General features: G+C 45.4%; 2 protein-coding genes across 2 annotated transcripts in view; one reads left to right on the top strand and one right to left on the bottom strand.

Moving 5' to 3' along the window:
* Positions 1–2,726: 2,726 nt before the first annotated feature.
* Positions 2,727–22,690, bottom strand: EIF4EBP1 (eukaryotic translation initiation factor 4E binding protein 1). Its single transcript, XM_055335047.1, has 3 exons — positions 22,499–22,690; positions 5,109–5,288; positions 2,727–3,192 (listed from the first exon to the last, which is right to left on the bottom strand). The coding sequence occupies exons 1-3, from the start codon at positions 22,641–22,643 to the stop codon at positions 3,161–3,163; spliced, it is 357 nt and encodes a 118-aa protein (XP_055191022.1). The 5' UTR covers positions 22,644–22,690; the 3' UTR covers positions 2,727–3,160.
* A 36,202-nt stretch (positions 22,691–58,892) lies between these two features.
* The window catches only part of ADRB3 (adrenoceptor beta 3), a 2,707-nt gene continuing 302 nt past the window's right edge, over positions 58,893–61,297 (top strand). Inside the window, exons 1-2 of the mRNA XM_055335424.1 lie at positions 58,893–60,217; positions 60,830–61,297. The exon at positions 60,830–61,297 is cut by the window's right edge and continues 302 nt beyond it. Coding sequence (XP_055191399.1) covers positions 59,022–60,217; positions 60,830–60,851 — 1,218 coding nt within the window. The 5' untranslated portion in view covers positions 58,893–59,021 and the 3' untranslated portion in view covers positions 60,852–61,297. The remainder of the gene's footprint in view (positions 60,218–60,829) is intronic.

The following is a 61,297-nucleotide window of genomic DNA, read 5'->3' as shown; positions in this document are numbered from 1 at the left end:
CTCTGTGTGTCTCTCTCATGAAAAAATAAAACTTTTTTAAAAAAATTCTGAGACTTGGGGATCCCTGGGTGGCTCAGCGGTTTAGCGCCTGCCTTTGGCCCAGGGCATGATCCTGGAGTCCCAGGATCGAGTCCCGCGTTGGGCTCCCTGCATGGAGCCTGCTTCTCCCTCTGCCTGTGTCTCTCTGTCTCTCCATCATGAATAAATAAATTAAAAAACTTCAAAAAAATTCTGAGACTTATCTCAAGGAGGCCAGGATTGTGATTTCAGCAATGAATATGCAAGACAAGAATCACATGCAGTCTCAATCCTTAAGTGTATGTTACCTCTGCAAGAATGCCAGTTCCTGGAAAGCAAGGTTTGTCATGCTCACTGCTCTGTTTCCAGTGCCTGAGAGTGCCTGCACACAGGCACATGGTAGGCACTCGATAAATAGCCCTTGCATAAATGAGAAAGGCTACCAATCTTCTTTCACTCCTTGGTTTTCACCCCCAATCCCTCTAATTCTAAGCAATCCACTGAACATCTATCTGGAAAAAGTGCCTGGTTCTAGTTATCTTCACCTGATTCACCTCAACACTAGCCTGTCACTGCCTTATTCTAATACCTCCAACCGACATCCTAGTTGCCCTTGGCTCAGAATCTATAGAGCCCGGACCTCAGTTCCACCTAGTGTGGTATAAAGGACATGCATGGTTTTTGGAGCTGGACAGATAGAAGCTGGAATCCTAATTCTGACACACAGCCACCACAGACGTAAGTAAAATGGGAATAAAAACATCTACCTTAAAAAAATCTAGGGACGCCTGAGTGGCTCAGCGGTTGGATGTCTGCCTTTGGCTCAGGGCATGATCCCCGAAGTCCAGGATCGAGCCCCACATTGGGCTTCCTGCATGAAGCCTGCTTCTCCTTCTGCCTGTGTCTCTGCCTCTCTCTCTCTGTCTCTCATGAATAAATAAATAAAATCTTTTAAAAAAAATCTACCTTATGTTACTGGGACCACGAATAGTGGCTTTGTAGTAAAGCTCCAGGTATACAAAAAGCATTCAACCAATGGCCTTTTCCCCCCAATAATGTAATCTTATGCTATCTAAATTTACCGTGTGCTACCCAACACTTTGGAGCCTCACATGATATTCCTATGCACACTGTATCCATTCCAGACACCGGATCTCTGCACATGCAGATTCCCTGCAGCCCACCTATCCTTCACAGTCTTCAGCTGCACCCCTCCCACTCTCACTCCTCTTATTTGCTCTTCATCATGCCTCCTCCAACTTTGTCCTTGAGTGGTGGTCTTGAAATTCTCCTGCATTGCCTTAAGGTCTAGCACTCTGCTGGGTATGGATTAGAGGCTTAGCAAAGTCTTATTAAATCAGAAGGAGGTTGGGTTTAGCTGAAAAAGACCACTTGCTGGTCTATTAATGAACCCTGTCCCTTCCCGAAGTACTGGTTTTCAGACCAAGGAATCCCTCAGTGTCCTTGGGCTCTTCCTTGGGTCGTTTCCATGGTAAATGTCTCATGATGGGGTGCTAGTAGACAGATGACCTCGTCTGGCTTCCTGGGAGTCAGAGGGATGCCCACAGCTGTGCCAACAGTAGGATGGAGGTTGGAAAATCACTGGCGGTTCAGGCCACTCCTCCACTTGTACTCTCTGGAAACATGCCACTATGGCTGGGCCCTTCCACGTGCCCTCAGCAGGCACATGGATTCCAGTTGCCTTCATAGCCCCTGTGAGGGGGACTCCAACACAGCTGTAGAAAAGGCCAGGCAGAGGACTTTACCACCAAGGCCTGCTAGCAGCTCCCCAAATGGCAGATCGACAAGTGTTATGAGTCCAGAACTGTAAGGTCCAGGTCAGCCATTGCCACTTGGCCAAATGCCATCCACCCCCAGCATATCCTATAATGAGAAACACCAGCTGTTTCTCAACAATCTCTCTGCCTGACATTCAAGGATTTAGAAATATGACCCTTTTATACTCATTTATAAAAATTGTCCCCACCCACACAAATTGCTGGCTCTGGTTATTGATGTCTTGTCCTTGTATGCCCTGGTTCCTCAAGGCCTCTTGACCTTGGCAATATTGGGCCCCTGCCACTGCTCAGCCCATTCCTTCTCAGGACCCCAGCTGGAGCATCAGCTCCATGAAGCCTCTACTTGCATTGACCATTCTCTGGTAACCAATCCTATACAATCTCTCTTAGACTACCTTTCCTTATGGCAAATCTTATGTTTCAATGAAATCCTCAAGGCAGAGTACTTGTTTCCTGTTGGTGTCTCCCATGACAGCTCATACAAAGGGATCATGGACCAATATGAGGGGTGTGTGTATCAAAGACGCTCCGTATCATCCAAGTCTTGGGTTCTTCCCTTTGACTCTTGCAGGGACTGGGTCACAGAACGAAGGTGATGGGGTCACTTAACAGGCTTGGTGGACAAAGCCCAGAAAAGAAATTGCACCCACTGCTGAACAACAAGAGATGGAGAGCAACACACAGCTCAAAGCCGGTCCCATGTGTCATTTACTGGTTGTGTTTTAACTTCTCTGAGTCAGTCTTCTGAGCTGTACAATGAGGATAACACTTAGTCTACTTACCTTATAAGTTTATGTGAGAATCAAATGAGATAATGTATGGGAAAGTGCTTAGAAGCACCCCACATACAAACAGTAGCTGGTGTTAGCTACCCATATGGAGTTGAAAAGAGCTCAGACAGGGGCCAACTCTTGGCCCTAGGGCGAAGGTGGGTTTTATTTCCTCTCTTGGGGAAGAAGGGGGAGGAGAGTTTTCCCATGCACACCAACCTAAGGAAGGGGTGGGTGTGCCCCCAGAGGATGGGGCTAGAAGAGCCAGATTATCATTCAGAAGAGCTCCTCCGAGTCCAATCCTGGCCCTGGGCTGCAGGGTGTGCTCATCATAGTCACTCCCTTTAAGGTGGAAGCACCTGCATGAATGGAGGCACATGGAGGTATCCGCTGGTATCCGTTCATGAAGAGGAAGGGGGAGCAGGTGCCCTGAGTGAGGGAGCAGAGGGCCAGGATGGCCGAACCTATACTCAATGCCTGCACAGGATTATGACTTGCAAAAGGCCTGGCTGGTACGACTCTTCTCCCAAGAAGGGTCAGGGGGCCCAGAGGCATTATTCAATGGCTGGTCCTTTAAATGTCCATCTCAAACTGTGACTCTTCACCTGGGGAGAGAAGGGATAGATGGCCAGGTAAACAATTGGTAAAGTAGGGCTCACCTTTTAGAGGCCAGGGAGAGGCATTATTTTTCATTTTGTTGTTCCTACAAGAGTAGGGGCCAAGGAGAATGGAGGGAGGGTAGGACTCCACTAGGAATTCCTGGAAACAGGCCTGAAGTTTCCCTGTCCAGCTGTGTTCTCTTCTCCAATCTTAAAGGAAGAGCAGAAACCGAGTTTCCCCATAGGAGAAATGACAATCCTGAATTTTGTACAATTTTTATTATTTTTAAAAAGAGTGAATGGTTACTTAGCTTTGATATAAATACAGCCTCACAGAAGAACATTCCTTAAACATGAAACTTTTCTGAGTGTGTGTCCCAACCATAGTTTAGAAGATGGTAACACAACCTATTAGGCACATGTCCAACTGCCCACAGAATAGCCTGACTCTGCAATAAAGGAGTTATTTTGGTAATTCAGCTACTCATTACCCTCATCCTAACTCTTTCCACAAAAATATCCAAGTAACTCAAGCTGCAGGAGGTTGTTTTCTTAAATGGAGCTGGCTTATTCATGATCTTCTGGGGTAAGGCTGCTTTGAGATTCTATATACCAAGATGCCCTGGCCCCCACAAGGAAACTGGCCACTTCTTCTGGTTTTATTTACACAAATATATGGTCCCAGGCTAGGAGCTTTGGCTAATGTCCTGTTAAGCAAAATGAAAAATTAGGTCCATCCCTCACCATCACAGTGGAAATCTTAGGCCATTATTGTGGGTTAAGGGTTGTCAGCCTGGGGCACCTCTGAGCCAGCCCTGCATTTGCTATGGCTGAGTGCAGCTCCAGAAACTGCGAAGGGTTTGGCACAACTGTCAAGTAGTGACGATTCCACATTGTCAGGTATGACTACCTTCATCCTCAACTTCCAGTCTTTGGTTTGAGGCAAAAGGGGGTAACTGACCACATGAATCCATTCTTCCTTTTCTGTGTGTGCTCAAGCACACCTCCCTCCCTCCTTCCCACTGTTCTCCAAGTATAAAAGGCCAGGCAAGGGCTGCCTGTCATGGAGTTCCCAGGGTAAATATGAATCACATCCTGCAGGCCCTGGGTAGATGGACTCTGCGGCTGTCAGCAGGGCCAGCCCAGCCTGAGGTCTCAACTGCGTCCTGTCTGGCCTTGGTCCACCGCCTTCCGGGTGAAGGGTTAGCGGGTTCCAATCTGACTCAAGTTGTCTGCCAGTGCTCACACTTCACTCTCCCACAGTAGGACGCTGAGATGCTCTGGTGAGCTAGTCATGATGCCACAAGAATGCATCACACACACCTTTCCCCGGGTGGTTGCTCTTTATTTAGGGGGAAGGCAAGGTGAGATACCAAGAAGGACCTAGCCTCCCCATGTCAAACCTGCAAAAACAACAATTGTTTCTACTCATCTTCATCAAGAATCTACCAGCAGACCAATACAGGAGGCATCCTGGATGTCTTTCTGATCCTATAGACCTGTAATTTCCTAGAGGGTACATATATCATATCTTTGAGAAGTCATCTCCTGCCCATGCACATCATGGATATGTCCCAAGCATGGCAGACATGGGAAAATGCTTCAGGGACAATTATACCAAGAGTCATGCTTATGAAAGTGGCTGTGTGGAGCCCTCCCCTCCATTTCAAACAAACTCCCTACCAATTAAATTACCTGATGAGGCCAAATCCCCTCTCTTGGAGTTCTCAGACTCCTTTCATGTGGAAAGTTGGTACCCCTGAAAGTTCTACCCCCCAATCCACATCTGGTCTCTAAGTTGTTCCACAGAGGGTAGGGCAGTGGCCATCATTCCCTTCCCTGAAATTTCCTCTTTGAAAGGGATCTATCAGCTGCCTATGTTCCCTCCCTAAGGAAGGGCCTGGTCAAGCCCTGTCACTCACCACCGGCCGGCTTATCTTCCGGGCTGTTTCGCAGGTGGTTCTGGCTGGGCTCTGTCGGGGGCTCCTCACTGGCAGGGCTGGTAACCCCGGGAATGGTGGGCAGGTCCCGCGGGGGTGTTTTGGTCACAGGCGAGTTCCGACACTCCATCAAGAACTTCCGGTCATAGATGATCCTGGTACCTAGCGGGGGGCAAGGATGTTGAAAAAGCCATCTCAAACCTCCCTGCTTGTTTTCCACTTCTTTGAGGCATGATTATTAGAGGCAGCAGGTTTATCTGCAAAAGCTGGATCAAGGAGGAGTGAGGCTGGGGTGCCTGGCTGGCTCAGCTGACAGAGCATGGGACTCAAGTTGTCTGCCAGTGATTTTGGGGTTGTCGATTTGAGCCCCACCACAGGGGTAGAGTTTACTGAAAATAAATGCCAAAAAAAAAAAAAGAGGAGTGAGGCAGATTCAGGGGTCTGGTTGCAGCCCTGCTCTGTTGCCTCTGAACCACCAATCTCATCATGTGGGCACTCTGATGGAAAAAGAGGCCTGGCAGCCCGCCACACTGCACCTTCTCCTCTCAGATCAGTGCATCCTGGACTCTCCCCTTAAAGTTGTCCAACTCACTAATCAGTGTTCAGTGTTATTACTCAGGACAATCATATACAATACTAGAGAAGATACATGTTTTTTTTTAAAGATTTTATTTATTTATTTATTTATTTATTTATTTATTTATTTATTCATCAATCGCGCACACACACACACACACACACACACAGACAGAGGCAGAGATACAGGCAGAGGGAGAAGCAGGCTCCATGCAGGAAGCCCGACATGGGACTCAATCCCGGGTCTCCAGGGTCATGCCCTGGGCCGAAGGCAGCGCTAAGCCGCTGAGCCACCCGGGCTGCCCAAAGATTTTATTTATTTATTTGAAAGAGGGAGAAAGCATGAGCGGAGAGGAGGGGATGGGGGAGAGGGAGAAGCAGGCTCCCCTCTGAGCAGGGAGCCCCATGCAATGCTCGATCCCAGGACCCCATGACTTGAACTGAAGGCAAACACTTAACCAACTAAGCCACCTGGGCACCCTGAGAAGGTACATTTTTATTTATTTTTCTATTCAGTCCTTATAGGACCTTCATGGGATATCCAGAATCTGTAACTCCATTTTACAGATGAGTAAAAAGAACAATTTTTTTAAAGGTTTTATTTATTTATTCATGGGAAACACACACACAGAGGCAGAGATAATGGGCAGGGGGAGAAGCAGGCTCCTCTATGTGGGACTCGATCCCAGGACCCTGGGATCATGACCTGAGCCAAAGGCAGATAGATGCTCAACTACTGAGCCACCCAGGTGTCCCAAGCAAACAGAAAATTAAGTGATTCCCCCAAATCAGTAAAAATGAGAACTCCTGCCTGAGCTTCGTGGACAGAAGTGATGCATGGGCTCCACATTCCCACTAAAGGCTCTCCTGCTAAGCCCGTCTCCCTTGTGACAGCTGCTCTGATGTGTTACCGCACTTCAGGGCTTGCCCATGATCTATGTTCTATCCACTCCCTCTTCATTCTCCTTTCCTGAGCATCACCCTAGGGTGAGGACCAAGTCTCATGGAGTTATTCACTATCCTTAAACCACACCCAGGACCTAGCCTGTGAGGGTGGTTGTCTGAGTGATATCTTAAAAAGGAACATTTTCTAAAGTCCAGGACTCAATTGGTTTCATCAAAGAACAATGATTAGGGAGAGGTGATTCATGTTGTTTCCTTGTTTACTCAGAATTACCTCTAAACACAAGGAAGGTAGTAATTAGTAACATATCTTAAACACCTCCCTCACACTCCTGATTCAGCCTTTTCAACAAAGGGCAGGCCTCAGGCTCAAATCCTTCAGCAGGCAATGGAATCCAGCTAGAATTTAAAACTGCCTTGGTGTCATTATATTTCTTTTTATAGTTACCTTCTATTTATGGCAAGTGAATCTGGTTTTCCATATATAGTTGTGATATCAAGTTTCCTTTTCATATACGATATAATTGAATATTATAATAGTATATATGTTATAAATAATGCACATAAGATAAAATAACAAAAACTAAGTTAAAAAGGTAAAGGATACAAAGACAAATACTAAAATATACATACAAATAGAAGGCAAGGTACAATACAAACTGCAGATGGAATGCGAGTGCTGGAGTTTAGAAGCAAGGATCAAAGACTTCAGGAGTGCCCTTCCTTATCAATAGACCTGAAGAATTTTCCCTACTTGAGGGCTACGATGAGTGACATTCCGAAAGTGGGGATCCATGTCTCAATGTTGAGCAGGGGCTCTGTGAGCAGCACCCAGGAGAGGAACCTGTTTGCACCCCAGAGATCTGAGCAGGAGTGCATGGGGTGTAGGTCATTCTGCTGAGGGCTGGAATGCTGAGAAGCACAGAAATGGTTAAGAGATACCAGAAGGTGCACTTGGCCTACTTGCATGTCCCCATCTGACTGCAGCCCTGCCTGGGCAGTTACCCAGTCTTGCTCTCCCTGCCTGAGAGGCAGTAATGCCCAAGCCTTGTCCACCAACACCATGTGAACTACGGTTCACACTAACATTTCTTAGGGGGAGGGTGGAAAGCAAAGAACACAGAACCCAGGCTGTGCTGTAGGCTCTGCTACCAACCAGCCGTGTGACCCTACTGCCCACCGCCCTCCGCTCCTCCCCTATCTGGGCCTCAGTTTCCTCATCTGTAACATGAAGGGCTGAGAGGAGTGCCTATGAGCCCAAGGGGCTCTAAATGAAGACTTAAATGGAGCAGTGCCTTCTCCTTGAGGGTAAATGCTCTGGCTTCAGAGACATACCACTTTTCTTTGTTTCTTAATCCTCAAGGTTTGGCAAGAATCTCCCCTGTCCTTGCTTCCCTTCAGCCTTGCTGTTTTGTTGCTTTGTTCACCACAGAATGGGGAACTGACCACATCAGAGTGGAACCTAAGACTTGGAGATTCAAGGATCTCAAAAAGAATCAGGGTAGAGGGGAGTGCCTGGGTGGTTCAGCTGGTTAAGTGTCTGACCCTTTGTTTTTGTTTTTTTTTAAAGATTTTATGTATTTATTTGAGAGAGGGAGAGAGAGAGAGAGAGAGAGAGAGAGAGAGAGAGAGAGAAAGAGAGAAAACACGTGCATGCATGAGCAAGAGGAAGGGCAGAGGTAAAGAATCTCAAGCAGATTCCCAGCTGAGCGCAGAGCCTGACTTGGGACTTGATTCCACTACCCGAGATCATGACCTGAGCTGGAACCATGAGTCAGATGCTCAACTGATTGAGCCACACAAGTACCCCTGAGCATCTGATTCTTGATTTCAGTTCAGGTCATGATCTCAGGGTTGTGAGATCAAGCCCCATATGGGGGTCTGACCTGGGTGGTGTGGAGTCTGCTTAAAATTCTCTATCTCCCTCTCCACCTCCTTCACTTCTCTTCTTTTCTAAAAAAAACCAAACAAACCAAAAAAAAAAACTGGAGATCCCTGGGTGGCTCAGCAGTTTGTCTGCCTTCAGCCCAGGGCATGATCCTGGAGACTTGGGATTGAGTCCCGCATCAGGCTCCCTGCATGGATCCTGCCTATGTCTCTGCCTTTCTCTCTGGGTCTCTCATAAATAAATAAATAAAATCTTTTAAAAAATAAAAAAATTAATAAATAACAATAACAATAATAATAATAATAATAATAATAATAAAACAGAACCAGGGAGTCAGCAGCTCCTGGAGAAGCTCTTTAGAGATTATTAGCCCCCACAGATTTTATTGACATTGTGGTAAAATACAAGTAACATAAAATTTACCACCGCAAGCATTCCTAAGTGTACAGTTCAGTAGTGTTAAGTACAGTCATGGTGTTGTGCAACCAATCTCCAAAACACTTTCATCTTGCAAAACTGAAACTCTATACCTGTGAAATAGCAACTCCCATTTCCCTTCCCCCTAACTCTTGGAAACCACTATTCTATTTTCTGTCTCTATGAACTGGACTGCTCTACATACCTCATAGAAGTGGAATCATACAGTATTTGTCTTTCTGTGACTAGCTTATTTCACGTAGGCTAATGTCCTTGAGGTTCATCTATACTATTGACTATGTGTCAGAATTTCCTTCCTTTTTAAGGCTGAATAATATTCCATTGTATAGATATACCACATTTTGTTTATCCACAGACAGGTAGGTAGGTTCCTTCCACATTTTGGCTATTGTGAATAATACTGCTGTGATCACGGGTGTGCAAATGTCTCTCCGAGACACTACTTTCAGTTCTTTGGGGGTATATATTAGGAAGTGGCACCAGGCAATTTTTAAATCATTAATTATTCTTAAAAAAGAAAAAGAAAGAGCCTCTGTGCCTTTGTCCTACACCTATGGCAGTTGTTTAAAAATAAGAATCCTCATTTAAATGAATAAAACCCAGAAACTAGATAACAGCAGAGGTGAGACCCAAGACACCCACCGTCAGAGTATTTTAGTTGGGGAGGGAGGCTGCAGAGGCAGGGGATGGTAGCATTCAGAAAGTCAGCTGACAAGGCACCAAGCCTCGGAGGGGACCACTGAGTCATCTGGCATCAGTGAGGGAGTATGAGATGGAGACCAAGGTAGTAGAAATGTTTCCTATAGAAGAAGCGTTAGCTTTTTAATCCTTTCTTCTTCCATCCCTTTATGGGATCCACCACCACACAGCTTCAGCCAACAGTGATCTTCTGGAAATTCCCTCCGTCTTCCACAGATGAGACAAACAACAAAACATACAGTCTCATATTGTCAAAAATAGGCACCCTTGGCTGAAATGCAGTTTTCTGGAGCTGGGGACTTGGCCTGCATACAGGGACAGGAAATGGAAACCGGGTGGGTTGGGGGGCTATACTAAGGTCCCAGCAAGGTGCTAAACAGTAGCAGCTGGAGGGTGCTGGTCAGATGTGGGCCTCTGGGCTATGTGGGTATTACACCTAGCTGTCTCCACATAATACTCTACAGGGCCTACTTTCTCTATATATATTAGGGAAAATGACCCAACTCCAGTAGGCCTCTACAAACAAGAGCATGAAGAGCTTTTGAGGATCTATGTGGCTTCAAGATACCAGAGCCAAGACATGTTTTTTCCCTGCTTCTTCTCTCAAAAATCAAGCAGACACCAAGAAATAAAACAAGAAATAGAAGCACATACTCATGTTGGAAGCAAGTGAGGCTCAGGTTGGTACCCCAAATCACAATATATGAAGACAGAGAGTGAATGGAGTAGTTCTAACAGAGAGGAGGAGGGTGGCCTCTAAATGCAGGGAGGTGGGGTTGGATATCACAATAGGAAGTGAGGTTCCAGAAACCTCAGGAAGGTTCAGGAATTAGAGGCATCATGGAAAATGGGAATGAGACTAACAACAGGAAGAGATCCACTCTGCCCCTTACCCCAAAAGGGGAGGAGACAGGGAAATTAAGTTTAAGTTGACCTCCTCAATGGAGACCTCAAATCCCTTTACATGCCCTTCTTCAGGATAAAGAGCAAAGATAAGGATCAACTGAAGCTGATTTTGGAAAGGGGGTTCCAGATGAAAAGTAGCAGCTAGCCACTCACCAGCCTCTAACCTCACAAAGGTCTTCCAGTCAGCTCTGGAAGTGCCTCACTCTTAAATATAACCAGCTCGGGATCCCTGGGTGGCGCAGAGGTTTGGCACCTGCCTTTGGCCCAGGGCGCGATCCTGGAGACCCAGGATCGAATCCCACGTCAGGCTCCCGGTGCATGGAGCCTGCTTCTCCCTCTGCCTGTGTCTCTGCCTCTCTCTCTCTCTCTCTCTCTCTCTCTCTCTCTATGACTATCGTAAATAAATAAATAAATAAATTAAAAAAAATATATAACCAGCTCAATGTCTCCACACATTTCTGAGAAAAGCTATAGCATCTAAGGAGAGACCCAAACACATCCACAGAGGGAAAGAGTAAAGGGACTTCACTGTTTTTTAAACTTTTCAACTTTTTGAAGACTTTAAAGACAGCAAGAGAAAAAAATAACAGGCAAAAAGAGAACAAACTGGAAATCTAGTATCAGATAACAGCAAGTCAAGAAAGAGAGATAACAACAACAAAAAAAAAAAAAGAGAGAGAAAAATTTCCTGAATTGAAAGAGATTAGTCTTGAAATGCCTCTTGGGTATCCTGTATAATGAATTAAAAATACCAACTTTCATTGTGAAATTTCACAATAGTTTGGATAAAAAGATCCCTAAAATCTTCCAGAAGGGGAAAAATCCAACAAGTGCAAACAAGGATTGAGAATAAGAATGGCATGAATGTTTTCAATGGCAATGCTGGAAGCCTGGAGATGGTGAGCCAATGCCTTCACAATCCCAAGGGAGAATTCATTTTAGTTTAGTTTTATACCCAGCCAAAAACCAATCAGTTGGGATGCTTGGGTGGCTCAGTTGTTCAGTGTCTGCCTTTGGCTCAGGTCATGATCCTTGGGTCCTTCGATAGAGTCCTGAATTGGGCCTTCTGAGAGGATCCTGCTTCTCCCTCTGCCTGTGTCTCTGCCTCTGTGTCTCTCATGAATAAATAAATAAATAAAATTTTTTAAAAAACAAACAATCAAGTAAAAGTAAAATAGAGACATTTTCAGAAAGCTACAGGAATATTCTACCAAAATTCTACCAAGTGGAAGGGCATCAGAGATCTCATATCAGCAGCTACATGGCAGGTCCAGAGCCTCCAAATCCTGTCAGTTCCCCATAAAAGGATAAAAATGGGCTGATAAATCCAAAAGTTGGACTTTGCATGTCAAACTGTATTTTGTTTAGCATTTTACAAGTGCCAGAGGGTGTGGGATACTTGAATGAAAACTAAGCACATTTTTTTTAAAAGTAATCTCTAGGGCAGCCCTGGTGGCGCAGAGGTTTAGAGCTGCCTTGCAGCCCAGGGTGTGATCCTGGAGACCCTGGATTGAGTCCCATGTCAGGCTCTCTGCATGGTGCCTGCTTCTCCCTTTGCCTGTGTCTCTGCCTCTCTCTCTCTCTCTCTGTGTCTCTATGAATAAATAAAATCTTTAAAAAAATAAAAATAAAAAAAATAATCTCTAACTCAATGTGGAGCGGGAAATCACAACCAAGATCAAGAACCCCATGGTCTAGGGACTGAGCTTGCCAGGTACCCCAAAACTAATGGCATTTTAAAGATTTGGGGTGCCTCAGTTGGTAAGCCTTCAGCTCATGTCATGATCTCAGGGCCCTCTGATCGAGCCTCACATGGGGGCTCCCTGCTTGGTGGGGAGTCTGCTTCTCCCTTTTCCTTAGCTCCTTTCCCCCTGCCTGTTCTCTTTCTCTCTTTCTCAAATAAATAAGTAAAATCTAAAAAAAAAAAAAAAAAAGATTTATTCATTTATTTGAAAGAGCATGCCCACTTGAGTCGGGGGAGGGGCAGAGGGAGAGAATCTTCAGACTCCTCGCTGAGCACAGAGCCGGAGGCTGGCTCAGTCTCAGGACCCCATAAGATTATGACCTGAGCAGAAACCAAGAATCAGATGTTCAACCAACTGATGAGTGGTTGAACCCAGGCACATCAAAACTAACCACATTTTTAAAATGAAGCAACTGTTAACTATTTTTGTAAAATGGTGTATAATAATTAACTACCTGGCTGATCAAGAGGCATAGTAATAAAAACTGTGATATAATTATACTGGGGAATAGGAAGAGAAGATGAGGGTATACAAATAATAATAAGTCCTCATCTATCAATAGATAAAGTCCAGAAAAAGCTAGAAATATGGTGGTAAATCCCCAAAAAGAGAAAATGTTAGTTGCTTCTAAAGAGTGAGGGGGGTGGAGAGGCAAGGGATTACTGCTTTATTAGGAGCCTTTAGTCATTTTGAGATGTAACTATTTACACATAAAAACAACTTACAAAAAAACAAAAACAACTTACATGTAAGTTTGACATACTTTTATTATGGAAAAAAAACAAGGAATACAAAAGAGGACAGAATACTATAATTGTACACATATACATATATGTAAAACTTTTATTTTTTTATATTAAGGGATAGGTTAAATTATTGATCAGATCTACAATTTGATGCTGTCCAGTTATTATTTTTTTAAAGATTTTATTTATTTATTCATAAGAGACACAGAGACAAAGAGAGGCAGAGACATAGGCAGAGGGAGAAGCAGGTTCTTCGCAGGGAGCCTGATGTGGACTCAATCCCAGGACCGGGGATCAAGCCCTGAGTCAAAGGCAGACGCTCAATCACTTAGCCACCCAGGCATCCCCATATTTTGTTTTTAATACAAAACTCTAATACATAGGGTATTAAGCAAACAAATAAGGATAGAGGTCACAATCTCCTTTTCTAGGAAGCCAAGTTAAAATGGCCTTGGCTAGTACTAGGGTCGACCTAGTGGACCCTTCCCATACACTCTCCATAGAAAGCCCAGGGGGCTCTCTGCTGGCTGGCTAGGATAAGTGGAGCCTTGAGCCTGCCCTGCCAGCATCTCTCTTGGCAGCTGTGTGCTAGGACCTGTCCATGTTAGACTTTAACTCCCAACTTCATAAAATAATGGTGTGGATTAGAACAGTAGCTGACACAAGGTAAGACCTATGTGAACAAATCCTAGCTATTATGACTGGCATGGCTTCAGGTGACATATTTTAGGGACCAATTATCCAGTGAGAGCTGGAGCAAATCAGAGAGGAGGTAAGCTGCTCTGAAAAGAGACCAGGGTGTGGAGGATGCGGGAGGGTAAGGGGACCCTCTATCCTTTTTTTGGCCCACAGAAACATGCTTTAAGAATTAACATGAGCTTTGGCATGTTTGGCAACCAGTGTTCATTCAGGATTATAAAAACTTTACATGTGCCCCAAATACAAGAATGGTAATTTTTCTCAGGGCATGCTTGTGATGATGACAGTTTACTTGAATGTACAAAGAATGCAGACATTCTGGGGCACCTGGATGGCTCAGTCTGTTAAGTGTCTGCCTCCAACCCAGGTTGTGATCTGGGAGTGTTGGGATCGAGGCCCGTGTTGGGCTCCCTGCTTGGAGAGAGTCTGCTTGTCCTTGTCCCTCTGCCTCTTCCCTACCTCATGTTCTCTCTCTCTCTCTCTCAAATAAATAAATAAAATATTAAAATAAAAAGAATGCAGACAGTCCCCTTGGGTCTGTTTTCCTCACTTGTAAACAAGGCTGGTGTACTAGGCTCATTCAAGCTATTTTTAAAGCACCAACCATGTGCCAGGCTTTATAGGTAATCTTTGGGGTCTGTTCCAGCTCTGATACACTACCACTTATTTTGGCTGTTGGCAACTGTTCAGTGTGGTGCAAACAACACAGTGCTTGGAGGGATAAGTGCTGAGCTCGAATCTGGGTTTGCTGTGCCAGCCCCTCAACTCTTAATTCCTCAGCAATAAGAGGCGGGGACTAACAAAATCCATACCTTGGGACACCTGGGTGCCTCAGTGGTTGAGCATCTGCCTTTGGCTCAGGGCATGATCCTGGTTCAGGAATCGAGTCCTACATCGGGCTCCCTGCAAGGAACCTGCTTCTCCCCCTACCTATGTCTCTGCTTCTCTGTGTCTCTCGTGAATAAATAAATAAAAATATTTTAAAAAGTTCCACACCTCACAGGCGTACTGTGAAGATGAAAGCACTGTCTGTCTGTGGGCCAAACACTGTGCTCATGGCCTGATATGCCAGATCTCAGTACCCCCATCCCCCAACTCCCCACAAAGGAGACACAGTGTCCTCCACTCACAGACAGGAAACTGAGGCTCAGAAAGGCTGTCCCCATGGGAGCAGACCTAGCCTGTATTGCCTCCAATCCTAAACATCAGCCTCTGTTTAAAACTAGCAAAGCAGACCCAGGCTGCCATGCTTCAGCCAGCATGGGCAACTGGGAACATTCCAGGGGTCTGGTGACTTTCCCCTATTCTTCTGAGTATCTGGCCAGAACAGGATGTTCCCTGGGAGAGGCCTGCCTTGATTTCTTCTCCACCTTCCCACAGTACCCACACTCAGGTTCAACATGGGGCTGGCCACAGCTTCTGTAAATTGAGCTCTGCCTGTCCCTTGCTTTCCCCTGCACCTCCCCTGGCGGAAACATTCTTCCCCTGAGTGGGGGACGTGAGGCCTAGCAAGAGTCCAAGGACGGAATTCCTAGAACTGCTGTTCCCATTCCAGGGAAAGGGAGGGTGTTTCACAACATGCTCGGTGGGAGGCTCAAATGCCTATGCTCAGATGCAAGCCAGCAGCCTGTGAACTAAATACTCCGGATAATTTTACATTCAGCTCTCGCCAGCAGCTCTGTGCCAACCTGGAGGCAAACACAGAGTTTACCAGGGGTCTCCCACGCCATCCACCACACAGCAGGAACTGCATGTGTCAGGGTAGCTTGTCTTGCTGGGCAGTCTGTTTAGCAAGCTGAGCCACCTTGTCAGGGAGGAAATACTGGGTAGAGAACCAGACGTGGTCGGTCCGAGATTCTTCTTCACTATTAGCCCTGTCAGCTCTGCAATGAGAACCAGTATCTGAATGTTTCTCAGGGGCCGGCAATGTTAGGAAGCTTCTCAAATACCAAATTAGGCAATCAATGAATGACAAAGGGCCCTCTCACCTTTGAGGCCCTGACATAGGAGGCAATAGTCCATTTTATTTGAAAATTAAGAAGCAGGGACAAGGCTTTTGCCGAAACACGCCGAACAAAATAGCTGAAATAATTATTCTAAGAGTTGGCCAAGTTCCTTCTTCCCTCACTTCCCTCCAAATACTTCAAAATGAATCTGTGCAGAAGAGGGTAAGGTTACCCCTGAAATTCATCACCAATGGGGAGCACCCAACTGAAATGCCTCCCATTATATAGCAACAAAAGCTGTGGCTGGAAGAGGGAGGGGCCTTGTTTTCTGTGTGAACTGCCTCCACACCACATCCAAATTCACTTGCTGAAGTTCCAACCTCCTACCTCAATGAAACTGTATTTGGAGATAAGGTCTTTAATTTTTTTTTAATTTTTTATTTATTTATGATAGTCACACACAGAGAGAGAGAGAGAGAGAGAGAGAGAGAGGCAGAGACACAGGCAGAGGGAGAAGCAGGCTCCATGCACCGGGAGCCCGACATGGGATTCAATCCCGGGTCTCCAGGATCGAGCCCTGGGCCAAAGGCAGGCGCCAAACCGCTGCGCCACCCAGGGATCCCAGGAGATAAGGTCTTTAAAGAGGTCAGTAAGTTAAAAAGACGCTGTTAGGGTGGGGCCCTGATGCAGTATACTGGTGGCGCGGCGGGGCGGGGTGTGTGGCTGGGTAGCTCAGTTAGGCATCCAATTCTTGGTTTAGGCTCCACTCAGGTCATGATCTGGGGGTTGTGGGATAGACCCCCCCCCGCAACAGCTCCGTGATCACTGGGGAGTCTGTGTGTGCGCTCTCTCACATAAATAAAAATATAAAATCTTTATTTTTTTAAAGATTTTATTGATTTATTCATGAGAGACACAGAGAGAAAAAGGAGAGAGAAAGAGAGATGCCACATAAAGAAACAGCAAGAGGACAGCCATCTGCAAGTCTGAAGGGACTTGAGAGAAACCAACCCTGTCAGTACTTTGATCTTGGATTTCTAGCCTCCAGAACTGTGAGAAAATAAACTTTTGTTGTCTAAGCCACCCAGTCTGTGGTATTTTGTTAAGGCAGCCCTCGCAAATTAATATAGGCCAGCTCTCCCCTTTTACTCCAAAAAGCAGGAGAGAGAAATCAATTTATACACATGCACTCTCTTTAAGGCAACAGATGTTAGCCTCAATGTGATTCATGTCACCAGAAAACCAAAGGGAGTTCTGGACCTACCTGCACCTCCTGGCATTCTCACTCCTACACATTTTCAGAAGGCTGCTGGGCTCAGAACTTGACTCTATCCTACTGTCGGCATTCCAGAAAATCAAGGGTGTTCAAATGGGGGTACTAGAAGGGCAGGCAAGTGAGGGCTCCCCTGAAAGGTGCTCCCAAAAGCCTGGCTGTTTGAGGAGTGAAGAGGAGGCAGGCAAGATAGCAGTCAGCAAGGGGAAGCATGACACAAAGTGGAAGGTATTGCTTGCGGGTGTGGCATCATGGCCACCTGTACAGTTTGCTTTGTGGAACTGAACGTAGGGCCTTGAACACAGGGTGCAGGATCTGTGACTCAGTGTTTTCAGGAAGGTGTCCCAGTTCTTAACCTAACAGTTAATTCACAGGCTTGTGATTCTGGTCTGCTTCTATACCCAGCCTTGGCTTGTGTACTTGGCCACAGAGTAGGATGGGTGGTTAAGTTCCCTCAAAAGACCATCCTTTGAGGCTCAGCCCTGGTGGAAGACTGCCTGAAAATAGCTGAAAGTAGCCCTATAACTCCTCCCCTTCTTTCCCTACAGGAGGCTTCTCTCATTCCAAGGCAGTCATTTCCCCTCTCCTGGAATCTGAGATAGCCCTGTGGCTGACTGATAAAATACTGTGTGTGTGATGTTATGTGACTTCTGAGCCTGGGTCTTAAGACATGAAAACTGTCATGTCAATAACTCAGGTTAGACTGCTGAATGGCCTGGGACCAAGGCAACAGAGAACGCCCAGCCTTCTAGGTGTCCCCAGAAATGCCCCTGCAATGTGGGAAAGTCCAGATTGGACTTTCAAGCCTAGGACAATCTAGCTGCCAACTCTATGCAACCAGGTGAGTGACCTCAGGAAGACCATCAAAGAATGCCCAGCCAGCCCAAAGAATGGAGAGAAATAATAAATTGTTGTTGCTGAAGTTACTAAGTTTTGTGAAACTCTGGGCTGAGTATCTGAGCTCTCTCAGTAAACTTTTGGGGGCAAGGACACTGGCTTACAAGACATCTTGTGCTGCTTGTATCCTTGATCATCCAAATGCCACGAGCAGATGTGACTTACCCCTGCCTAGTCAGTGATGCAGGAGGCAAACAAGTAAACAAGGACCATCAATCCCAGTGTCTGAGACCCTGGCCCCACCAATGACATGTTCAGCATAAAGGCCACTTCATTCTACTTTCTGCTTAATAACCGGGAAAAAGAGGATTAGTAATACTGTTATCTGTGATACTGGGATAAACGAGAAAGTTCAGGGAAAGGGAGTTCTGTCCCTGGGACATTCCAAGGTAAATGATTATATATACCCTGCAACTCAAAGGGCAGAAAAGAAAAATTTGAATGTTATCATTAAGCCAGCTCAGACCCAGGCCTGGTGGCAAAGGAGCTAGGTTACCCTGAGAATACTGTCATTCTAGGATTCTTTTCAAGGCTTCACCTCCTGAACACCCGACTCAGCACCCAAAGGCCAGGATAGGAAGATGAGTAACATTGCTGGGAAAGAACTTCCCTTCTACCGCAGGGAACAAACATGTAAACAAATACACGTGACTCATTTGTCATGAATCATAACGGAGGAAGAACATGCGCGGGGCTCTGAGACCCAAAAGGGACAGGTTTTTTGTTTGTTTGAACATGAAAAATCTCCGTGTACAAATGAACATTCTTTGTTAAAAACTTTCCCCCTGGGAAGCAATCTCTTTTCCATACTGCTGTCCCATCCTCACTCCTCCTCTGTAAGGATATCAAATAAAGACCCATACAAGAAAATGCCTCACTGCTTTATACCAACAGAAAGACATGGTATGCCACCCTGCCTGTCCTTTTACCAAATTTGGTAACGAAGGACCTTTTTGTTCTTTCAGAAAAAATTATGTAAGTTAAAAAATCAAACTCCTCTTTCAAATCAGGCCCTGCCAGCAGCCTCTGAAGATGTTGGAAGACAACAAGAAGAACAAAATGGAAGCCTTGGAAGGCAATTAAAATCTCATGGCTACGTGTGCATTGTTAGCACGGAAGGCCTAGTGGCTGACAACTTGGATCAAGTGAGATCATACAAGTTCTACTGGTTATGGAGGGCGGGGGGTGTCTAACTAATTGTTTGATTCTATGGCTACAACTCTGATACTTCTAATTCTATTTCAGGTGTGTCTGCTTCTTCCTAAGCAGCAAGCCAAGCCCCTAGGGTAGGACTGTTTTCTGGTTCTGGATGCAGCGAAAGCCTTAGAACCAGGCAGGCTGATGGGCATCAGAGGGACTTAGGGGTGCTCTATACCAGGGTCCCCTGGTCAAAGTCTTTAGTGAAGGACACAATGTGAAATGTTCCAAATGCTTTAAAGATTATGTTGGCTAATTGAATTTAAGTAAAAAAAAAAAATGCTTTAAAAGAAAGCTTAGATCAGTGTGAGAAGAGGGCCCATTATATTTCCCTCATTGCCTTAATGTCCAAGTTCTTTTAATGAGACTCTAGTCCTTAATAGGGTCCTTAATAATGAGACCCTAGTCTTATTAGAGTTACTATAGACCCTGGGCAATCAGGAGACATAATCTTCCCCTGGATGACTGAGGCCTCAGGACACTGGCTGTGCTCTAGCTTCCGTGCCCAGCCCGCCTCCTCCTCTTCCCAGCACTATCTGTTCTATAGCCAAAGACTTGGGAGCTGCTCCAAGGTAAGCTTCCTGGGCACAGACTTTGTTTGTCTAAACCAGGGTGCCATGAACACCTGTACCTCTGATTAACCTTATCCAGGTACAGGGTTTAGGTATAATTACCAGCCAAGCAACCCTGGAGGCTTTGGGGTCAAACATCCAACATGGAATGGGGGACATGGAGGTTGATGGGAGTGGAAGGTTTCTGACCCATTCAAAGATTCTGCTGGACTTGGTGGGATGAGCACTGGGTGTTATGCTATATGTTGGCAAATTGAACTCCAATAAAACAAAACAAAAACAAAAACAAAGATTCTGCTGGTCTATTGTGTCATTGATCATTTTTAAGACTCCACAGGCTCAAATATTCATATACAAAACTCCTTTTAACAAATTTCTCTAAAGTTCTCCAGACTTCTAACCAGATCAGTGGATTAGCTTGTGAAAGGTTAATGACCATGAGAAGTAAACTGGCGTCTTACGGATCAAATCAACTGCTGTTTCTGTTCCTCTGGGAATGAACACCACAGTGCCATTCTCAGCAAAAGTGACCTGTGGACACTCTGATAGCTCCTGGCACTTGCAAATAAGCTACTATCGGCACCTGCACAGACTCTTTCTGGACCCTGGTCTGAAAGCTGATGCCAACCCAACCTCAAGAGTTTACCTGGTTAGAAGCATCACTTTTTGCCAGACCCCAGAGGTCTGAAAAGGTGAGGGAAGCCATATTCCTGAGTATTCAGTGTGGTACTTAGATCAATCACTGGGAGCTGGTTAGAAATGTAGAATCTCAGGCCCAAACCCAGAACCTACAGAACCAAAGGCTGTATTTAAATGAGGTCCCCAGGTAATTCATATGTCCATTGAGGAATGAGAAAATAACATAGACCAGAACAAAAGGGTGCCAGAAATGACCTTAGGTTAAGCTTCTTTGAGGGTAGGGTAAAGACCAGAACAAAAGGGTGCCAGAAATGACCTTAGGTTAAGCTTCTTTGAGGGTAGGGTAAAGTTGGGCTTTGGAGGAAGACTGCAAGCCTTGGCTCACTGAGGCAGACCAGACTTAATGACATTAGCAAGAAGCAAGGTGTGTTTTTCCAAGTTATGGACTGTGAGCTGTGCCTGTCCTGCTGAACACCCCAGAGAAGAAAGCTGGCTTTAGGCTCCTGGCACTGCTAGCTCCCTTCCAGTTGGCCTCAGAAACAAAGTTATGCTCTGACCCAGGAGACCCTTTCCAACTAAAGACCTTCCAAGGGAGATTTGTTGTTGTTTACCAAAACAAAAACAAACAAAACAACACAACCCTCCATTTCCCAGTCCAGTGTGAGAAGTGGATCAGAGTTCCCTGTAAACAGTAACACTGGCCATGGCGTCCAACTGACCTGTCCCCATGCAGCAACGAAGAGTACAAAAAAGGGCACCTGAGCCTTCAGGCCTGCCTCAGTGCCCACTCTGGACAGATCAAGTAGAGATTCACACCCCTCACTTAACAGAAATCCAAAATAGTCCAGGACAGATCCTGGAAGGCACAACATGACACAGAGAACGCCCACCAAAGGGGTCACAAAAGACGTTTTGCAGGGATAGAGAATTTGAGTCAAGGGTGGAGCAAAGGCTCACTGAGAACTTTCCCTTTGATCATTTTTAATAAAAGAGAGAGCATTTACCCCTTTATGCTTGGATACTATTTCCTGTTCAACCTGAGAAACCATGTGACGTTGGATAAGGGACATGTGTTTTCAAGTTTGGAGCCTCTGTGAAACAAGTACATCCATAATCCCTGACAGTTCTAACCTTGTATGTTTTGGATCAACCGGCGGGAGACCTCGGATCTGTCAGTGTTTGCTGGTGGTGGGACTGCTGCCTGAGAAAATAAGCATGTGGCTCCCAGACGCTGGCAAGGGACGAGGCTGCCGCCCCGCCTGCGACCACTTGCACCCGTGTCTCTCCACGGAGCGCCACTATTTGCGGCGGCGTTTTGGTGCAGTCTGGGCCGGAGCGGTGGAGGAAGGTGGAGGGGAGAAGGACAGCGGGTGAGGGCAGAGGGACGAGGATCGCAGGGAAGTGGTGAGCCACGAGGATTTCATCATGCAAACGGGCGGGCAGGTTTCATCAGCGCCTGTGCGCCGGAGCTCCGGGGCTGGGAGGGAATGCCTGGCTCCCGAGGGCAGCCCAAGGCTGGCCCCCACCCGTGCCAGCTCAGCTTCCTCTTCCTCATACACTCTTAGGGAGGTCACACGGTTCCCCCTCCCCCCCGGACCGAAGAACGTGTTTTTCTGCACAGCCCTGCCCGCGGCTCCGGGTCCCTCTGCGGAGATAGCACACGCGTACGCCGGCAACCTGGCTCAGGTGCAGGTGAGGCGCTGCTGGAGCAGACGGGGCCGTCAGCCCAAATCCTCCGTCAGAGGGTGCTGGCCCAGTGGAAAACTGGGGGTGCCCCGGGAAGGAAAAAGGATTCTGCAAGAGTCGTTTACCCCGACAGAGAACGCCCGTCCCCATCCCCTAAAAGCCCCAGGCCAGGCCTCCCCTTGCTCTCAGGCCACTCTGACCCCACGCTATTCTGCCTCAGAAGGCCCCCAAACCCACAAGGGGCAGCACACCCTGGCATGTGGTCGTTCTGCAAGCGTGCGGATGTTTCCGTATACTCGGTTGTCTCTCCCAGGAGGAGGAAACTCAAGGAGCAGTTTGCAGTCCGGGCTCGGGGGGGACGCACCCAGAGGGTAGGCAATGGGCAGCGACCATCTGCTCGCTCCTGGTGGCCACCTCCGCGACCCTCGCTGCCTCCCTGATGCGCCTTATTGCAGTCACCGCGCCCCTGAGCTCGGTCGCCCCGTCCAACCGGCGGCTCCCGACCCCTCCCGCTCCGCTCGGTCAGCCCTCCGCACCGCCCGCTCTCGGAGCCCGCGCCTACCTCCCGGGGTGGTGCTGAAGAGCGTGCCGCCGGGGGTGGTGCTGTAGTCCCCGGGCGGCAGCTGCACGCCGTCGCCGAGGACCACCCGGCGAGTGGCGGGGATGGCCCGGCTCGGGGTCTGGCTGCAGCTGCTGCCTCCGGACATGGTCTCCCGCGCGCCGCGCCCGCAGCCCGAGCCTGGCCCGACGGCCGCCCCGGGCCCGCCCACCTCGCCCCGCCCCTTCCGCCCCCGCGGCGCGGCGCCCCCCGGGAGTTGTAGTCCCAGCGGCGCCGCGGCGGCCGGGCTGCCGGTTGGTGCGTTCTTCCGCACCCCCGCTCTGAGGCACCCTCTCGCGGTCCGCGGTCTCCTCCGCGCGGCTGCGGGCGCCGCCCCCCGACGGCCCGCCGCTCCTGCTCGGGAGTCCGTCCGGTCCGGCTGGCGGCGGCGATGGAGCCGGGGGCTTGTGTGGGTTAACGGCTCGCGGCCGGGTGCTGTCAGAGCTGTGCGGGGACCCTTGCATACAGGAGGGTCCTGTATGGGCAGGACGGTCTCCTTCAGCCCTCCGTGTTCCGCGCTTCGGTTCCTGCCGTGAGGACGTGGGGCTCGGGCGCTCCTTCACCCCTCAGGGGTTTTTTTGAGCCTTCGCGGGGCGCAGAAGTAACGCAGAGGGGGCGTTCTTTGGCGTGGGGGAGGGTGTGGGAGGAGCGTGGACGGGCCGCCCAGCTGGTTTGCAGGCTACAGCTCCAGCCCACGGGGGCGCTGGGAGGGGCTGGACGTGGGGGGGGGGGAGAGTTGGTTCCTTGCGGCCCTGGGAGCTGTGAACCAGGGCCAACAGGCCGCCTGACACTTAGTAGGGCCCTCATCGAACCAGCCAGTGAATGAGGCTTCAAGGAGCTCTCCAAGTGGAGACTGAAAAATACCCCTCTCGCCTGTGGGGTGAGAGACCAGGTCTGTCATTGCAGCAACGTGATACAAGGGGAGAGGAGACAGGAGGACAGTTTATTTATTTATTTTTAGATTTTATTTATTTATTTATGAGAGACACACAGAGAGAAGCAGGCTCTCCCTCTGCCCCAACCCAATTTGGGACTCAGCTCAGGACCTGAGCCAAAGGCAAAGGCTCAACCACGGAGCCTCCCAGGTGCCCCACGAAGAACAGTTTAAAGGATAAATTGGGGTCTGATTGTGAAAGTTTTTTTTTTTTTTTTTTTTTTTTTGGTGAAGGGTCTTTTAAATCATGCCAAAGTGTTCAGACTTTGTCCTAGGAGGGTAGGAGATATCAGAGATCTCTTAAGCTAGGGAGTGACATAATTAGGGTTTAGTTGGTGGTGTTTGTTTGTTTGTTTGTTTCCCCAGAAAGATAACTGGAGGCTCTGGAGTTTGAGAATGGACCCCAGACGGGGTCAGAAACACAGATAGGAAGACTGGCTGGGTTTGGGCATTCCTGAGCTAATCTCTAGACCTCCACTGCCTTCTATCGACGCTGGCCTCCTGTGCCTCTAAAGCAATTGAAATACAGCTAGTCCATATTACAAGTGTAAAATACATAGATTTCAAAGATGTGCCATGAAAAAATGTAAAATATCTTAGTGTCTGTTAATGACATGTTGAAATGATATTTTGAATATATTGGATTAAGTAAAATATTAAGATTAATGATTCCTGTTTCTTTTTACCTTTTTGGGTGGAATTATAAGAAATTATATGTATATAATGTATATATATATATATATATATATAGAGAGAGAGAGAGAGAGAGAGAGAGACCTCATAATATATTTCTATTGGATAGTACTGCTCTAGAATGAGGCAATAATGAAAGCAATCCTGAAGTTCTTGGAAACTTCCTTCCAGAAAACTATGCAATCATCAAATTTTAGCTTTGGCCATGTACACCATAGGTCATCCAGAACAGCATTCACCACCATTTAATTAATTAATTAATATTTATGAGGAAAACCCTAGTAATTAAGGAAGGAAAACTTTTCATTGGCACTAAGGTCAAAAAGAAATTCCAAAATAATTCAATACTTTGTATATAATTTTAAGCTAAGTTTTCTTAAAAGTCTCTCCTGGCCAAAGATTCAAAACTAAAATTATCTGGAAGAGTAAGTGTAATATATCTTTCATATGAGCCTACATATGTATTTTCTTCAGTTGGGGTTTTTACAAATTAAGCTAAAATATACTAACATATGGCAAAATCGTATAGTTCTAATATCCAGAGCTTTCCACATCTTTTTTTTAAATTCACCACTGTCTTATTTAAAAAACAAAACCCATAGTCTTAGAGAGGGTCACACAGCTATGAAAGACCTGAGGCAAAGCTAGGTGACCCAGTCTCCCCTTCTTTCCAGGCCTGCCCTTTTGTTGCCACACTAGAAAACAAAGTGGTCCATCCTCCTGCTTTAGGAGGAACTGGTTTGAAAGGGGGCTTGTTCAGATGCCTTACTGGATGTGCATATTTGGTTAGAGCTGAGCTTCCAAGGATGGCACCAGCTTAGATCAACATTTGCAATGATCTGCGCACACACAGGTTGGAGAAGCTCCCACCCATATTGCTCTACCTGACCTATAGGTAGAGAGGGATGAGGGACTGATTTTATCATTTTAAGTAAGTGGAATTTCTCTGAGTAGCCAACCAGGTGTAGTCCTGAAGCAGTCACTGTTTTTCTCTCCAGTGTTTTTCTCAACACATCTCTACTGAGCTGGACCAATTGGGCACCGCAAGAGTGAGAAGCGCCTTCAGATTCTCTACATCACACTACAATAGAGGCTGTTTTAGGAAGCCCCTCAGGTTAGGGAGGAGCTTGGCAGTGGGAGAAAAGTGACCTGTGTGTTAGTGTTAATCCATTCCTAACAGTTATTTGATACTGAAAATGTTCCCCCTTCACTGCTGGAAGTCCTTCACGTTAGCTAGAGCAACCTGTCACCATGGCCCCAATTGCCTCTGGAGGCTACGGTATTTTCTTGTATAATAAGGGCTTCCTATACTTTGCCCCAGATCAAAATTGAACCATTTAAAAAAGACATATTCAAAACAACCCCCTCCAAAAAAAACGCTCATAGATAGAGAAAACAGATTGGTGGTTGCCAGAAGCAGAGCAGGGATGGGGAGGAATGGGTGACGGAGGTCAAAAGGTAAACAAACAAACAACAACAACAAAAAAAACAAGCCCTGTTAAAGAAAACAGGTAGATTCTCCACTGATAAGAGGATAAACAGACTACCATTGAAAAGAAACATATCTTACTGTGATAAATAGCTTTGCCATTTGTTATGGGAGGCAAAGCAGAAGTGAGAGTCATGGTGTTATGGCCGATGAGCACCAAGGGGCTAAATTTGGGGGGGGTGCGAAGACACAGTGTGGAGGTCATATGAGCTAACTTTTTTTTTTTAATGTTTTATTTATTTATTCATGACAGAGAGAGAGAGAGAGGCAGAGACACAGGCAGAGGGAGAAGCAGGCTCCATGCAGGGAGCCCGACGTGGGACTTGATCCCCGGTCTCCAGGATCACACCCCCGGCTGAAGGCGGCACTGAACCGCTGGGCCACTGGGGCTGCCCTGAGCAAACGTTTTTAACAGGAGTCTGTTTAAAAACAAAATTCTGCCAAGTGAATTTGAAGATCTAATTGACTTGATTAAGTGATTTGCGAATTGGGCAGCACCTATCAAGCAGAAGGATGCTCCTAGGAGTTATATAAAATGGAGGGTTTTTATAGGAAAGAGGGAAGGGCAAGGACATTATTAGCAAAGGAAAAGATTGTTACATCTTTTTGAGGGGGAAGGGACAGCAGGCTTCTTATCATGTGGATTACCCTACTAGAGCTGATCGGTAAATTTTATTTTATTTTTATTTTTTTTTAATTTTTATTTATTTATGATAGTCACAGAGAGAGAGAGAGAGAGAGGCAGAGACACAGGCAGAGGGAGAAGCAGGCTCCATGCACCGGGAGCCCGACATGGGATTCGATCCCTGGTCTCCAGGATCGCGCCCTGGGCCAAAGGCAGGCGCCAAACCGCTGCGCCACCCAGGGATCCCTGATCGGTAAATTTTAGATTGACTGTTAAAAGTTCAGTTCTTGGGGAGGTTCAAACTGCAATTAGGTCTTCGTTGGCTGTGGTTGGGCACAATGACTTCATTTTGGGCTTCTAGTTTTCTTTTAACAATTAACAATGGTGAATTTAACATTTTAATATGGTTTCAAGGCTCAAGAGTTTACCAAAAATTCTTGTGGCTCAGAGCAAGGTCTGCGGTCTTTAAAAGGACCTCAAGAGAAGGTTCTCAGGCTTAAAATCATCTTCTTCCCATGTGGGAACAACACCCTGGTGCTGGCAAGTGCTGGGGGTGACCACCTGGGATTTGCTTGACCTTGCTCTTCTCTGGGCTCTGGGCGTGTCCACCTGAGGTTTCGTGTGCTGGCTGGGAGAGTAAAACAGCAGCGAGCCTCTGGTGGCAATTGAAGAGCAGTACTACCATGGTCTCCATGGATCAGTGGGAAACCAGCTACTGGGACCTAACCAGCCCTTGGCTATATCAATTAGGGTCACTCAAATTGGGTAATCTGAAGAGAATTTGATAAAAGTATGATTTACAAAGATGTAGGATGGAGGTAGGGAAACCATAAGGTAAACTGTAGTATTTGGGGCAGAAGATATGGGTACTGAAATCAAGAGACAAAGAGAGAACACTTGAGAGTGTGCACTTTTGAGCATAAGCACAGGCTCACTGTATGGAGTGGCCACACCAGAGCTGTCACCTTCAGTCCTGGCCAGACACAAGGACGGAGCTAGGAAGCAGAAACTCACACCTCTCTGATCTCCAGCCCTCTACTTTTCTGCCTGACTCCCTACTGGCCTAATCCATCTGGAAGACAAAGGACAGGGAGAGCCCAACCTCCTGGGGCATAGAACAGGACAGAAAAGAATGGAGATTGGATCTATAGGAGCAACAGAAGATTACAGCACAGTGGAATAGAGAAAAAATCAGGAGCCGAGTGCTGTGTGGAGCAATCCAGAGCCAATCCTGATCCTGAGCAGATGTGTGTGTGCATGTGCGGAAAGTGTACTGACCCTCACAACACACTTCTTGTTTTGGGGTGATGGCAATGACCCATGTCCACAATCGTCTTGTGTACAAGGTGAAACGCCAAGGTCCTTGGTCCCCAAATGTTCCTCCCTACCACCACATATCTTCTCCACTCACGGGTTTGTGCTTGAAATTCTTCCATTTTAGCTTTTTCCATTGAACTAAAGTTTCTGCTAAATGTAAACTGTCCTTGGCATTCATGACTGCAAGTAAGGAAAAAAGGAAGCGAATGTTTCCTGACTTCCTATTCTGTGCCTACACCCAACGCAAGAGGTGTGACATTGATGAAATCAATAAATCACACCACAACCTCATAAGGCAAGTATTATCCACATATACATGAGGAAAACGAGCCACGGGGTGAGGGATTAGCCGACCCATGCTCAAAATCCACTTTTAATTATTTTTATAAATTGCTTAGTCCAAAGCCCATGCACTTAACACCCCAATGATTCCCAAACTTTGGAGATCATCAGATTAGCTTCGGAGCTTGTGAAATAGGTGGGATCTTTATTTGAGAGCAAGATTTAATGTGAAGAGAAGAGAAAGCTACCCCAGAGAAAAGGAAATGGTACAGTGGAAGCAATGATGGTGTCTTAGTCTGCTTGGGCTGCTTAAACAACAGATACTGATTTCTTGCAGTTTTGAGGGCTGGGATGTCCAAGGTCAAAGTGCTGGCAGATTTTGTTCTGGTGAGGGCTCTCATCCTGGCTTTGGCAGTGCCTGCTTTCTTCTTCTTTCTTCTTTCTTCTTTTTTCTTCTTCTTTCTTTCTTCTTCTTCTTCTTCTTCTTCATTATATTTATTTATTTGATAGAGACAGCACACAAGTAGGCAGAGCAGCAGGCAGAGGGAGAGGGAGAAGCTGACTCCCCATTGAGCAGGGAGCCCAATGTGGGGCTTGATCCCAGGACCCAGAGATTATGATCAGAGCGCAAGGTAACAGATACTTAACTGACTGAGTCATCCAGGTGTCCCAGCAGGGCCACCTTCTTGCCATATCCTCCTGTGGTGGAGAGAGAGAGCTCTGATGTCTCCCTTCTTATAAGGACACCAATCTCATCAAGGGAGCCCTACCCTCATGACCTCATCCAAACCTGATTACCTTCCAAAGGTCCCACCTCCAGATACCATCCCATTGGCGCTTACTATCACTTGTGGATTTGGGGGCCAACGTGAACATTTGGTCCTTAAACAGAAATCTTGAAGAACTTTGCCTAGGGTAGATGTATCCTGCTCTTCTGGGTGGTGACAGTGCCCTTGCCCAACACCCCTAGGAAGGGCTCTGATAAAAAAAAAAAAAAAAAAAAAAGGAAGGGCTCTGATAAACTGTCTTCTCTTTTCCCTTCACTCCATGTGAAAACCCAATTTTAGTCTTCTAGCTTCATTGGATGTCATAGAAAGCAATACCCTCAGTAGTGCCATGTTTGACCTTGAAACTGATGCTATGGCGTTAACTCCATGGGTTTTATGGGCAAAGCATCTGCAGTTCAAAATCCACTTATAATCTATGTGACCTTTGCCAATCACTCTGAAATTCAATGTTCTCATTTGTAAAATGGAGATAACGCTACCTAGTATGCAAAACTGACAGCACAATGTTTGGGACCATGTTGGACTTATAGTGAATAGAGTTGTCCAGAAACCTACCTCCTGGGACACCTGGGTGGCTCTACCTTTGGCTCAGGTCGTGATCCCAGGGTCCTGGGATCAAATCTCACATCTGGCTCCCCTCCCTGTGTCTCCCTCTGCCTATGTGTCTGCCTCTATCTGTCTCTCATGAATAAACAAAATCTTAAAAAAGAAAAAGAAAAAGAAAAAGAAACCCACCTCCTGATTTCCAGGCTTCTGCCTCTGCCTCTCATTTCCTCTATTTGAAACGCAAATAAATGTGACATTTATTAAGTGTTCCAGAATGCTGGAGGCCTTGCACTGCCCACAGATAGCCAGTGATCCTGACATCTGCGTCAGAGGGTTCTTTGGTACACATGAGAAAACATACAGATGAATAAAAAAGAAAGACATGGGAGTGTGATGGGAAGGTGGGGCTGGTGGCTGGGATTTACTCTTTTACAGCCACTGGTAGGGTGTGGGAAGTGCTAGGGAAACCCAAGAATTCTCCCAAGGGGGAGAATGATTTACCCCCACCGCTGGTCACCAGTCTGTGAGCTCCTGGGCTGGGAGCGCCCTCAGCTGGCCATTCTGCTGAGCCTAGAGGTTTTGCTTTGTAATTTTTTCTTCTTTTTCTTAATCCAGTTCCTCTGCCCCTCCTTTCATTCACTCAACAAATTTTACGGAGAATGTTTCTCACTAAGGGATAGTCTAGGCACTGAGGATATAGCGGTGAACAAAGTAAACCAATATTCTTTCTCTAAACTAACTTGATATAGGCTTAGTAACTTCCATTTGGATCCCTAAAGCCAAATTTTTAAAATATTTATTTATTCGAGAAAGAGAGAGATAGAGCATGAGTGGGGGGCGCAGGGCAGAGAGAAAGAGGGAGAAGCAGACTACCTGCTGAACAGGGAGCCGGAAGTGGGGCTTCATTCTAGGATCCTGGAATCGTTACTTGAGCCGAAGGCAGATGCTTAACCAGATGAGTCATCCAGGCACCCCTGGATCCCTGAAGCCTATTATTTACTCCTTTTTTTATATTGCCAAAAGTGATTTTTTTTTTTTGCCAAAAGTGATTAAAAAAAAAAAAAACTAGCACACATACAGCTTAAATGAGGTGAAACCAGAGCACCGTGTAATATTGATGCAAATTTTGAGGAGTGAGGCTATGGGCTCAATTCGTTTTTTTTTTTTTTTTTTTATGGGCTCAATTCTAAGTGACTTGCCAATATATCATAGTACTCCTTTCTCTTATTATAGATTATGCTTCTGTTTTCATGTGCTTTTTCAGGTTTGTTCATGAGTGCATTTCCAGGGGTTTCTCTAGGTCTGTATTGTCCAATACAGTAGCCATTAATCACATATGATAAAGATTAAATTCATTAAGTAAGATTAAAAATTTAGTTTTTTTAGTTGCATTATTCACATTTCCAGTGCTAATTACCATATATGGCAAGTGGCCATCTCATCCGACAGGGCAGATATATAGAATCTCTATTGAAGAAGTTTCTACTGGATGAAATTGTAAGCAGTGATGGGCATCCATTTATGGGAGTGTCATGTTATGTTAATGTTCAGGTATAATTTATCCTCTCCTTTCTTCCACTTTCTTACCTACAGTTTGCAAAGTGGCCTCTGGCTGGTACCATAAGGAAAACAGAAGGTGTGTGAGCCAGCCAGAAGTCTTAACTTCCTACCGTTCACTGACCCTGCCAGGAGAGATGCCCATGGTCTCTGTTCCTTCTTGGCCCAATCTCTCATTCAACTGTACCTCAGACTAACAGAGAGGGCTGGTTCCCAGGCTGATCAGCCCTGTGGTTGTTCTTCTTCCTTGGAGATTTGGTTACCTCTCCACCTGCTCCCTTGGTCATGGGTAGCCAGTTCTGCTCTTGACTGCTACCATTTCTGGTTTTAACTTTGGGCCTGAAGGAGTTTGGGGGATCTTTTTGAGTGAGGGCTTAGACACAAGGAAGTAATTGTACTCCTCTTATGAGACTGGAAGTGGGCAGTGATTGGGCGGGTGTCTGAAAAGTTGAAAATCTTCATTTTTTAAAAAATAATTTGTTATTTTAATTTTTAAAAATACGTTAAAGAGATTTTATATATTTATTTGACAGAGAGAGAGAGCACAAGCAGGGGGAGCAGGAGAGGGAGAAGCAGACTCCCTACTGAGCAGGGAACCCAATGCAGGGGCTGGATCCCAGGACTCTGAGATCATGACCTGAGGCAAAGGCAGACACCTAACTGACTGAGCCACCCAGGCACCCCGAAAGTCTTCACTCTTAAACTACTTCCATTTACTTAGCAGCAAAGAAAGTTGGGCTGAATACCCTGAACCACAGTCTCTTCTCATTTCTGCTACTAACTAGCTCTGTGACTTTGGGCAAGTGGTGAGGGATGTGGGTGATGATTTCCAAGATTTTCTGCAACTCTATATTCTAAAACTTGGCCAAAGCCTTTGTAACTCTGGTAGACAAAGATGCTATGACCTAGATAAAACAGATTCCCTTCTCAAAGAGAAATCTCCAGGCTCAGATGGTTTCAGTGGAGAATTCTTTCAGATACCTAAAGAAGAATAAACACTAATTTTCCACAACCTCTTCCAGAAAACACAGGAAAGAACACTTCTCAACTCATTTCATGAGGTCAAAATAGTACTGCAAAAAAAAAAAAAAAAAGGAAAAAGAAAACTATTAGCCAATATCTGTCATGAACTTAGAAAAAACTATGGACCACTATCTCTTAAGAACTCAGACCAATATCTCTCTCAAAATCATCAATGAAACTTTAGCAAATTGAATCCATCGTTATAAAACAATTATAAATACAAAAAATTACATACCATGACCAAGTATGATTTATTCCGCATATACAGTCTGATTCAATTTTCAAAAGTTGCATTATTCACATTTCCAGTGCTAATTACCATATATGGCAAGTGGCCATCTCATCCGACAGGGCAGATATATAGAATTTCTATTGAAGAAGTTTTTACTGGATGAAATTGTAAGCAGTGATGGGGATGCATCTATGGGAGTGTCATGTTATGTTAATGTTCAGGTATAATTTATCCTCTCCTTTCTTCCACATCCAAACATCAAGTGATCAGTAAAACTGGATTAACAAAAAATGTCTACCATATCAACAGGCTAAAGAGAAAGAAAGAAAGAAAAGGCTAAAGAACAAAAATCATATAATCTTATCAATTGGTGTGGGAAAAGCATTTGACAAAATCTAACAATCATTCATGGTAAATATTCTCAACTTAATAAAGAACATCTATGAAAAGCCTACAGCTAGCATCACAGTTGATGGTGAGTGACTAAATGCTTTTCCACTGAGACTGAGAACAAGGCAAGGATGTCTACTCTCATAATTCTTTTTTTTAAAGATTTATTTATTTGTTTATCATAGACAGAGAGAGAGAGAGAGAGAGAGAGAGAGAAGCAGAGACACAGGAGGAGGGAGAAGCAGGCTCCATGCACCGGGAGCCCAACGTGGGATTCGATCCCGGGTCTCCAGGATCGCACCCTGGGCCAAGGCAGGCGCTAAACCACTGAGCCACGCAGGGATCCTCTATTCTTATCATTCTTATTCAACATAGTATTACTAGCCACTGCAATAAGGAAGACAAAGAATAAAAGGCATACAGAGAGGAAAGGAAGAAATAAAACTGCCCCTATTTGCAAATGATATGATTACCTTTAAAAAAAAATCCCAAAAAATCTACTAAAAAAAAAAATCCTGTAACTGCTGTATTAATTCTACAAATTTGCAGGATAATAATCAATATACAAAATTCAAATAGTAAAAGATGTCAATTTTCCCCAAATTCATCTATAGGTTTAATGTAACTCCTATCAAAATCCTAGCAAGGAAGTGAAATCAGTCAGAGAAAGACAATTACCATATGATTTCACTCATATGTAGAATTTAAGAAACAAAACAATTAAAGAAAAAGAGACAAAAAAGACCCCTCCCAACCTAGACTCTTAACTATAAAGAACACATTGATGGTTACCAGAGGGAAGGTGAGGGATGAGTGAAATAGGTGAAGGGAATTAAGAGGACACTTACCCTGATGGGCACTGAGTAATGCACAGAGTTGTCGAATCACTATATTGTACACATGAACCTAATATAATATTGTATGTTAATTATACTGGAATTAAAAAAATCCTAGCAAGGTATTTTGTAGACATAGATAAGCTTGTTTTAACATTTAGATAGTAAAGCATAGGCTGTAGAATAACCAAAACAACCTTGAAAAAAAAAAGGAATAAACGGAGAGGCACTTCTCTATGCCATGAAAGATAAAACATACTGTAGAGGCTGGAGATGAAAGGGAAGGAGGATCAAACCCTGGCCAGCCCTTCCCTGGAAGAGCAGAGATTGGAATCTCTGAAGGCTAGGTATGGATGATCACAGGGGCCCTGGAGGCCTCAGGGGACAAAGAAAGCCCCATTTCCCAGAGAAAATCCGCATCCTTTTGGAGCTCCTTCATGAATGAATACTGCTGTTTCTTGAGGGTGTCTCATGGGGGTGTCATATGTTCTCCTTTATCCCCCAGGTACACCCATAATATATTTTTTTAAAGATTTTATTTATTTTTTCATAAGAGACGCACACACACACACACACACACACAGAGAGGCAGAGACATAGGCAGAGGGGGAAGCAAGCTCCTTGCAGGGTACCTGATGCAGAACTCGATCCCAGGACACTGGGAGCCACCCAAAAAGTGAGCTACCCAGGAGCCCCCGTACACCCATAATCTGAAGGTAGACTGGTATCTTTTTGTTCCTGGTTAATAATTGTGTGCTAAACATGATTCTGAATAGATCATTTGCTCTTTGCCTTCGATGAACTCTAACAGGAGAGGTGTAGAGTCCATTTAAAATTTAGGTTAAGGGATCCCTGGGTGGTGCAGCGGTTTGGCGCCTGCCTTTGGCCCAGGGCGCGATCCTGGAGACCCGGGATCGAATCCCATATCGGGCTCCCGGTGCATGGAGCCTGCTTCTCCCTCTGCCTGTGTCTCTGTCTCTGTCTCTCTCTCTGTGACTATCATAAATAAAAAAAATAAAATAAAATAAATTAATAAAAAAAAAGAAATGCTTTAAATAAAATAAAATTTAGGTTAAGAGGATGGAAATTGGGGCTACTTAGAACAAGTCACACACAAAGGTGAAATCAGGAATTTCAGTGATTGTGATTGTTAATTCTAGTTTTCTGTTTGATTATTTTCCAAATCTCTATTTCTTTCTCTCTTTTTCTTTCTTTCTTTCTTTCTTTCTTTCTTTCTTTCTTTCTTTCTTTCTTTCTTTCTTTCTTTCCTTCTTTCTTTCTTTCTCTTTCTTTCTTCTTTCTTTCTTTCTTTCCTTCATATTTCATTTATTTATTCATAAGAGACTCTGAGAGAGAGGCAGAGACATAGGCAGAAGGAGAAGCAGGCTCCCTGTGGGAAGCCTGATGCAGGATTCAATCCCAGGACCCTGGGATCACGACTGGAGCCAAAGGCAGACACTCAACTACTGAATCACCCAGGTGCCTCTGTCTGTCCTTTTCTTAAAATGTCCTATTTTCATCATTATGGGCTATGTTCTGTTATCTCCTTAATAACTTTAAACTCTCTTGTTTTATAGTGACTTTCAGATTATTCTATTATTTCTAGTTCTTGGGATGCTGCTTCTCTTATTACATGTGTCTACTTAATCCTCAGGTGGTTTACTTCTTGTGGTTTCTAAGTTGTTATCATGTACTCCTCTCTTCAGCCAGAACTGTTTTACTTTCAGTGAGAATGTTCTAGAACCGAGCTGTTTTGCATTTCCTTTTCCTGGGACCCTGTAGTTAAACAGCCTGGATGAACTTTTATGTTAATTTCTTGGGCTTGAATTCTCATCATGAGGCAAGTAGTGCAAATCTAGATCCACAGGACATAGATTTGGGTTGCTCATTTCTTCTAGGAGCATTCCACCACCACCACCACCCCCCTGCAGCCCCCTTTATCTTGAGCTCTAAGACACAGCAGTCTTGCTTTCTGCTTCTCTGGCGTGGTGTGAAGAAATCTTCAAGTCTCATTGGGCAGCTTTTTTTTTTTTTAAAGATTTTATTTATTTATTCATGAGAGACAGAGAGAGAGAGAGAGAGAGAGAGAGAGAGAGGCAGAGGGAGAAGCAGAGGGAGAAGCAGGCTCCACGCAGGGAGCCTGATGTGGACTCGACCCCGGGAGTCCAGGATCACAACCTGGGCCAAAGGCAGGCGCTAAGCCACTGAGCCACCCAGGGATCCCCGTGGGCAGCTTTACACAAAGGTCTCAGTTTCAGCCAGCAGCCAGCCCAGCCCCAGGCTCATGTGACAGCTCTCTTTAGCTGTGAGTTTTGGAACGTGGGGATTTCCTTTCCTTTTTTTTGGACCTTGGTTATATATAGTGTGTGTGCATGGGTGTGTGCACATGCGCATGTTTCTGTGTGTGTATGTGTTATGGTTTATCCAGCACATTTATATAGTTTACATATTTGTTGGGTCAGGGGACCTGTTTCCTTAACCCAGTCCTACATGTTATAGGAACTTCCCCTCTTCTGAGGAATTTATTTAACAAAATAACTTCCAGGGTATCCACAATATATCTTTGTGTAAATGTAAAATCATCCCAGAATTCTTAATAAGTATATTATACTTAGTAGAGTAATAAAGAATTTTTAAACATGCATTGTTATAAAAGAAAAGACTTGATTAACTAGAATATTCTATTACACCAACACTCTGATTAATTATGGTCAGTCTTTCAAAACCACAATGAGATACCACCTCACACCAATGAGAATGGTGAAAATTAACAAGACAAGAAACAAATGGTGGAGAGGATGTGGAGAAGGGGGAACCCTCTTGCACTGTTGGTGGGAATGTGAACTGGTGCAGTCACTCTGGAAAGTGCGGAAGTTCCTCAAAGAGTTAAAAATAGAACTACCCTAGGACCCAGAAATTGCACTGCTGGGGACTTACCCCAAAGGTACAGATGCAGTGAAAGGCCAGGACACCTGCCCCCCAATGTTTATAGCAGCAATGTCCACAATAGCCACACGGTGGAAGGAGCCTTGGTGTCCATCGACAGATGAATGGATAAAGAAGATGTGGTCTATGTATACAATGGAATATTACTCAGCCATTAGAAATAATGAATACTCACCACTTGCTCCGATGTGGATGGAACTGGAGGGTATTATGCTGAGTCAAGTAAGTCAATCGGAGAAGGACAATCATCATATGATTTCACTCATACGGGGAATATAAAAAATAGTGAAAGGGATTATAAGGGAAGGAGGGGACCTGAATGGGAAAAATCAGAGAGGGTGACAGAACATGAGAGACTCCTAACTCTGGGAAATGAACAAGGGGTAGTGGAGGGGAGGTGGGCGGGGGGTTGGGGTGACTGGGTGACGGCCACTGAGGGGGGCACTTGACGGGATGAGCACTGGGTGTTATACTATATGTTGGCAAATCGAATTCCAATAAAAAAATATACCAAAAAAAATTATAGTCAGTCTTCCATCACCTCAACCTTGATGTTTCTTGCTGTAAAAAGGGTATCTCTGGTTTTAAGATTTTTCACTTGTGTTCTTCCTTCTCTAGGTAAAATCCTTTCTCTCTGCAGGAATATAGCATATTGCTTCTTTTTTTTTTAGTATATTACTTCTAATCATCAACTTCATATATATACACCTTTGCCCTCTCATCCATCAGGAAACAATTCAAAATTCAAAACTCACCTACCTCCCCAAATCTCCTGCATTAGCTCCTATACTCCTTAATTTGTCCCTGCTTATACTCTACTTGAATTGCATCAAATGATTTCGCCTTTGTTAATATGAGGGTCAGTGCATATCCCTACTTTTTAGATGTGTATTCAATCATCTACAATAACATTGGACTTGGTGAGGGCATTATGGCATCTTCTACTTATTTGCATATGTCACCAGGCCCAGGGAGGTGTTCTGTACCCAGTGAGTATTTGGTTATTTTGCAGACAGAATAGTCTGAGATGAATACTCTCACCCTACTCTTCTCAGGGCCTCTTGGTTCAGCATCCTCTCCCCAGAAGGCACCGGCAACCCAAAGTCTCAGCTTGAGGCCTCAGAGGCTTCATCTCTTCCCTGTGCCAGCTGCTGAGCCCATTAGCCAGAACTGGGCAGGAAGAGCCTCTTGTATAACAATGATATCATGACAGCTGTCTTTCCCCAGCCAAGCTCTACTTTGGAGCCAGTGAAGTGACCAGACCCCCCATTCTGCTGGAATTTCCTCTTCTGGTACTCAATGGCTCATTAAGGGGTGATGAGATTGGGTGGGAGCCAGGAGAAATGGGAACAGTGGCCAGTGACCCTTTGGTCTCCATGCTGGAGGTATTTGTGGAGAGGCAGCATTTCATTTTTATATTGTGGAGGTGGAAGAGGTCATGCAGGATTGCACTGGAGGGACCTCCTTTCTGCAGCCTATAGAGAGGATCCTGACAATAGAAGTGGCTAATAAGATAATTCCCTAGCCCATGGAGTATGGGGTTCCCCTTCCATGGACCTCATTGTGTTTCCCTGGTGATTACAGAGGGTGTCTAAGTGCCCTTCCTGCTCCCTGCAAACCCAGGAATTCCGGACTCCCACCACACTGTCCTGGAATGCCTTTCTCTCTCCTGGGGCTGCAGCCTCTAGTCCCAAATGGCATTACAACATTGCGATCACTTTCTAATCTGGGGCAGATGTGAGCTCAGGAATGTGAGTGGAACATAAGGTAAACCAATCCAAGCAAAGAAGCCCGAGTAAGAAATGAGCCCTAAATGATACTTAATTGGTCAAGCAAGACCTGGGCAGATTTGGGTGCTGCCATCACCAGGTGCAACACGGGGCTGAGGACACCACCTCATCAGGTGCTTCCCCTCAGCCTGTGGTTTTCATGACTCCAGCTCCCGGTTTCACCTAGAGAAGGCTCCTAATCAATGTCCAGAGCAATAGTTGGCGTTGGAAGCCACTGTCCTTCCCCTTGGACTTGTCAGTTTTCTCCTAGCTCGCTCCAGAAAAGGGTGGGGACAGCTCACACCCCATGCCACCCCCTTTCCACTCTCAGGACTCCTCCTTCACCCTTCAAGGAAGCTGAGGGGACAGAGGAAGGATGGTCCCTGGAGCAGACCTCCCCAGTAGGGCAGAGGTTAGAGACAGTTGTCTGCCAGCATGAAATTTGGGAAGCAGTGGAGAAAGGCAGTAGGGCTTTCAGGTGGGAGGTTTCTGGTTCTTGCCACTTTCTTTTTAAATGTACTTAGGGCATGGGGAGAAATGTGGGGGTAGGGTGCAGACAGGAAGGAGGGGTTTTGGAAGCAAACCAAAACCCAGCAACTATCCATCTGACTTACTGCATTCCTAAGGCTAGATTCATTCTAGTCTGCTCTCAATAGCAAACGACACGTGCAGGGCATTGCTGGCTGCTTCAAAGATTACAGATGGACTGTTCAGACCTGGGACTCCCAGAGGCTCTAGTTGCAGTGGCCCCAAGGAACTTGGGCAAATTGCCTCATTACACAAACCCAGAAACTTCCCAAGAAGCTTCCACTTGACTTAGATTTCCTGGGAGGGCTGGTCAACTCCAAACAGGTGCCCCACTGGTCTACAATGAGTTTGGTTTATAAACACCAATATAGCTATAAAAGGTGCAGTATTCTGTAGACACCCGTGAATTAGCAAGTTATTCTGGTAACTCAGATCAGTCTTGGGAACCTCCAAGCCTTAGAAGGCTGTTTGGTGATAAGCTTTCCCTTGGCCTCCAGTGCTGTGGCATAAACCCCAGAGCACGAGTATGGTTGTGTTTCAACCAGACTTTATATAGGGACACTTAAATTGGATTTAATATAATTTTCATGTATCACAAAAATACACTTTTGACTTTTTTTATTGTGTTAAGGACACTTAACATGAAATCTACCCTCTTAATAAATTTTGAGTGTGTAATATATTGTTGTTGACTATAGGTCTTTTTTTTTCTTTTTTCTTTTTTTTTTGACTATAGGTCTTTTGAATCCTTTTCAACTCTTAAAAAATTTGAAAACTGCCTTAGCCCTCAGGTCATACAAAAATGGATGGTGGGCCAGAATTGGTTCATGAGCTGAAGTTTGCCAGCCTCTGGTCTAGAAAACATGGGCAAAAGCAGCCAACGTCGAAGATTCTGTTTCAGCATTAGTTACCAAAAAGCAAGGACAGCAAAATCTGTGTTTTGTGAACCTGAAGGCCACTAGAGAAGAATCCCTAATCATTTCTGTTTCTTCTCTCTCTGTCAATAAACCTCATTTTTTTTTAGTTTCACATTTAAAGAGTCAATGAAGTTTCACTTGTTTTGTATAAGAAAACAGTATAAGGGTACCAGCAATTTTATTATAGGCAGAGCAGCACCAAAACAGGAGCCATGGAACCCATAGCCTTGAAAGTGTTCAAGGATAAGGTTGAGGTCCTCCTACTTTGCTGAATGAGATTTTTCAATCTGTTATGGTGCTCACTGAGGCAGGCAGATGAGTCCTCATTCAGAAAGAGGATGTGCATCTTGGTCTCCATGCCTCTGCCAGGCCTTAGGAAGTAACAGAATTGGAGGAGTACTCTTGTATATTCAATCCCATCACATCTACCACCTGCAGACACTGGTGGTTTCCAACATGGCACCATGAACCTTGAGCTCCTTTTTGGTACACGTGTTTCCTGACTTCAGTCCCTTGATTCCTTTTCTTTTTTCTTCAAGGAGATCAATGCATGTGTGGCTATCAGAGAAGCAGATTTGAAATGGAAATCTCTGTTTATCTTTTCTACCATGATCCAATGGCTCTTCATTTCTTCCTGGTTTCAGGGGGCTGGAATCCTCAAAATAGACCAACTAAGCTGGTCAGTGCCTTGAGCAGATTTGCATTCCTAGATTCAGCTCCATATTAAGAATATTAGTAGAAGTCTCTACTGATGGGCCCATGAAGAGAATCCTCACTGGTAGTAAGGTAGGATTAAGTCGGTGATGTCAGGGGCTGGAGCTCCCGGCAACCCTCTTGGATGTTCTTCAATGTTGAAGGACAGGTATTCTTTTGGGGAGGAACTTCACATCTCAGTTCAGTTTGTTTCCTTAAGAGTTTTCCAGGCAAGCCCAGAAGGGCTATAATACAGCCACCCATCCTCCAAACAAAACAAAACAAAAACCACAAACAAAAACCTAAAAAAAAAAAAAAAAAAAAAAAAAAGACCCCAGACTTTTTTTTTTTAAAGATTTTATTTATTTATTTGACAGAGAGAGAGAGCGCACACGCACAAGCAGAGGGAGCAGCAGCAGTGGGAGAGGGAGAAGCAGGCTCTCTGCAGAGTAGGGAGCCCGATGTGGGGCTAGATCCCAGGACTCTGGAATCATGACCTGAGCAGAAAGCAGACGCTCAACCAGCTGAGCCACCCAGGCACCCCAAGACCCCAAACTCTTAAGACTCTCTTCACTGTCTCTATATTCAGCAATACTGAACAAATAGCTCTCTGAATCCACTAACTGCTTTATGCCTCTGGATCTCAGCTCATGCTCTTCCAGACTATTCCCTCTGCCTAGAATGCCCTACTTCCTTTTATCTGGCTAACAGCATCTCTTCGCAAAGAGTCTTCCCTTACTCTTGCCTCCCCTCACACCAGAGCTAAATGTCCTTCCCCTTTGTTTCCTTTACGTATCTGAATTTGCACATTTCTGCACAAGCCCTTCATCAGCTACATTACAAGGTAAAAAAACCCCACCATACTCTGACTTGAATCTGGGCCAAAAAAAAAAAAAAGGCAACAATAATTAAGAGTACTTGAAATAGGTTTCACACCCTTTAAACTTAATGATGAACTTCTCTGTAGGTGTACAGCAGAAATTAAAAAAGTAAGTACAAATAGTTTGAGGCCACAGTGGTTAGTCTGGCATTTGAAACCCTAGCTTCTGGAACATTTTAGTTATAACATCTCGTTAGCAGATACAAAAATAACTTTTGAATTGCTGACAGATAAATAAAATCTTAAAATATTTATATTTATCTCATTTAAAAAAGATTTTATTTGAGAGAGAGAGAGAATAAGCAGGGAGGACAGGCAGGGGGAAGGGAGAAACAGACTCCCTGCTGAGCAGGGAGCCCGATGTGGGGGGCTCTATCTCAGAACCCCAGGATCATAACCTGAGTCAAAGGCAGTTGTTTAACCAACTGAGCTACTCAGGTGTCCCTATCTATCTCATTTTTATAAGATATCAGTTTTTGTGCCTTTGTTTAATGTAGTAATACATGTAGAGCACTTAGAACAATGCATAGCATATTATAAGCAGTCGATAAATGCTGTCAAAAATAAGTTAGCGGTCTTAAAATACACATACATTAAGTTCATTTTTTACACACACACACACACACACACACAGAGGATCCATAGACAATTTTTTTTTTTAACTGAGGAATGGACATTAAAAACATTTTTGGGGGCGACTGGTTGGCTTAGTCGGTGTAGCATGCAGCTCTTGATCTTGGGGGGGTCTGAGTTTGAGCCCTACAGTTAAAAATAAAATCTTTTTTAGAAACCCATTTTTTATGTTCCGTACTGTAAACTCTTGGAAGGGCAGCAACGACATCTGAACTACTTTTTAATTTTCCTAAGTATATAGCAAAGCGTCTGCCATATAGAAGACTTTGAAAACACACTAAGCAGGGGATCCCTGGGTGGTGCAGCAGCGGTTTGGCGCCTGCCTTTGGCCCAGGGCGCGATCCTGGAGACCCGGATTGAATCCCACGTCGGGCTCCCGGTGCATGGAGCCTGCTTCGCCCTCTCTCTCTCTCTGTGACTATCATAAATAAAAAATTAAAAAAAAAGAAAACACACTAAGCTGAAAGTTATCTGAGCTCCCCACCCGTGGGTAAGCCCACCTTGAAAGTTTTTATGGAAGGTGAATGTAGGTCACAATAAACAGAGGACATCTTTAGAAGTGAAAACGAGTAAAACAAGCAGACTTGTGTAATCCATCCTGTGGGGGAAGAGGAAGAGGAGCTAGGTGAGTGTGCTTTTTGTCACACAGCGACCCCCTGGCACGAAGCTGGCATTTCCACCCATGCTTCTGAGTCCTGCCCCTTTTTATGTTTCTCCAGGGATTATGCTATCTGCCCAGGCTGGATGAGCTTGGCTTTTCTCCTGCAACACCTGCATCTTAGCATTCCTGTATAAAGTTTTTGAGCCATAAATAAAAATCTTTTCTGCTTTAACCCAGTTGTAACCACATAATGACTAGGGGTTTGTTATCACTTTTTATTATGGAATATTTCAAATACACACAAAGGTACAGAGGATAGTATTTCCCCTCCCATATACCCATCACCCAGCTTCCAGAATGGTCAATACATGGTCAGACTTGTTTCATCTGTATACTCACTGGATCATTTTGAAGGGAAGCTCAGTGATCCTATCATTTCATTTATAATTATATAGTATCAATAAAAGAGAAGGGCTTTTTATTAAAGAAATATAACCACAGTAACATCATCACACCTAAAAAAATCAGTAACTCTTAATATCATCAAACAACCCTTTTAGGGTTCAAACTTCTTGGATTCTCTCATATTTTTATTACATTTTTTTAGATGTTTAAAATTGTAGTAAAGCATATATGACACAGAATTTGACATTTTAACCACTGTTAGATGTACAACTCAGTGGCGTGGGTTACATTCACAGTGTTGTGTAATCATTACCATTATTTTTAATTTTTTCGTAACCCCAAACAAATTCTGTACCTATTACACACTAACTTCCCTCTCTCTGTACCCTGAGCCCCTAGTAATTTCTAATCTACTTTTTGTCTCTATGACTTTACCTATTCTAGATGTTTAATATAAGTGCAATCGTGGCATGTTTATCCTTTTGTGTCTGGCTTATTTTGCTTAGTACAATGTTTTCAAGTTTCATCCATGTGTCTCAGTATATGTCAGAACTTTATTCCTTTTTTAAAAAAAGATTTTATTTATTCATGAGAAACACAGAGATAGAGAGAGAGAGAGAGAGAGGGAGGGAGAGAGGCAGAGACAGGCAGAGGGAGAGAAGCAGGCTCCACGCAGGGAGCCCAATGCAGGACTTGATCCCAGGACTCTAGAATCATGCCCCGGGCTGAAGGCAGGTGCTAAACCACTGGGCCACCCAGGGATCCCCAACTGTATTCCTTTTTAAGGCCAAATAATATTCTATTGCATGTATATATGTATATACTGCATTTTGTTATCCATTCATCTGTAGATGGACACTTGGGTTGTTTACATACACCTTTTGGCTATTGTGAATAATGCTGCTATGAACATTGGTGTACAAGTACTTGTTTGAGTCCATGCCTTCAGTCCTTTTGGGTTCACACCTAGGAGTGGAATTGCTAGGTCATGTGATAACTTTGTGTTTAACTTTTTGAGGAATGGCCGGTGTTTTTAACAGTGGCTACACCATTTTACATTCCTACCAGCAAGACAGAGTGTTCCAATTTCTCCACATCCTCTTTAACACTTGTTATTTTCCATTTTCAAAAATTACAGCTATTTTAGTGGGTATAAAATTCTGTCTCATTGTGGTTTTTAGATATGCATTTCCCCAATGACTTATGATATTGAGCATCTTTTCATGTGCTTATTGACTATTTATATGTCTTCTTTGGACAAAGAAGTCCTATCTATTCAAGTCCTTTGCCCATTTTTAAATTGGATTGTTTGTGGGACACCTGGGTGGCTCAGCAGTTGAGCATCTGCCTTCGGCTCAGGGTGTGATCCTGGAATCCAGAATCTGGGATCAGGTCCCACATCAGGTTTCCTACCATGAGCCTGCTTCTACTTTTTTTAAAATTTTTAATTTTTTTATTGGAGTTCAATTTGCCAACATATAGCATATCGCCCAGTGCTCATCCCATCAAGTGCCCCCCTCAGTGCTCGTCATCCAGTCACCCCAACCCACCACCCACCTCCCTTTCCACTACCCCTTATTCATTTCCAGAGTTAGGAGTCTCTCACTGTCATCCTCACTGATATTTTCATTCATTTTCTCTCCTTTCCCCTTTATTCCCTTTCACTATTTTTTATATCCCCCAAATGAATGAGACCACATAATGTTTGTCCTTCTCTGATTGACTTATTTCACTCAGCATAATACCCTCCAGTTCCATCCACATCGAAGCAAATGGTGGGTATTTGTCATTTCTAATGGCTGAGTAATATTCCATTGTATACATATACCACAGCTTCTTTATCCAGCCATCTTTTGATGGACACTGAGGTTCCTTCCACAGTTTGGCTATTGTGGACATTGCTGCTATAAACATTGGGGTGCAGGTGTTCCAGGAACCTGCTTCTTTCTCTGCCTGTGTCTCTGCCTCTCTCTGTGTGTGTCCTTCATGAATAAATAAATAAATCTTTTTTAAAAAACTGGATTGTTTGTCTTTTTGTTGTTGAGTTGCAGGAGCTCTTTATATATTCTGGATATTAAACCTTTATGAGATATATGATTTACAAATATTTTCTCCTACACTGAAGATTGTTATTTCACTCTCTTGATAGTGTTCTTTGATGCACAAAAGAATTGAATTCTAATGAAGTGTGATTTATCTATTTTTCCTGTTGATGCTTGTGCTCTTGGTGTTATATTTAAGAAACTATTGTCAAATCTAAAGTCACGAAGATTTGCCCCTAGTGTTCCTTTAAGAGTTTTGTAGTTTTACTTCTTAAATTTATGTCTGTTTCATTTTTAGTTAATTTTTGTATGTGGCATGTCAAAAGTTTAGGAACAGTAGAAGTAAAACCAACGAATCACCAAAGTAGTAATTAGTAGAAGTTTATTGTGCACACACTAAAAGGGTAGTTCATGAATGGGGAGCATCCAAACCAAACATGCTTTGAGGTTCAGAGGTATATTGTTATAAAGTAGTTTATATAGTGACGAGGTGGTGACTGCTTATTCTTTGCAGTGATTGGTTATAATGTTAGAAAGTTTTTAAGTGATAGGGGATTAGCAATTCTGGGGAAGAACTTTAAGTTTTGCTTATGATTTTCAGAGGCAGAAGCAAGAAGTGACCCAGGTCAAGTTAGTCTCTCTTCTCTTGCAAAATAAGATAAATTAAGCTTTGCTTGTATGACTTAACTGGTTTTGTCTGCTCAGGGAATTTTCAAGTCTGGCCTTTATTTGTATTTGATTCTAACTGTTGTAAAGGTCCAAATTCATGTGACATTTGTTGAAGAGACTGTTCTTTCTTTATTGAATGGTTGTGCTCCCTTCTTAACCATCAGTTGACCATGTGAGGGTCCATTTCTGGGCTCTCAATTCTATTCCATTGATCTGCATATTTATCTTTATGCCAGTACCACACTGTTTTGATTACTGTTGCTTCATAGTAAGTTTTGAAATCAAGAAGTATGAATCCTCCACTTTGTTTTCTTTTTCAAGTTTGTTTTGGCTATTTGTGGTTTCTTGAGATTTCATATGAATTTTATTTAAAATTTTTATTTTTATTTATTTTTAAAAAGATTTTATTATTTATTTATTTATTCACGAGAGACACAGAGAGAGCGAGAGAGAGGCAGAGACACAGGCAGAGGGAGAAGCAGGCTCCATGCAGGGAGCCCGATGTAGGACTCAATCCCAGGACTCGATCCCAGGTCTCCAGAATCACACCTTGGGCTTCAGGCAGCGCTAAACTGCTGAGCCACCCAGGCTGCCCATAAATTTTTATTTAAATTTTTATGGGGAGGAGGGCAAAGGGAGAGGGAGAGAATCTCAAGCAGGGTCCTTGCTCAGTGCAGAGCCTAACACAGGGCTTCATCTTACAACTCCAAGATCATGACGTTAGCTGAAATCAAGAGTCAGATACACAACTGACTAAGCCACCCTGGATTCCCTCACATGAATTTTAAGATGGGTCTCTGAAAAAAGCATCATTGGGATTTTTTTTAGGTTTATTTATTTAGTAATCTCTACACCCAACGTGGGGCTCAAACTCATGGCCCTAAGATCAAGAGTTACATGCTCTTCCACTGAACTAGCCAGGCACCTCTGCATTGGGATTTTGATATGGAATGCACTGAATCTATAGATTACTTTGGATACAATTGTCATTTTAGCAATAGTGAATCTTCTAATCCAAGAACATGGGATTTTTTTCCATTTATTTAAGGCTTTCTTAATGTCAGCAATGTTTTATAGTTTTCAGTGTACAAGTGTTTTGTTTCCTTGGTTAATTTTATTCCTACATATTTAATTCTTTCTGATGGTATTGTAAATGGAATTATTTCCTTGATTTTCCTTTTGAATTATTCAGTGATTGTGTATAGAAATACAACTAATTTTTGTGTGCTGATTTAGTCTTCTACAACTTGTTGAATTTATATATTAGCACTAATTTTTTTTTGGTGTGGATTCTTTAGTATTTTCTACATATAAGATCATGCCATTTGTGAATAGAGATAGTTTACCTTTTCACTTTGGATGCTTTTTATTTCTTTCTCTTGCCTAATTGATCTAGCTAGAACTTTTAGTAATATGCTGAATAGAAATGGCAACGTGGGTATCCTTATCCTGTTTCTGATCTTAGGGGAAAAGCTTTCAATCTTTTATCATGTTGAAGAAGTTCTCCTCTATCTTTAATTTATTGAGTATTTGTATTATGAAAAAGCGTTGGGTTTTGCCAACATCAAACTTTTTCTGCATCAGTTGAGATGACCATGTGTTTTTTTTTCCTTCATTCTATTAATATCACATATTACATTGATTTCACATGTTGCATTCCTGGGATAAATCTTACTTGGTTATGGTGTATAATCCTTTTAATATGCTACTAAATTTGGTTTTATTGGTATTTTGTTAGGGATTTTTGCATCCATATTCATAAGGGACATTGTTCTACAGATTTCATTTCTTGTAGTATCTTAGTCTGGCTTTGGTATCAGGGTAGTGCTGGCCTCATAAGATGAGTTAGGAAGTTTTCCCTCCACTACAAATTTTTAGAAGAATTTGAGAAGCATTAGGATTAATTCCACTTTAAATGTTTAATAGAATTCACTAGTGAAGATTTTTTTCTTTGTTGGGGAGGTTTTTTCTTTCATTAAGTTTTTTTTTAAAAGATTTATTTATTTATGATAGACAGAGAGAGGCAGAGACACAGGAGGAGGGAGAAGCAGGCCCATGCCGGGAGCCTGATGTGGGACTCGATCCTGGGACCCCAGGATCGCACCCTGGGCCAAAGGCAGATGCTAAACCACTGAGCCACCCGGGGATCCCCTCTTTCATTAAGTTTTTATTTAAATTCTAGTTTGTTAATACACAGTGTAGTATTAGTTTCAGGTGTAGAACTTTTTGGGTGTAGAATTTAGTGATTAATTGCTTCCATACAACACCCAGTGTTCGACACAAGTGCTCTCCTTAATCCCCATCGCCTATTTAACCCATCCCTCCACCCTGTTGGGAAGTTTTGATTACTATTTCAGTCTCTTTGTTATAGATTTATCTGAATTTTCTATTTCTTCTTGAGTCAGTTTTTGTAGAGATTTGTGTTTCATCTAGATTGTCCATTTTGTTGGCATACAGTTGTTCATATTATTTGTTTATAACCCTTTTTATTTTTGTAAAGTTGATAGTAATGTCCCTTCTTTTATTTCTGATTTTAGTAATATAAGTCTTCTACATTTTTTTCCTTAGTCAAGGTGCCATGCACTTTTATTGCATTACATTGGGAGGAATGTAAAATCTGGCTTTCTTTTTTTTATTTTATTTTTTTATTTTTTTTAAATTTATGATAGTCAGAGAGAGAGAGAGAGAGAGAGAGAGAGAGGCAGAGACACAGGCAGAGGGAGAAGCAGGCTCCATGCACCGGGAGCCCGACATGGGATTAGATCCCGGGTCTCCTGGATCTCGCCCTGGGCCAAAGGCAGGCGCCAAACCACTGCGCCACCCAGGGGTCCCAAATCTGGCTTTCTTTTGGTAATTAAAATCTATTAGTTAGGATTGCATATTGTCAACCTGATTGGCTCTCTTTCAGTTCTCACCTAAAACTCTCTTTCAGTTCTCACCTAATGATCGTATCAGTTTTTTTTTTTTTAAGATTTATTTATTTATGATAGACACACACAGAGAGAGGCAGAGACACAGGCAGAGGGAGAAGCAGGCTCCATGCACCGGCAGCCCGACGCAGGACTCGATCCTGGGACTCCAGGATCATGCCCTGGGCCAAAGGCAGGCACTAAACCGCTGAGCCACCCAGGGATCCCCATCGTATTAGTTTTTGACAATTGTTGCCTACATCCATTATTTCATTGGGGAATGCTGTTTTAAAGAAGAACATTTTATTGAGTTCAAATATGCCAAAACAAGATGAAATGTATTTTCAAAGTCCAGCTTTCTGGTTCTGAAACTCAGTACGGTAGAAAGGAAAGTCATCCAAGAAAGAAGAATCTGGGGACCAGCCACATGCTGTAAGATCTTAGATAAATCACTTGCCTCTTTAAGCTTCTATCAGCAAAACTAGGGCACTGAACAAGATGACCTGTTAAAGCATCTCACAACTTTGACTCTCCAGAAGTCTATTATTTTAATTTTACATGTAATAACAGTTATGACCCGTTAGCCTAATGTTCAGGACACTAAGCCCTTAGTTCCTCCCCCTCATTTTACCAATATATATATATATTTTAAAGTAGGCTCCAGGGACGCCTGGGTGGCTCAGCAGTTGAGAGTCTGCCTTCCGCTCAGAGCGTGGTGTTTGGGTCCCAGGATCGAGTCTCACATTAGTCTCCCTGCATGGAGCTTGCTTCTCTCTCTGCCTGTGTCACTGCCTCCCTCTCTCTCTGTGTGTGTCTCTCATGAATGAATAAATAAAATCTTAAAAAAAAATGAAGTAGTCTCCATGTCCAACATGAGGCTTGAACTCACCACCCTGAGTTCAAGAGTGGCATGCTGTGCTGAGTGAGGCAACCAGGTGTCCCTCCAAGAATGTTTCTTGTTTCAAAATTTCATTTACAAAAAAAATAAAAACAAAAACAAAGTTTCATTTACGATTATGGCTCAATCTATTGTACTTCCATGGTTATGCTTATCACATGAGACATCACTACACAAGCTGCTCAAATGGGAAAGACCATCCCATCCTTTTATCAAAGTACCCAATTCCCCCAGACTTGGCCCATGCAGCCCAAACTTGGGCCATGCAGAAAATTTCTCCCATTCTTCCCAAGAATGTCAGATGTCTTCACATCTTCTACCCCTTGGGCAAACTCTTGTCAGGAAAGTATCTTGTAAAGTCATTCACCCCAAGGTATAAGTGACTAAGAGACTTTCCCTTTCAGAGGTCTTTTCATTTTAATACAAACTTCAGTAAGAAGCATGTGTTTATAGGGATCCCTGGGTGGCTCAGCGGTTTGGCGCCTGCCTTTGGCCCAGGGTGTGATCCTGGAGACCCAAGATTGAGTCCCACGTTGGGCTCCTGGTGCATGGAGCCTGCTTCTCCCTCTGCCTGTGTCTCTGCCTCTCTCTCTCTTTCTCTCTCTCTGTCTGTGACTATCATGAATAAATAAAATTTAAAAAAAAAGAAGCATGCATTTATAATGATGGAATTTTAAGAAGAATTTTTCTTTCCTTGGAGGAAGGCAACTTTCTATCTCCCTGAAATCACATGCTATGTCATCCTTTTTTTTTTTTTAATTTTTATTTATTTATGATAGTCACACAGAGAGAGAGAGAGAGAGAGGCAGAGACACAGGCAGAGGGAGAAGCAGGCTCCATGCACCGGGAGCCCGACGTGGGACTCGATCCCGGGTCTCCAGGATCGCGCCCTGGGCCAAAGGCAGGCGCTAAACCGCTGTGCCACCCAGGGATCCCATGCTATGTCATCCTTAAAAGAGCAGGTCTGACGATCGGTCTAACAACATTTCTTTTTTAAAAATTAAAAACTTTTAAAGTTTATTTATTTAAGTAATCCCTATACCCAACATGGAGCTAGAACTCACGACCTTAAGATCAAGAGCCACAGACTCCTCTGACTGAGCCAGACAAACACCCCATCTAACAACATTTCTTGATCTATTGTTCTTCCTGGTGTGCTACTGTATCTCGGAAGCTGTGCCCAGGAAAGATCCCCCTTGGGAACATCTCCAGAGGAGGTTCCTCACCATCCTTTTAAGCCAGTAAATCAGGCAAGAAAGCTACACTTGGAGGAGATGATAGTGGATGAGGGCCCTAGGGGCAGGTCAATCAGGGAAAGAGTGTTCAAGAAAACCTGTGGTGGGATATCTAGCCTTGGGAGTGAGGAAATCTTTCAGTAGGAAGGTATTACCTTTTGCCAGATTCAAAAATGAGAAGGGAGAACCAAAATTTAGTGTGTATCATATCTGTAAGTTTGAATGTAACTAGGAATGAATGGATAAAGTTAAGTCATCTAGGATAGAGGCTCAGAATGATGAATAAATGTCAGCAGGTCCCCTTCCAACGTGCCTGACATATTAAACAAGGTAGGCAAGGCAGCTTAAAGAAGCCATGACAATCAGGAGCTTCTACACTTTTGCTTATACCAGTCCTACCATCTGGGATGCCATTTTTCCTTTTTTATGCCTTTCTCCATCTTAATCATTTGCTAAACACTCAAATCCAATTCCCGTCTTCGTGAAGTTTTTTCCTGACCACCCCCATTTGGAAGTAATTCCTACTTCCTCAGAATCTGGCTATCACTGGTGCCCACTTCCTTCCTTCTGCCCTTGCCATGTTGCAGTTATTCTCGTGTGTAAGTCTCACCTTCTAGAATGGAATCTGTTTGAAGGGAACTCTCATGTCTGATACCTCTTGGTATCTCTCAGAAGCTAGCCTGGTGCCCAGAGCATGGTTGTGTGCACTAAGAGCTGACTGCTGAATGGATTATCAATGCAATGGGGCAGGCATTCTTTCTCAGCTGTTTTCTTCCAAAAAAAGGACTTGCCTGTGGAATTTCCCTGGGACAGATGACAATGAAACGTGGAGAGCTGGCTAGCCAGTGACTTATTCCCTTTGAGCAAGCAGGGCTGGTGCTGGGTTTAATTTAGACTGCTCTGTCCTTCATGCTTTAAAAGGATTTTCCCACGACAGACTCGGGACCTGCAGTTCTGTGCCATTAGCACCACTACTGAGAGATGAGTGGTGAGAGATGCAGCCAAGTGTGCCGGCCTCTGACCTGGTTCCGCTTCTGCGCTGGGGTTGGAGCTTTTTGCAGCCATGTGGGTTTGTGGTTTCATTCCCAGCTCAACAGATGGAGCATGCCCATGTGGATTACAAACTCTGGGCTTTGGTGTAGGGGTGTGGGCTTGCATCTATGCGTGGGTGGACTTTGGTTGGGTGTACATGAGTATGTATACAAATGTGATGACTTTCTTTGGGGGTACATCTCCATATCTGAGTTTCTGCAGATTGTGGGTACGTGTCTTGGTGTGTGTGCTTTTGAAGGTGGGTTGTACTTACCTGCATGTATGCGTGTGTTGTGTGCATGTTACACTTGTACCCATCCAAAGTGAATATAAGCAGCTCTCCAACTGGTTTTCAAGAACAATGGCTCCTTTTTTGTCCTCAGACCCTAACCATGGCACCACATGAAATGGATTCCAATTGGTCTACTGGCTCTTCCTTCTTCCTAAGAGAGGAATGAAGCAATGGAGGCAGCCCACCCTGCCCCTAGCAAGGACTCCTTTCCTTCATAATGCCATTTCTTCTTGGTACTCTGTGGTTCTGATTGGGAACTGGGACCCACAGGAGCTGTGGGTTTTGAGTGTCCATGGCATCCTTTGGAATATTTTAATGGGGTCCAGATACCAAAAAGGGAAGACCCTTTATAGAAGTCCAGGGCTGTCTTCCACTGCTCCCACCTCCTGGGAGAGAGTGGACATTCTTAGCTCTGGTTACATTCTTACATTCTTTTCCTCCTTGCCTCTCTGTTCCCCACCCCTTCCAGGATGGTCTCACTTTGGGCTTGCAGATAAACTGTGCCCCTATAAACAAAGCCCTCCTTCGGCTCCAGAGGAGCCCAGCCCCACCCTGACTGCCACAGCTCAGAATCCCACCCTTCCTTCACCGATTCTTCTTTTACCCCCTCCTTCACCACTGCATTAACTCCTTCATCTCCTTCAGGGGATCGGCGGGGTTGGGGGTGCAATTCAGATTCCAGGAAGCAGAGGAGGTCAATGTTAATGACCTTGCTTCCAGTCTCTAGCCCTCCCTGCACCTCCACTCCCCTACCCTAAACCCAGTCTGCTCTCCAGTAGAGAAGGTAGAACAAGCTGCCAGCCAAGGCCAGAGGCCGGAGATGCAGGACAACTGACTTCTCTTCCCAGCTTCATCATGCCATTTCCTTTGTGACCCTGAACAGTGTCCTTCCTTCATCTGAATAGCATCATTTGTAAAAGATACATGATCATCCTAGCCTCCTCCCACTGCTTGTATCTTGTGGAGTGTCCATGAAGCAGCATTTTCACAGGAGTCCAGAACTGCTGGGGACAAGCTCAGGCATGTGAGAGCAAGTGTGACCCAGGATTGAGGATGGAGGGTTAAATTATGACTATCAGTATAATAGTTTCCTACCAGTAGTAGGAAAGGGCCTGTCTGCTCACTGGGGGGCTGGGTAGAAGGTACAGCAGGTTCTCCTCTAAGATGTCACCTTGAGGTCCCCAAGACATGCCCTCCTTGCTTTTGTTTTTTTCTCTATCTTGAGAAAAAGCCATCCTATTTGATGTCTTTGCCCAAAGCTGCCTACCACAGCACTGACCAGACTGACCACTTTGTGGGGACAAAGTGAAACACAACTCTCTCTTTGGGGCTTGGAGCTTTCTACTCAGCAAGTAGGGGATGGATCCTAGCCACCTGTCTGTCACTGGAGATGGGCGCAAGACAAACTGTGCGGAGCTGTGACAGCCAGGCTGGAAATTCCAGGCTGCCACGCCTCCATCAGCAAGGTCCAATCTGATGACTACAGCTGCATGGTGAGCCTCAGGATATTTCCTCCTCCTCCTGCTGTCCATTTATCATGAGAGAGGAAGACAGTGCCCTCCTGCCTAGAAGCAAAATGTCTTGCCTTCTCTTGGGATTAAAAAAAAAAAGTGGCATTTTCCCCATCCCTGACTTCTTCAAAAACAGGAAACACTTTCCTCTTCCTTCTGCCACAGCCTCTCCCTTGACATCTGGATCTTGACTACCCCCAGATTTGATTCTTCTCTGATGGGCTTTTGGCCATCCAAATGGGTTTCTGGGGCTTGGCTTCCTTCCTCTTTCTAGCCAGGATAACTCCTTGTTCCCAGTTCGGTTGGAGGGTAGGATCATGTGAGGCATTGGCTTCTTTGTTGGAGGAGAAACCAACAAAACCATCCTGGTTGTTTTGCTCCCTTTCCTCCCAAGCACCAGCCACTCTTTCTTCAGGACCTACTTCCTCTGGAAAGCATGGGATTATGTGAGAGAAGGGGCTGGAGCATGTTCAGCCTGAGCCAGACAAGCTCCAGCCTTGTTTGAGCTTTCCTTCCCAGGGAAGAGTACGAAAAGAGATCACACATCTAAGAGGTGTGGTGGATCTGCCCTCTTCCAAATTGACTCCTTCTCCTTTATAAAAAAAAATTAATTTAATTTATTTTTAAAATTTAATTATTTAACATATAGTGTATCATCAGTTTCATATGTAGAGTCCAGTGATTTGTCAGCTGCATATAACACCCGGTGCTCGTCATAGCATGTACGCTCCTTATTGGCCATGACCCAGTAACCCTGTGCCTCCATCCCCCTTCCAGCAACCCTCAGTTTGTTTCCTAGAGTTAAGAGTCTCTCATGATTTATCTCCTTCTCCAATTTCATCTTATTTTATTTTTCCCTCCCTTCTCCTATGACCCTCTGTTTTGTTTCTTTAATTCCAGATATATGACTCCTTCTCCTGATCAAAAAAAACAGCTACAAAGAAGTCAGCCAAAGCAGTACCCTTGGAAGGCCAGGAGAGAAACTTACCTGTGAGCTGGGGGAGACCCTCTCTTGTTCTCTCCATCCCATACTGGGTTTATCTCTCCCCGACCTTCCTGGGAGATGATGTCTTCCTGAACCCCAAGGAAGTCTTGTCTGGGCTGCAGGTGAGATATGTGACCTTTCCCAGCCCCTGAGGAGCAGCTTCGGCAAGAGTCAAGAACCTTAATGATGACTCAAAGAAACTAAAACAAGGATTTCTTTTTTTACTTCAAGAGTGAAAGTAATATTTCCTGGTCCCTTCTTCTGTTGATGGCCAGAAGCAAAGAGAAAAGGCATTGCTGGAAAATCCTAAACATCCACTCTTTCTCTGGCTGTATAAGGCCTTGTCCCAAGCTAGCACTTAGGCCCCAGAGGACCTTTGTTTCCCAGGAATGGAGGCCCCCTCTCTCCTCCCTTCAGGCTCCTTTTCTTGGGAAACTTCAGATGTGTGTAAAGTTGGCCATGCTACGTTATAGAACACAAGGAAAATCTTAGCTTCTTTTCAGTTCTAGAGGCAGGGCCCCACTGGGAGTGGGGGAAGGTGCTCTGGAAAAGGATTCAGCTCCTTGGATCCTGTGCATCTGATAGGAATGAACCTGTACTGTGTGATTGTGGCCAAGACTCAATTTCCCCTCTGGGCCTTGCCCTCTTAATTCTGTAAAATATTGTATTGGATTTTAAGATACAACATTACCTCTGATTCTGTCACTACCATCTTATTCCCCCAGATTAGCTGTGGAAGACAAGCAGGGTAAAGAAAAGGAAGAAACTTCCACCTCATTCATGGTCCCTTTCAAGCATTTTAAAGCAAGATGGAGAGATTATTAATCATAGACTATAAGACCTCTAACATATGTAGTCTTGGATGAGGTATAAGGCTCAGTCACCTGAGCTCCCCTGGGCCTCTTTATACCCTGTCATACAGGCACACACATATACATACTCAGTTGTGGTGTGTGTGAGACCAACCATAAGCTATGAAAACAAGGGAGGGACAATAACCTCTGCCCTTTCTGGTTCTACTGACCACATATTCTAAATCATAGACTATCACACAACTGCCCTCTTACACAACAGAATTACTTGCATCCTTGGAGCCCCCAACACAACAATAGTCTGAGGGGCCTGAATTCAGCAGATTCAGAGGCCCATATTCATGGTTTGCTTCCAAGGGCACAGAAGAGAGGTCATCTGGGCACCTAGGACCAGGGTAAAGCTCTCTCTGGGCAATGTATGCTTCTGCCCAGAGTTGGATGACCTTTATAGGCCAGGCAGCACTAATTGCCCTGGGGGGAATTAGGACAGCTTTCCAGAGCAGGTCACTTGCCTCCAACCTCCATCTGATCATCAAAAATGATGGCAAGAGTATACATGGGTACATTGCCTGGGGAGAGTAATTTGGCAATAAATTTTAAATTGCAAATATATATGCCTCATGCTACAGCAGTTCTATCTTTAGGAATGTATTCTACAAATATACTTATACACACGTGAAATGACGTGTTTCAAGTTATTCACTGCAACACTAGTAAAGATTAGAAGTAAATTAGATGTCCACTAGCAGCCAATTGATTCCATAGATTATGGTATAGCCATACAGTGGAGTATTAAAAATGGGATGCTATTGTGTGTTAGTATGGAAGGATTACAGATAAATATTGTGAAGCAAAAATAAGCAAGGTGCAGAACAGTGATTGTATTTTATGATCATCTGTGTAGAAAGGAGAGGACAAAAGCACATGTATTCATATTGACTTGTTTGCATATAACATATTGCTGGAAGGATAAACAAGAGACTAGCGGTGGTTACTCCTAAAGAAGTTGAAAATCCGGATGAAGGGAACTTTCTAATACATGTATTTTGAATGTTTTGATGATTGAATAATGTGAATGCATCACCCATTCAAAAGAGTCAGTGAAAAAACACACAAGCACAAGAAAGAGAACAAAGTGGCAAAAGAGGGAGCCTTTCTCCCTGCCAGCCTCTTGGGCAGGAGGAGGCCGGACTAGGAATGGGAGCAGGACTGGGCATTCAGAGGGAAGCATGCCAAGTGTTCCAGCTCCAGCTATTGCTCTGCTTGCTCATAAAAACTTTCACTAACAGGGGCCTGGGATTCCTCTGCTCATGCTCTCCTTTGGTTATTGGCCTAATCAGTCCCTATACTCCAGCACACTCATGTGGCTTGGGAATCTTGTCTTTTTTGAAAATGTAAACATTTGTATACACTTTACTGGAATAATGAGGTCACCCCCTAAAGCACGACAGCCTTTGAAGTTGCTTGACTTCCTTGCCCACTTATCTTACCCTGGCCCCCCAACTCTGATGTCCTGGAAAGAAAATTGCTAAATGACACGTATTTGTTTTAGAGATTACTCCTTAAGAATCTTATGACGCTCCTTTGAGATAACTGGCAACACTCTAGGGTGTTGCCAAACCCAACTTGAGAGTGATTGCCCTGATGACCGGCAAGAGGTTGCAGCCGAGACTCAAAGCCAAGTGTGGCCTGCTCCACTCAGACAGGACTGGGGGTAGGGGGTGCCGAGGCAAGGCTCTCCACCTCCACCCATTGGGCATCCCTGTGCTTGGGGTACTGCATGGGTATGGAAGGCACTGGTTTGGGGGCCACTGACAAATCCTGCTTGTGAGTGAACTGCTAGGACCCTGGGAGACAAAACTGGTTCTTTCTCCTCAGGGATAATTTTAGGTCCTCACGTCCCCTCCCATCTTTCTAACTCCCAACCCCTGGGTCAGCCTCCCAGAGGGATTGCTTAGACCAGTGACTATACAGGGTTCTTTTGAAATACCGAGCTGTTCAAAAGAGACATGTGAGGGTATGGCCCTAGAGGCAATTTCCATGATTACTTTATCCCTTTTGTCCCATTGTTATAGGGGAAGAAGGAAGACAGCCCCAGGATCAGGTGCTGATAGGACTTAATATAGGTATTATGTCTTCCTGCTCTCAACTTGAACCCAGAAGCTTATTTTCCAGCCTCACTTCTCCACACCTTGCTTGACAGGAACTGGCTTAGAGATTGGGAGAGCGTGGCTGGCAGAATCAGCCTGAAATCTGAGGGAGAGAAGGAGCTTTGGGCTTGTCAGGTGAGGCAGCCTCTGATGGGGAGCTGCAGGAGAAACTTAAAGAGGCCTTAAAATAGCAGGCCTATCCTTTCCCCGCAATAGACGACGATGCAACGTGTGACTTCGTGTGACTTCCTCAGCTGCATGCCTTCTGACTTTTAAAAGTTTATGAATAAAATCTTTAAGAAAGTAGAGTGAACATCTTACCATTGGAAGGGGAGTGATGGAGATTTGTGGAGGGCTGGGACGTGATGGTGGCTAGGCCTCAAGCCTCAACCTCAAACCCGTTTATTCAGTTTCAACATGTCCTCAAAGAATTTTAAAATGTGAAATTATCGAGAATTTTATTTTTTATTTATATTTTTTAAAATGTTTTCTTTATTTATTCATGAGAGACACACAAAGAGAGGCAGAGACATAGGCAGGGGGAGAAGCAGGCTCCCTGAGGGGGAGCCTGATGCAGGACTAGATCCCAGGACCCCAGGATCATGACCTGAGCCAAGGGCAGACACTCAACCCCCTGAGCCACCCAGGTGCCCAAAATTTTAGAGAATTTTAAAAGAAAGGACCCACCTAGACATTTTCTAGGTGGAAAGGTGTGTGAAGGGGGCAATGAGCAGTGGGGAAGATGGAGACATTGAAACCCTGAGCATCTCAGTCTACAAGGAGCCAGATCAAAATTTAAATGAGCAGGCAATGCTAAAGACTCCTGGAAAACATTGGAATTTCTCCAGTCGCTGAAAAGAACAAGAACAACAAAAAGACAACAGAGAACGTGAGGAACAGGGAGGGTACAGTGAAATAGAAGAAGGAAGAGGGCATAAATCCCATCGGAATGAGGTTTTGGGAGAAGAGAGAAGACACTGGCTGCCCTCTTTTACTTACAATATTTTATTTTCTTTTTAAAGATTTTATTTTACTTTATTTCGAACGGGGGGGGGAGGGAGAGAGAGAGAGAGAGAGAGAGCAAGAGAGCGAGCCTGAGCACGGAGGAAGGGGCAGAGGGAGAACCAGACTCTCCACAGAGCAGGGAGTGAGGAGCTTGGGGCTCCAGGTGATGCTCCATCCCAGGACCCAGGGACCAGGACCCCAGGCCAAGGCAGACGCTTAACCGAGGGAGTCACCCAGGCGCCCCTACTTAGAATATTTTAGCGAAGGACACTCAAGTAAATGAGGTGCTACTGCGGAAATTTTGGTTTGCCCTGGGAAGGTTACCTGTTCCCGGTAACAGGCCAAAGCGGTGGTGGCGTGTGCGGGGGTGAAGACCACCCCACCCTTCTGCTAGCGTTGGGCTGAGTTCCCGGGACGTCGGTGCGGAGTTCCGGGAAACCCGCGGACCCAGCGCTGCGCGGAGCGAGTGCGGGGGCTCCGGCAGGAGTGGGCGCAGCGCGGCAGAGAAGTCCGGGCGTCGCTACTCCAGATATGGTTAAAGGAAAACGCAGGCGTCCATCTCTCTTCCCCCCCCTTCCCTCGGATCCCCTTCCTGACGCCCGGCGGCTCGGTGAGACTATTGGCCGCTGCCCCTTTAAGGGCCTCCACCCCTCCGCCCCTACCCCCGCCCCCCCGCAGCGGTGGCACCGCGCGGGTGGGAGGGGGGCAGGCTGAGCGTGCTCGCGCGGTCTCCTAGGGAAGATGGCTCAGGCCAGGGAAAGCGCTCCCACGCCCCGCTGTCCCCTTCCCTGAGCTGGGGGAAGGGACCCATCCAGAAGGGACACCCCTTCTCTCTTCCCCTCCCGCCCACTCGCGCCGCGGGGATGGCTCCGTGGCCTCACGGGAACGGCTCTGTGGCCTCGTGGCCGGCTGCCCCCACCCCGACGCCCGGTACCGCCAGCACGAGTGGGCTGCCGGGGGCGCCATGGGCGGTGGCCTTGGCGGGGGCGCTGTTGGCGCTGGAGGTGCTGGCCACCGTGGGAGGCAACCTGCTGGTCATCGTGGCCATTGCTCGGACGCCAAGACTGCAGACCATGACCAACGTGTTCGTGACTTCGCTGGCCACCGCGGACCTGGTGGTGGGGCTCCTGGTAGTGCCGCCGGGGGCCACCTTGGCGCTGACGGGCCACTGGCCTCTGGGCGCCACCGGTTGCGAGCTGTGGACCTCAGTGGACGTGCTGTGTGTGACAGCCAGCATCGAAACCCTGTGCGCCCTGGCGGTGGACCGCTACCTGGCCGTGACCAACCCGCTGCGCTACGGCGCACTGGTCACCAAACGGCGCGCCCGGGCGGCAGCGGTCCTGGTGTGGGTCGTGTCCGCCGCGGTGTCGTTTGCGCCCATCATGAGCAAGTGGTGGCGCGTGGGAGCCGACGCCGAGGCGCAGCGCTGCCACTCCAACCCGCACTGCTGCGCCTTCGCCTCCAACATACCCTACGCGCTGCTCTCCTCCTCCGTCTCCTTCTACCTTCCGCTTCTGGTGATGCTCTTCGTCTACGCGCGCGTTTTCCTCGTGGCGACGCGCCAACTGCGCCTGCTGCGCCGGGAGCTGGGCCGCTTCCCGCCCGCGGAGTCTCCGCCGGCCGCGTCTCGCTCCCGGTCCCCCGGCCCGGCCCGGCGGTGCGCTTCGCCCGCCGCGGTGCCCTCGGACGGCCTGCGGCCCGCGCGCCTCCTGCCTCTGCGGGAGCACCGGGCCCTGCGCACCCTGGGCCTCATCGTGGGTACCTTCACTCTCTGCTGGTTGCCCTTCTTCGTGGCCAACGTGATGCGCGCTCTCGGGGGGCCCTCTCTGGTTCCCAGCCCGGCCCTCCTGGCCCTTAACTGGCTGGGCTACGCCAACTCTGCCTTCAACCCGCTCATCTACTGCCGCAGCCCCGACTTTCGCAGCGCTTTCCGCCGCCTACTGTGCCGCTGCCGGCGGGAGGAGCACCGCGCCGCCGCCTCCCCGCCTGGCGACCCCTCGGCCGCCCCTGCGGCCCTGACCAGCCCCGCGGAGTCCAGCCAGTGCCCACCGCTCGACGGGTAGGTAACTGAGGCGAGGAGGCCGGCGGTTCAGGATCAGAAGGCACTCGGTGTCTCTTGGGGCCATTTCTCGGAGTTCGGGATTCGGTAGGATAAGGTGGGGTTGGAGACGGCCGAGCACCTGCCCCAGGACGGAAGCAAAGATTGTTGTTCACCCCAGGACCTAGTGCGGTCCGGGGAATGCGGCTGTATCCTGAGCCGGCTCGGTCAGCCCCGCATTTTCTAGCTGAGTTCTTTGGTCTCCCAGATCTCTTGCCACCCCTTGGGCTGGCTTTGACTTGCGCGGAAGACTAGAGGCCTTCTCAGACTCAAGGCCTGAGCTCTGGTTTCTTTGAAAGGTTTGATAGCTACGGGGTGATAGTGAGAATCCACTCGAGGTCTGAAGGATAAACGGGAGTTGGGGAGGGGGTGAGGACTGTGAGTGTCAATTCTTCTCCTGGGTAGGAGCAGGCCCGGTTGGAGTTGGGGGGTGGGTATTTTGTGGCTGGGTGGAGCCCGGATGCTTTTGCGGACAAATGCTTCCCAGCGTCCCTGACCTTTGCTCCTTCCCTCTACTGGCCCTGTCTCCACCCTGTGTCCCTCACCCCAAGATATGTTATCTCCATTTTTCAGGGCTTCCTGGGGAATCTCTTAGGTCCTGAACGACAAGAAACAACTCTGTCAATCCAGAACTTTTGGAAAGCCTCTCCTGGCCTCTGTTTAGAATGGGCCCTGTGGAACTTCCCAGCTGGAAATCTCTGACCTCCAGAAACTGATGACTTGGCCTTGGGGTGGGGAGGCAGAGGTTGGGAGGGGCAACCATTACCAAGTGAGTTTTCACCATCCTCTTGTCTCTCTCTTCCTGAGAAGAGTTTTCTAAACCCCACCCCTGAATTTTACCGCTACCTCAGCAGCTGAAGTATCCAGCAGCCTGCTCTCAGCTGCCCTCGGAGTCCCCATTAGCTTTGGTGGCCCACCTGTCACCTTGCTCACTTCTGTGCTGCGTGCTTAGGGCAAAGAGGTCTCTCCTCCTTCCATTCCTTCTGCTGCCTGTGGACCTGATGGACCACTGAGTGTCCTTCAGGCTCGGTGGCCAAGGCT

This window comes from Nyctereutes procyonoides, unplaced genomic scaffold (genome assembly GCF_905146905.1).
Source record: "Nyctereutes procyonoides isolate TBG_1078 unplaced genomic scaffold, NYPRO_anot_genome, whole genome shotgun sequence".
In the NCBI taxonomy this organism is placed as follows: Eukaryota; Metazoa; Chordata; class Mammalia; order Carnivora; family Canidae; genus Nyctereutes; species Nyctereutes procyonoides.
The sequence above is the reverse complement of the archived record's forward strand: the minus strand, read 5'-3'. Positions and strand labels throughout refer to the sequence as shown.

Bases quoted from the DNA above. Each gene is read 5' to 3' on its own strand.
- EIF4EBP1 (XM_055335047.1), bottom strand. From the start codon at position 22,643: ATGTCCGGAGGCAGCAGCTGCAGCCAGACCCCGAGCCGGGCCATCCCC. The intron at 5,289-22,498 runs GTAGGCGCGGGC...GCCCCCCGCTAG, and splicing joins CTTCAGCACCACCCCGGGAG to GTACCAGGATCATCTATGAC. The intron at 3,193-5,108 runs GTGAGTGACAGG...TTCTCTCCCCAG, and splicing joins GGAAGATAAGCCGGCCGGTG to GTGAAGAGTCACAGTTTGAG.